General features: G+C 37.3%; 4 protein-coding genes across 4 annotated transcripts; 2 read left to right on the forward strand and 2 right to left on the reverse strand.

The window, feature by feature from the left end:
• Positions 1-2,248: 2,248 nt before the first annotated feature.
• LOC147856592 (sugar transport protein MST4-like) lies at positions 2,249-4,614 on the reverse strand. Its single transcript, XM_087329138.1, has 4 exons — positions 4,485-4,614; positions 3,971-4,290; positions 3,168-3,800; positions 2,249-2,755 (listed from the first exon to the last, which is right to left on the reverse strand). The coding sequence occupies exons 1-4, from the start codon at positions 4,612-4,614 to the stop codon at positions 2,249-2,251; spliced, it is 1,590 nt and encodes a 529-aa protein (XP_087185264.1).
• An 8,292-nt stretch (positions 4,615-12,906) lies between these two features.
• On the forward strand, positions 12,907-51,134 carry SBE2.2 (starch branching enzyme 2.2). The gene is made up of 24 exons (XM_087329020.1): positions 12,907-13,193; positions 14,851-14,949; positions 20,290-20,456; positions 21,460-21,605; positions 22,977-23,075; positions 24,489-24,531; positions 24,619-24,678; positions 24,759-24,839; positions 27,626-27,742; positions 27,842-27,925; positions 28,702-28,823; positions 28,978-29,097; positions 29,379-29,508; positions 29,638-29,748; positions 30,734-30,862; positions 30,943-31,046; positions 31,114-31,258; positions 32,474-32,621; positions 32,722-32,789; positions 32,930-33,007; positions 33,090-33,245; positions 42,898-42,972; positions 44,161-44,306; positions 50,773-51,134. Exons 1-23 carry the CDS (start codon positions 13,067-13,069, stop codon positions 44,266-44,268), a joined length of 2,517 nt encoding a protein of 838 aa, XP_087185146.1. The 5' UTR covers positions 12,907-13,066; the 3' UTR covers positions 44,269-44,306; positions 50,773-51,134.
• Positions 51,135-53,602: 2,468 nt separating this feature from the next.
• On the forward strand, positions 53,603-55,833 carry LOC147856594 (uncharacterized). The gene is made up of 2 exons (XM_087329070.1): positions 53,603-54,749; positions 54,930-55,833. The coding sequence occupies exons 1-2, from the start codon at positions 53,793-53,795 to the stop codon at positions 55,530-55,532; spliced, it is 1,560 nt and encodes a 519-aa protein (XP_087185196.1). The 5' UTR covers positions 53,603-53,792; the 3' UTR covers positions 55,533-55,833.
• Positions 55,834-61,792: 5,959 nt separating this feature from the next.
• Positions 61,793-71,654, reverse strand: LOC147856595 (nuclear pore complex Nup85-like protein). Its single transcript, XM_087329238.1, has 16 exons — positions 71,171-71,654; positions 70,532-70,619; positions 70,319-70,426; positions 70,156-70,239; positions 69,987-70,058; positions 69,852-69,908; positions 69,641-69,760; positions 69,320-69,520; positions 66,312-66,422; positions 64,016-64,053; positions 63,672-63,933; positions 63,494-63,550; positions 62,594-62,799; positions 62,379-62,490; positions 62,211-62,267; positions 61,793-62,055 (listed from the first exon to the last, which is right to left on the reverse strand). Exons 1-16 carry the CDS (start codon positions 71,575-71,577, stop codon positions 61,861-61,863), a joined length of 2,175 nt encoding a protein of 724 aa, XP_087185364.1. The 5' UTR covers positions 71,578-71,654; the 3' UTR covers positions 61,793-61,860.
• Positions 71,655-72,089: the final 435 nt, after the last annotated feature.

The raw sequence follows: 72,089 nt of genomic DNA on the forward strand, positions 1-72,089 counted from the left end.
TACGTATATTTATGTACTAGTATATCATCTGTATAGATTCCTGCTTTCCACAAATTTCCGGGATTTAAAACTTCAGACTATTTGTATTTTCTTTTGTTTCCCGTCAACTCGATGAGATAATTCTTATCATGCCGACTCGCATTTCTCCAGCTTTGCACCAAGACAATTGTAGGTACACATCAACTTGCATGTGTAGAAAACCATTTACATCAAGTACATATGTAGAATTAAACCACATTTGCTTCATATGTAGCAAATCTTCTCATATACTTTAATAATGGTGTATCATGATCATGGTTAAAATTTGGAGGTTTATATGCATAATACAATGGTATATTATTATCTGAGTGTGATATTGACATGCATCATATTCTTTTTAGAATTGGAATGTGATGATAGTTTACTTGCAACAATTAAAATATAGGGTAAGTTTACTCATTATGCTAACAATGTTGTGTTAGTTTGATTGCAGAGACACGAGGAATACAAAATAACAAATTGCCTTCAATTCGCATAACAAAAAACCAACTTTATGGCCTTCAGTTTACATAGCGCAAATGTGGGATGAGTCGTTTTTGCAATATACCTAAATGCTAATTACACCATATAATGGTATTGTCTTGAATGGATCATTCGTTTAGAATATTGATGTATACGTGGAGAAATCTTGTTCTAGTGAATCTACCGTTTTAATATGATAAAATGACCTTTTCCCATGTCCTTCTATTTCTCAAAAATGTTTTAATAATGCAAACACATTTGCATGTGCTTACATGTGCATCTCTCTTATGTCTAGTGTATGTTACCATACTTCATATACAAAAAGACAATATGCATTAGAGGGAGCACAGTGAATGATTCTTTGAATTGGAACTCCCTATTTTGTTATGATCATTTCATATCATTATAGAAAGAACTCACCATGGGTATAACAACTATATGTATAAATGTTTCGGGGTTTTGACATTGGAAGGGTGACTTTGTAACGCTCGTCCATCCACATGTTGCACATCTTTTAGAACCCTTCAACAAGGAACTCTCACAATATACCCTAGTTCCCTCCTGCATCATAATCGTCTTTCCTTGCTTACAAACATTAAGCAATGATATATTTCAAGTGAAGAAGAAATATGCATCATGAATACTCTTAAGCCATGCTTTAGAGAGCCATCACACCTAGGTCCAAATAACACTAGTGGCGTTAATTTACCAAATGTCATCATGGGATGAACATAGAGGGTCAAACACCTAACCTTTTGGTCTATCCATCAAACAACCTTCACACATGAGCTCTCTCTCAATAAGTAGACATAAGATATACTAGGAATAGAATGAATCATATATGATTTACAACTACATTGCATCAACTATACATACAAATGTTCTTTTTACCCACAATCTAATAAAGACGGCAAAACAACATTGGAGACTTGTCAAGCAAAACAACATTGGCGAAATTTGACAAGTCTTATTTAGTAGATATCATGAAAACGTGCTAAGAAAACAAAGTATAATGGGTTTGTGAAAATAATGATAAGTTCCTTAAGAGATGATAGATGCATTTAGAGCAAATAACACACAAAGCCAATGGATCTGCATGTCCTTCAATAAATATCACGATGACTTATTTATCACATCGTGAAGTGTCCTTCATTACATGTCAAGGTTAGTTATTTATCACATCTCTAGTTTACATCACAACCATTAAGGGCAACTTATTTGGGTGCCATGTGAGTTTGTATATGATGTTTAATTAAATTTATATTATGGTAGTGAGAAATTTTGTGACGTTATTAAATGTACAATATAATGGTACCATTGCACCCTTGATTACTAGATTGAACTACATTTGTATTGTAAATGCTACATTGGACCTACTACCACATTTGGTTTGATAGAAAATTGTATTACGATTTTCTTTATATTGAAATGTGAGATAATATATAATTCCAAGTCATATTATGCAACTCACATGAGAATCATTAAAATATTGTAGCTAGTAATACGATACTACATCCTTGAAGATAAGGAGAACCATCATGTTTGATAATCATCTTGGATTACCCTAAATGAGAACCAAACTTTTTCATGACCATCGATGGTTCACATGAAATGAGAACCAAAATGTCAAAAAAATAGTGTGGATCCAACATATTGTAATCATGAAACAATTATTGCCATTAGTGAGAGCCAAAATGTCTCTAATAAAATTTCTGGATCTAATTACTTTTGAGTAGTATTTGTTCTATCATTCAGTTGCATCTTCTATGCCATCAAAATCTTTCATCTTTGGAATGCTCTGCATGTTGGTTGAAACAGGCAACTCTATTCTTGGTACCAATTTCTTCCAAAACCAATGCTTTCTCCATAGTAATTCAATTAACTCTAGGGGAATGCCCTTGGTCTCTGGCATGAAGAGAGCCACAAAGGTAGTCATAAGAACAAGCCAACCTCCAAAGAAGAAGAAAATACCATATTTCATGGCACATAACATTGACAAAAAAGCTTGGGCTATAATAAATGTTGCCACCAAGTTCGCAAACACAACAATGCTTTGCCCTGTCGATCGAATATCCAATGGATATATCTCACTACAAATAAGCCATGTCAGTGGTCCCCATGACCATCCAAAACCAGCAACAAAGGTGCATGTTAAGAGTACAACTACAATTGCAGAGGAATGTGGAATAGGAACATTGCCACTTGAGACACTAACATCTTTTAGTGTCGCTGCTAGAATAGACCCGATCACAATCTATTAACAAAGAAAGAATTTGTGACGTTATTTAAAGAATCATTAAAATCACAATGGGAACCTCCAATTAATATACAAAATCAACAATGGTTAGCTTATTAAAAACAAACAACATACATGATTAAAATATTGTTTAAATGTATATTAAAATGTAGGTTGTTATATAATGAGTTTCTTTATGACACACACAATGGCAAAGTTTATTTAAAACAATGAGTGTGCATGATGAAAACACATTTTGAATGTACATTAAATTCAATTTCCAGTTTGTTAATATTTACACATCCGTCGTCAACGCATGTTTTTATAAATTAAGAACAAATTATATTTGCAAAAATATGATGTTGAAATAATAATATATTTACAAGAAATTTGCTTTATATAATCTACAAACAAGTCTTCGAAAGGTCACCTGGGATATGATCATTTGCAATCCACCTTCAAGTAGCAAAACTTTGCGACCCATTCTTTCGACTACGAACATAGAAGCAATAGTCGAAATGACATTAACTCCTCCAATTATAGCTGCGGAATAGAGGCTAGCATTGCTCTTGAAACCCACAGTGTCAAAGAGAACAGGAGCATAGAACATAATTGCGTTGATACCCGTCATTTGTTGAAATATGGCAAAGAGACTAGAAATAATCAATTGTGGCCTATTTTTAGGCTTAAATACGCTCCTAAAGGGGTTATGCTCTCGTGATTTGGCAATCTCACAAGCTCTTACCATCTCTTCAAACTCAAGGTCAACATTGCTGGTACCTCTAACCTTTTCCAAAATTGCGCGTCCCTCGACATGCTTCCCTCTCTCTATCATGCTTATTGGTGACTCCACTAGTAGGAGTCCACCTAACATTAGCATCAATGCCGGAATTCCGGCACCCAAGAGTGCAATTCGCCAAGATAAGCTTCCCTCTAAATACCCCACAACAAAATTAACTATATTTGCACAAAATATCCCGATTGTGATGTTCAATTGAAACATTGAATTTAATACTCCTCTCATGTTGGTTGGTGCTATCTCAGATAAATATATTGGTGCCGCCTACAATATAATATATAGAGTTAAAAAATACCTTTCAAAATATCAAACAATGAAGATGTGAAGAATATATAATGAGATGATAATATTCACTCAAACAATTAAAGACCAAAACATGCAAGCATGACCATATCACTCTAGAAAGAGTGGGATAAATTGTATCAAAACCTCACTTGATTGGCAAAACCAGCTCCAAATCCAAGCAATATTCTACCAATGATAAGCATGGCAAAGTCTTGGGCACCAGATGTAAGAGCGACACCTCCAAGGGAAATGATTCCGGCGATTATCATTGTTATTCGACGACCATAATGACTTGTCACGTATGAAGCACCAAATGTGGATACCAACCCAGCCAAGTACAAACACGATGTAAACGCTTGTAATCCTTGGTCGTTAAACTTACAATAGTTGCTTTCTTCCACTACTTTACTTCTCTCGATGACACTTGGAAAGAAGTGTTCTAAGAAGTTATTCATGGAAGTTACGCCACCTAGGAAGAGAACATCATAACCATTGCAGCCAAATTAGATCAACAATTATTGGCGTATTAATTTTTGTAAAGAAATGATCAAATTCACCCAATGTAATTAGCATGTTTTTTGAATATTTAGCCAATATTTCAATTGTATTTCCTTTTGGATCCATCCATGCACGCATACGCAATAACAAGCCCACAACGTATACCTGAAATGCCAATATTATAACCAAAAACAAGGCCACTAGATGCAGCTGTGAGACCCGATAAGATAACATAAGGTGTGACACCCCCGCTCTCCCCTTTAGTTGTTGCACCTGTATTGCTTTGTTCCACCATTATGAATTATACCTAGACACCTTGCGCCCAAGAATCACTGTGAGAAAATTTATTTAATGATAAAAAAACACTCAATTTTCGGCTCATAGGTTCATAACTTAATCATGCAGACGTATTTGAGCAAAGTAGACTGATAATTTCACATGGATGAATTTTACCATATTCTATGGGTGAATCAGAAAATGCATTCAAATGATCGTTTTTTACCGTATTCAATTGATGATTCAAATAATGCACTCAAATGTTAGTTTTAACGGGGTTGTAATCAAAGTTTCACTTAACATTGCAAAGCCTTATATCATGCCATCGAAAAATGCACGGATATGAAATTTGCCACTAACTAATGTCGTCTGCCAAGCTTGGCGCATGAAATTGAGATAGTTAGTGCATGATAAGGCAATACTAATGGTCACGATACATATCTATATCGAGATGTAAGTATAATTAAGAGTTATGTATGCGATGTATCAGAACTTCAACGAGGTTCATCTTGAGAGAGAGAGAGATTAAGCTAATATATAGATTAGGCTTACCTTGTCGATTCGATTATCTCCTCGTTTAATGGAAAATCACCCTTGCTCTTTCAAAAGGTTTCAATGAGAACGAGAGAGAGTTAATAGTTCATATTAGATGAAGACATTTCATATATATATTTAGACGACATGAACATCCCTCTCGATGGCATAATATTTTAATGCAAATATTGTATTTATATTATGTGAGGGACTACGAGATGGACAGACACATTAGAAGTTGTTAATGTGGGTCAAATAATGCAAAGCAATGCAACTAAAGATAAGGTTCTATTTTTGCATGGATTAACACCCAACACATTTATCACGTAATAAAAGCTTTTAATTAATATATAACCTTTGCATGCAATTCAGTTCATTCCCATTTCATGCAATTCATCCAAAATCCTTAGTATTGGGAAAGATTCTCCCTATATATACACAAGCTTGAGAATGTTACAAACATTATGATGATGAAAAGCCCCGGCCTTGTCATTATTGATCCATATGATATTCTAAGGTTGCATTCGTTTGGGACACCACATCACAATTCAAGCTATATATAAGCTTGGGCAAAACACCCTAGTAACTCGATGGGAACTTATTATACACCACATCACGAATCAAGCTATATATATGGGATAACCGCCTTGGTAACTTGATGGGTACACACTATACTACACCCAAAGTTTCTAGAAAATTGACTCCGTACAACTTGTATGTATATCTACCTTTGTGATTTATTCAAAATACTTGGTATGAGCTTATATGGGACATTGTTAATGTTGTCTTAAAAATGATCTCCTTGACATTGTAGGGTCTTCGATATGCATGTGAAATGTAATTCACTTCCCATATCAACAAGAGGATTTAAAGTGCTTATTATTTGATGTGTCACTATGAGTACCTATAATTCGCCAATGCCAATTTATACTCATATTGTCAAAACTAAAAATACCATTTGTATATGTGTTGGAATGCCAAGAGAAATATAAAAGGTAGATTAAATTACCTTTGTTATTATCCGGCATGCTTGTAGTCGAGCTAATGTATTGGATATTGGTCAACCAATTTTCAAGGCCATGGAAAAAGATATGCAAATGTATTCCATCCATTAAACATTAAACGTGTGTGAAAGTCAATTAGAGAATGTGCTAACAATGATTAATGTGTCTCATTTTCATCCAATGTTGTCATTTGGCACATAAAAGTGTGTGTTTGTAGATAATGGGGAATTAATTGGAACTCATGAGATGAATATTTTGAAACACATTGTATTTTGGATGAACGATATGTGCAACATATGCCTTGATGTCTATTATACAAGAACTAAAGTGTGGATGACAATGACAAGTGAGGATCGTATAATGTGTCAACGATAAAGGACATTAAACTCTCACTTCAAATATGGTAATTTACTGACAATAGTTTGTTTGATATGGAGAGGGGAAAAGCTCTAGGACATCTCTCCCACCTCCATCACATTGCTTTCATTAATCATTCCTAACTAACAAGTTTATTGCTTACATATTCCCAAGAGTAGCTATATTTGCTTCAATTTATGTGGAACTTGTTAATCAACACGAGTAAATGTGATATCCTCCCTTTTCTTCTCTATTATTAAAGTAGGGATTGGTGTAATTACCTCGCTTACTACACTGCACACGAGCACAACGTGGTATCATTATGCATAAACACAAGTAGAATATAGTTATGATAATTAGGTCGAGTAAGAAAATAACCAAGTTTGTACAAACCATGCATGATTAAACATCCTCTCATCGCGATCCATGTGTATGAAATGAAAGTTGATACATATACTAAAAACCCTCTTTCTTGCTATCCATGGACATGACATGAAAGTTAATTCATTCAAGTTTTTGTAGTGTGATTTCACAACTTTTAGAGTAATGTCAAAACCTCCTAAACAATTGGCATTGCTCTAAAAAAGTGTAGAGATTTGTCAAAACCTCCTAAACAATTGGTTGATTTGTCTTATCTCTAAAGGGGATGGAGCCTTAGAGGACATTAGGGCATGGTGGACAATCACATTACTCAATACAGTTTACAAAATTTATGCTAAGGTATTGGCATTGCGTTTGCAACCTTTATTGCATGATATTATTCATACTTCTCAGACAGGTTTTATGCAATATAGGAGTATATTTGATAATATTTTTTTGTTTTGGGAGTTGTCCACCTCAGCTATGGCAAAGAGAGAGGACTTAGTAATTTTATTGTTAGATTTTGAAAAGGCCTATGATAGAGTGAATTGGGACTTTTTAGAAGAGGTGATGAGAAGATTAGGGTTTCCAGAAGCTTGGATTATTGCAGTGTCAGCTTTGTATAGATTAGCTTATAGTTCTATCTTAGTAGTAGGAGGTAGAGGACAAAGGTTTCAAATGTCACAATCTGTTCGCCAAGGGTGTCCGTTAGCCCCTTTCTTATTTCTTATTGTTACGGAGGTATTTTCAGCATTTTTAAATTCAGCAGGTGCTGGGATCCAAGGGCTGGTCGCACCGATCTCTAACAAGATGATTTTAGATGTGGAGTTTGCAGATGATACAACATTATACATGCGCGTTGAAGAAGGTAATTTGTATAAAGCACAAGCTGCATTGGAAACATTTTGTGTTGCCTCTAGTGCAAAAGTTAATTGGTGTAAATTAGTGGGTTTTTGGGTTTCTATGCGACCATTGCCATCATGGAGACCATCTAAGTTTTTTCATTGGATTCAAGAAGGAGTTTTAGTTTGTTACTTAGGATGTCAAGTTGGCATAAATATGCATAAGGAGCAATTGTTAGCTCCTCTAATGTTATCACTTAGGAAAAAATTGTTGATTTGGGACACCATAGAGTTGTCTTTAGCAGTCAGAGTAATGATAGCTAATCAGGTTCTCCTTTCATCAATGTGGTATATTGCATCTACATGTTTGTTACATATTCAACGAATGGTTCGAAACTTTATTTGGATAGGACGAAGTAATAATGATGCTCGTGCGAATGTAGCTTGGTCGACACTTATGATGCAATTTTCTGATGGTGGTTTAGGGTTGGTAACCCCAGACAACCAATGTAAGGCTCTTTTGGCAAAATTTGTTATTAGGGCTATGTTGCTTGCTCAAGGTATATGGTCAGAGTTGCTTTTAAACTGATTGCTTGATATTAAACCGTTTACGGGGGGTTTTGGGCATTCTTGTCAAATTTTAAGACGAGACTGATAGATGGTTTATGGTTGGCATTTGTAAAGCATGGGTTGCTATTAAGTTTTTTTTTATTCCTAGATGCCCCTCTTCGAATGAAGAACTGTTGTGGCAACCTTTGATTTGGAATTTTATTTTTTCTGATGAAAGGGGTGTATTGCTTGGTAGTAGATTGCGATTACAGTGGGCTACGTTGGATAATGGTATAGCTGCCACGGTAGCCTCTTGGGGAAATTATGTTTTTCATCTTAATAATTCACAGTTAGATGCTACCATGTGTAGGGGTTTTAGACTTACGTTTGATGAAATTCAATTATCTTTAGGGAATTTTCTCTCTAATTGGTCGTCTTCTTTTGACCATGTTTGGTTTGGATATTTTACTCTGGTTGGTGTTATTATAGGAGTAAAAGGAACAACATCTCAAGGAGATTGTTACTATTTTGATGTGTCTGAGGAAGGAAGATTATGGCAGACTGATGTGGAATCATCAATTTGGCAAACTACATTGCAACCTCCGGTGAGTGTGATTGGTAAATCGGGTAAAAGATGGATTTTAGATCCTTCTCCTTCTTATAGTATGTTGTTTTGCCAACTATGGGTTTTTTTTTAAAAGTCATTGTTGGACTTGCATTGGGATCCATCAAATTATCTTTGGAAACATATAGATCCTTTGTCTCATACTAAATTTTTTCAAATTTTTCAATATTCTGTGAAGTTGGGACAACAATTGCTCTTATGTAGGAAATTTCATCTGCCATCCGCTATGAAAGTGTGGTTGGCGAATGGGGCCTCTTTAATGGATGCATCTAAATATTGGAAGTGGTTATGGAGTATGCAGATTCCCAGGAAGATTGTCCTTTTTCGTTGGTTATTGATCCATTATGCACTACCAGTTCGGGCTTGGTTGCGGCAATTAGATAGTAAGTCATGTGGTTTTGGTTGTGGATGTATGATAGAATCAATTAAGCATGTATTGTGGTCTTGTCCTAAAATTATGCAGAGAGTATTAAGGTTGTTGATATTGATACATGCTAATTCTGTGGTCACTTGGGGTGCGGTTAGGTGGGGCATTCTAGAGGGACAACTCTTGTTATATGAAAAGGAGGATATAGTGGAAGCCTTTCACATAGTTCCTCCTCATATACAAATGGTTCAACCTTTTATAAGTGATAGTTTGCAATTTAGGGATGATATTATCTGGAAGACAATTTCATCTATTCTGATGTGGGTAATTTGGAAGGCGTGATGCACATCAATATTTGATAATGTCACTCAAGATGCTTCTGTTATAATTGCTAAATTCTGGTTGTTACTTGTTCATACATTACGTGGTTAGTATGCAAAATTCATAGGCAATGGTGATGCCATTTCCAGGAAGCAAATGCATTTTAAAAGGATATGGACCTCTATGCTCATTTTTAGGGAAGATGGAAATCACACAATTTGGATGTATACTGTTCCCGTCATTTTGGGAAACAATGTCTACTAACTTTGTTTATGGACATTTTGTTGTTACAGATTTTGGGTCTATAGGTTACATTGAATGCTCAATTGCAGTTTGGGAGGAGTAGACAATAAAAATCTTGGAGATATGGTGTACAAATATGTGTAGTTCTGGTATATACACATCAAATCGACTATGAGGAATGGCGTTGGAAAGTTGCTGTTGTTGCACGAGTTGCAAGACGGATTATGAAAGAGAGGCATCAGTCAGACTTTGAAAAGCAGAAATCCAAAAACAACAACAACAAATTGCTTGAAGTTTAGCTAAAAACATTACTAGTTTCTAGCATTCGAGTAAAGCACTTCTTAGAGATGTTGTTAGAATAATAATGTTTCTATGTCAGTTTTATCAAGCAATAATTCAGAAAAAACTGCCATTGATAAGGTATCGTCAATGTTGTGGCATTTCTCAAAGTTTGTGCTCAGAGGAAGGATATTTGTGAAGGTTATTGAATACATGCATATATTGTGAGAAAAGGGTTGCTTGAAAAAAGCTTGTATCTAGCAACTTATTTTATCAACATGTATGCTAAATGTGTTGCTCTTTTAAAAGCACAAAAAGTGCTCGGAAAGTTGCCAACCCGAAATGTTATATCGTGGACTGTGTCAATTTTAGGTTATACACGAGAAGGCCGAATTTATGAAGCTTTAAAAGCTTCGAAACGATGCAAAACGAGGGCATGTCTCCTCATACCATCAACTTTATTTGCATCTTCAAAGCAGGTAGCATAGCAAGAGATGTAGAAATGGGCATAAAAATTCATGTAAAGATTGTTTCTAAGTGCTTTCCATTAAAAGATATCGCACTTGGAAATGCACTAGTGGATATGTATGCCAAATGTGGTTTGATTATTAAAGCGCAAGATGTATTTGAAGAGCTTCTAGTCCGAGATGGAGTTTCTTGGAATATTATGATCGACGAATGTGTGCAAAATGAACAAAATAACAAAGCATTGAAAATCTATCATATGTATGTTACTTGTGGTATGCTTGAGAAAGCAATAAAAGTACTAGAATACCTTCATCTTCGATATGTGTTTGCTTGATCACCCCTTATTGCTGGCTATGCTCAACAAATCGGCTATGATGAGAGTACAAGGGAATAAGTTGGTATATTTGTTTATCCAACACAACTTTTGTATTTCTTATGACTTCATAATACCAAGGCGTATCTTTTTAGGGGAAAAAAATAAAAAATAAAAAATAAAAAAAGTGTAGAGAAGTTTAACTAAGCCTCTATTTAACAAGGGTATTGAATTTGAAAAATCAAGTATAATGCTATTGGGTCATATGAAGCAACAATATCGATAAATGACAAGGAACTCTCTAAGTTTTTTCGTGGACTATTAGGATGTTATGGAGCTTGCACTTTAGTATCTAAGGATTTGACCACATTGTCACACATAACAATGACAGGGGACATTCTTCAATTTTTTTTATGAAGAGACATGTATGGTTCTACTTCATATAACGATAATTCATTGTATGAGAAACTTGGGATAAGTTGAAAAGATGCAAATGGAGTCATGCACCTAAAATCTAGACTATTGGAACTTTCACTATAGAAAAGTCACATTCTAGGTCATCCACATTTGTATTTGGACTGGAGGATGGGAGTACACATTCCTAATGTAGATACACGAGGACATGATAAAATTAGCATAACTTTTATGGGTAGAGAGAGATATATTGTCCTATCATTACATATTACACAATTTGACTAGGAATTCTCAACACATTCTTTCTATTGTTTATACCTAAACAAACAATAAAGACAACATTGATGTATGTGTCTTTACTAAGGGCATTTTTCGAGGCACAAGTTGATTGCATCAAGACAAAAAGTAAATGAATCTCTAGTGGTAAAATGTGCAATTCCTTTTTACACGTCAAGGTACATGCATACACACATCTACATACATATGTGTGTATTTGAGTTGCCAATGTTTTTCACATTGTACATTCAATATGTATGTATAGTATTGAACCAAACTCTAGCGCATCCACATTTTGTAGTGGAGAAGGATAAACTATTAAGGTAACCTTCATGAAAGGTGGAAGACAATTTAGTTAGGTAGAAAAAGATTGATTGTGCTCGACTTTAAGATCCACGTGACGTGTTTGGCTTCAAATATTTTGATGTAGAATGGTATCTTTGAGAAGACCAGGTCATTACCCATGTTTTCTTTTGTGACCAACAACACCGTAAGGGTTTTCTCGCATGGTACACAGAGAGAAAACGAAGCTACCACCCACGTTTGTTTTGATGGCACTATGGATTTCGACCAAGCATTGCGAGTAATATCGTGAATGGTATGGTACGTAAACGAGGCTTAACATGAGACGCAAACATGACAATGGCAGACAACTTCCTCACCCTAGAATGGTACATCGAGAAGACTTAGCAATCAAGCATGGTTCTTTTTTACTGTAGGAGAAGGCATCCGGCCAGCACGTCACGGAGAAAACGGAGGGGGGGGGGGAGTGGGTGGTAGAATATTACATAGAATGTGTGCGTAAGATTCCAAAGGCTATATGTACACGTGGTTGGCCAACATAGACCATGTTATCTCTTGAAATGGGGGAAACTCAGAACGAAGGAATTGAACAAACCCAGCACTTTTGATCGATTGAGAGTCAGACAATCGCAAAATGCAAAGCGAAGGAAAGATATATAGAAAAAAGAGCAGCGAAAATTAGATATAACATATATTTCCACGATTTATATCAAAAAACACGAAGGTTAATAAATAGAGATAAATAAATATAGAGAAAATCGCCTAAAAGCTGGAAAAAATAGAAACTAAAAAAATAAAAAAAAACACTATTTCTTCTAATATTTTTAAAAATGAAATTAAAAAGAAAAGCAAAAAGCAAATAGATAGACTGAATAAATTGGATGCATGGGGAGCGCCTTACCATCGCACATAAATAAGAAATAAATACAAAAGTGACAAATATATTAAAGTAGAACCAAAAAGATATTTAGTCGTATTTAAAAAACAAAACAAACAAATAATAATAATAATAACAATTTTTGCTCATCTAAAAAACCTTCCTGTTTATGTCGTCTCTTCTTCTTCTTCTTTCACTGTCGCGAAGTTTTCCTTGAGTCCTTTTCCTTCTTCTTCTTGCCATGGCATCTTTCTCCTAAACTACTGAAGCCTAAACTAGCACTTTCCTCTCTCCTACCTATTTCATCCCTTGCTTCTTATTCGTATTAAATCGGCAGATATGGCTTGGAGCTTCTCTGCTTCATCCTTCTGTGTCACTTCCACCTCTCCATCGCCTCATGCTTCTCATGGATTGCAGAAGAACAAGAAGCTAGAAAGATTCTTTCATTCATCTCCAGCTGAAACATGTAAGTTTTATGCACATTACTTGTCTATTCCTAAAATAAGATGTGCTAGTAAGTTTCATGTGCCGTTCTCCTGTCTATTATATATTTTTCTCGATCATGATAGTAGATTTCACTGTTTTAATAGGCCTTTGTTCTATTTATTCCTAGACTGAATAAACTTTGGATTTATTGTTAGAATAATTTGTGTACAAATTGAATAAATATTCCTCCTGCGATTAATTGATGTTTACATTCATCCATTCATAACATACATAAATACATACAAACTAGGTTCAGTATTCAGTGTTTAAGTTCAATGTGTAATTTTCGAGTTGATTCTATTTCTGGATTGTTTGTGAGAGTAAATTTGGCATATATAATTACTATTTTTTATGTTTTCTACTGGATTTGTAAGCGTAAATTTCCATTTTTCGTTGATTCCTTTTCTGATGTGTAACTTCACTTCAAATTTTCTGCTATTTCTTCTTAAATGTGTAAGCTTAAACTCAATCTTTTTTATTGATTCCATTTTTGATGCATAAGTTTGATGCAACTTTCAATGTTGATTCCGTTTTTGGCTTCTGCAGTTGGTCTTCCAGCATCTAGTCTTTGTGATATGTCTTCTTTTTTGATGTGATTATATGAATAAACCTGAATCTGCACAGAGTCTTTCTGCTTGTCTTCAATGTATGATTTTGATCACATTTTCTGGCTGATTCCAAATTTTGACTTGATTGGGAGAGTAAATTTGACATCTACAGTTATGCTTTATGCTGTGTCTTCCTAAAATGTGTTAGTTAAATGTATCTTATCTTGTGGATCCCATTTCTGGCTTGGTTCTGAGAATAAAACATTTAAGCGTTCATCATTGATTTGATTTCTAGCTTGATTGTGGAAGTAAATTAGAGGCTCTGCAATCAGTCTTTCTGCTACATCTTCTGAAATATGCAAGTTAAATGCATATTTCCTTGTGATTCTATTTTTTTGTCTTCACAGTAGCATAGCTCACCTACTTTCCAAGAAAGTATGTCTTACTTAAGTCTGCAACATGTAGCCATCATGTCAATGATGCAACTAATACTTATCAAAACTGATGTTTGACACTATTTTATTAACATATGAAGCATTTTAACTTGGCAAGCCTATGACCATTGACAAGGCTTGCTTGAAACTCATTAACATGATATGGTTCTGAATTTGCATTAGTTCGGTAATGTGATGAACAATTGGGTAATTGTACATAAGTGTACACTCAATTATCACGAGAATGTCAATTACATCCTCCATCTTGCACATCAACCCCACTAGTGTAAGCTGTACAGTTATATTCAAGATCCAATACTTAGTGAAAGATAAAAGTGGCCATATGGAAGCAGGAGATGATGAAAGTTTATACCCATATATTATGAAATTGATTTCTAGGAAAAAAGATGAATACCAACACCAGCAGAACGTTAAAAATTCAACGTCAAGTTTTCTAGGACAAACATATTCACTGTGACTCTTCGAGAGAATTAGAAGAAAAATTGAACTTATAGTTGTCTTTCAATATTCATGACAGTTACAATCTCTTGCTTAATTTCTTTTGAAGGCAATGACATGCATAATTGTGTATTTCCTAAACTCTAATTAAAAAGTGCATCTAACAACAATTTTGCAATTTTGAGTTGTTGGACAGCACAGTTAAGCTCTATTTCTTTGCACGCTGCTTGTTTTTCTCCATCAGCTGAAGCTATTGTAACTGGACAAAAACGAGTTTCTAGTTTCAATGAACAAGGTATTTATCTTCTATCTATAAATCACTCACATTCATAATGTTACTTCTCTCATTCATATATGCTGATGACATTCCTCATTTCTAACTCTCTGGAGACACGACAAAGACTTCTAGATGCTTTCAAGTCATTTTGTACAGACAAAGAATTTTCAGTCAGCCTTCATAAAACTACAGTGATGGTGTTTAGCACAACTCAAGCATGGTAATAAGATCAAAACCTGATTTCTTACCGAGAAACGAAAAGGTTGCATACACATGATCCTACACATACCTAGGAATAACATTCACGAGGTCTCATTTACTCTACAGGAGGCTGCATGTGCTCGACTGTTCTGTGGATATATAGCTCTTCGTGCCCTTGAAAGACAATAAGCACATAATACAATTTCAAGAACCATGGAAAAAATTGTGCTTGTTTCATACACAACAACGTAGGCTCTTCTCTATGGGATGGAACTTGGGGAACAAGACTTCATAGGGCATATAATTTGAGAGATTTGGAGAGGCATCTTCTCCTGATGATTTTATGATAAGATGCCATTTTTGAGATGGGAGCAATCCAAATAGTGAATGAGACACTATCGAGATAAATGATTTGTATCCAATAGATTTGGGAGCTCTCAAAGCAAATGAACTCAAATTGTTACTGTCGTCATCAAAACAACTTGCAGGATTGGAAGATAACCATTGTTGGTATGCTGTAATGCAAGACACAAGATAAATATAATTGCACTAACCCAATTCAATATAGCTTGGATCATCTACACTTGGGCATGGCCAAAGTTAGAAAGAATATAGTGCTTGATGTGAATACTATTAAATTGGGTAATGGAAGAATATGGATCAGCCTCACACGCCTCGTGATAGGAAGTTGAACCACTATAATAACCTCATTTTATGGTTGTCATCAAGGGGATTGTCATTAGCAATCACCAATGTTTGGGTTGGGTTGGGTTGGGTTTGAGAGTCAAAAACTCAAACCCTTCAATTTGGAGCTTAAACTTCACCATGAAATTGTTTAAGCAGATTTCGTTTAAACTGAAACCACGTGAAGCTCAAACGAAATGGTTCAAGAGATTTACAAACCGTTAAGCTGTTTAGCCATTGAGTTGCAGTTTCACGGTTTGGTTTTGAGGTCTGGCCAATATTTTGTGTTAACTTTTGCACAATTCTTTAAGAAAAAGTATTCCAACCAAAAGTCTCCTATTTACAAACTGCAAAGAAGAAAATATTGGATCTCAGATGTTATATAACTTCTAATGTTAATAGACTATAGCTCTTAACTTTATGAAGTTAATTCATATTTAATATATATCTCAAAAATGCCTTAACAGTAAACTGTTAAGCCAATTAAGCCATGGTTTGAAGCTGTTTAAACAGCAAACTGTTAAGCCAATAAAGGCTCTAATCGAACCAAACTGAACCTTTGAACCCCCAAGATAAACAAAACCCAAACTGAGCCATTTGCAAATTTCAAAACTTGAACCAAACCATTTAAACTGTTAAGTCATTAAGCTATGGTTTTTGTGGTTTGGTTTGGTTCAAACCAAACCATTTCCTATTACTAATCATTATTAGGACCTCTAGGACCTCTTGCATGGATACACTATATACTTTGTGATATGATAAGGCAAGTCAGGACTTCTTGACTTCAGTTAGAGATTAGACAAGAAAAGATGCAGTCAAAGCTAAGGCAGAATACTTTTGTAAATTGTGCCGTGAAGTTGTGGAATTAGAGGTACATTATGTTTGTAATGATATAAATTTCTATGAAATAGGCCGATAGTTGCTCACCATTTCATAAAAGGAGAAACAAGAGTGGCAAATAAATGAAGAAATGGACTGTTTCATGTCCCTTTGAAACGATGATGTGCCCCAAAAATAGGACTAAATTTTCATATTGATATACGCTACATATAAAATACTACAAAGTTCACATTTAAATTGTTTAAATTCATCAATAATTATTTATGTATTTTCATTCTCAATTTACACTAGTCTGTATTGTATACAAATTTCCAAATTACAATAGAGTGAGGTTTTATGGCAAACTATAAAATGCAAATTTTCTTAACCAAGTTTCAAAAAATAAATTGATGATATTATGGCCAAGAAATGTGGAGGACAGGGTGGAGGATAGGGAGAAAGAAAGAAAGATATATTAACGTCTTTTAAGAGGCCAAAATGGCCTATAAGACCAAATAAGAGATTACATCTTGAGTGTTGTCTTGTCTTTGAGAACAGATCAAAATAAAATAAATACTACACAGTAAATATAAAAGTAAATAAGATGAAAAGAGAAGAAATGAGGGAATCTGGTTTTTGGCACATGTGAGATTCTCAAGTTAGGTATATTGTAGCTTTTGTCTTCGAAAGATCTCTAGCATAGGTCGATCCAGAATGGAAATGTCTCCGAAGAGAGAGAAGCACCTACGATGGCGGGAGATAATGGATTTTATTTGTCGATGACAAGGGTGTTGAGGTCGTGGTCCATCGGGGCGTGGCCTATGTGCATGGCAAATTGCTATTGCCTGATCAATTGTAACCCCTTTGTTATGTCCTGGTCTGGAGCCCATTTGTGTATCCCGTGATGGACTTGTAGGATTAGTAGGAGTGATGGTGCTAAAGAAAGTTGTGATTGTTCTTTGTGGATGAGCTTGTGGCTGTATTCTTCAACAACTTTTCCCGATGTCTCTTGAGCTCTAGCAAGAAAAGTCCTAGGCATCGTTGGTCCTCATATTCCATTACCTTGCATAGTGGGCCAAAGCCTTGTTTAAAGAGGCAATGGTATCTCCCTCTGATTTCATAAAAGACACTACAATGACAAACATAGTGTTCCTCAGATTCCACTCCTTGATGACACAATTGGCAAATTCTCTCTTCTAGAGGTAGTCGTGTATATCTGCCTACCTCAATATGTAGCTGATGTGATGAAGTTCTTAGCTGCCCTATCACACTACGCAGCGCATAAGATAGATGTATGTCCATATAAGGTGGCCTGATGACGAATCCATCCTCCGATGTATGTAAGAAGTGCGTCTTATAGTGGGCCATCTTTGTACCAAGTGGTATTTTGGGGCTGATCCATGTTATCTTGTTTTCCAAGTTAATAATATCAGTCCGGATCACTCTATTCTTTTCCACTTTGGTCATATTTAGGTGGGGACAGTCCAAGCTATATTGGAACGGCGGTAGTGCATTTATACTCATGCCATGTGACTCGAACCAACAATGAGTGTCTCCATTTTCAGCCAGTTGTCTTGATGACATAAGTGCCAACCTTGGGTACCTTTGTTTAGGAGAGAGAGGCGACAAGAAAAGCTATATTAACTTTTTCAAATGGCCAATGTGACCAAATGTTACATCCATGTGAATAGTAGAAGGAAAGGAAGCTATATTAACGTCTTTTAGAGGTGAAAATGGCCTACTAATGCCAACCATAAGGCCGAAATCGGCCTATAAGAAATCAAGATTACAAATATGGGTGAATTCAAGTTATTCATACTTAAACAACACTAAAAGCTCTAGGTTTCGTGAAGATCCATGATAATGATCTTACTGCATGAGGTATTACTGGTAATGATTTTTGAGTTGATTTTAATTGCATAAATATTATGCAATGGATGTGTGGTGGTGAAGGGACATGGGATTCAATGTTTGCTGGTGCAATATAGTGAGGTTATGGCCAAGTTCACTAATTGCACCTCGGTGTCCTAAGGCGGATCAAACATGATGATCAATGATCTCTATGATCTAGTGCTGGTATGACTCATCTGCCTTGTCTCTAAGCGCTGATTGTCTCATTGTCGGCATTCCTCAGCTCACTCAGTGGTCACTCCTTAGCACTTGTTAGTGGAGGTGCAGGCCTATGGAAGAAGTAAATGATCTGGGAAAAGAAACCAATGATGTGTGATTGATGTTGCATCTTGTGTGCTAATATAAGGGTTGATTCCCTATGATTTTGAAGCTCAAGAAACTTCAGCCAAAATGATATTGTCAGCTTTCTCAATCATCTGATGAATGGCGGTGAGCTCCACATGATGAATTAAAGTTGTAAGATGAAGAAATGAGTCTCAAGGAAAATGTAAAGAGAGAAAATTAAGGAAAAGAGAAAGAATGCTATTAAAAAAAGAAGGAAAAGAATAATAAAACTGTTGTCATATTTTAGAAAAAGAAAGAAAGAAAGAAAGAAAGAAAGATATATTAACAAAGAAATATAGCTTAGTTAGTAAAACTGCATAAGGCACTGGATGATTTTGTGAGCTAACGCTCTATGTCTAGATGGCATTAAACTTCCTTTGAAAAATCTCTAATATGACACTGGATGATTTTGTTAGCTAAGCAATTAACAAATCTCTAATATGGAACTGAATGATTTTGTTAGCTAAGCAATAAATGTTCTATGTTTAGATGGATTGCAACTCCCTTTCAAAAAACTCTAATATGGGCCAATCTAAGATGGGAGAGTTCTTTTAATCAAGCGAAGGAATGTGCATTTATGTCATGCGCTCTGTAGTGTGATAGGGAAGCTCAGGACCTCCTCACGTTAGTTAGAAATTTAAATATATAGAACTGCATGTGAATCTATCTATGGAAGAATGGATTTGCCAATTGTGCCATTGAGGGGTGGAATTGTAGAACACTATGTTTACCATTGTGTTGGTTTTTTATCTAATAAGAGGGAGATACCACAGCCTTTTTAAGGAAGATTTTGACCTACGATGGGATGTAATGGAATATGAAGATAAATGGTGCTTGGGTCTGTTCTTGATAGATCTCAAGTGATTAAGGGAGAAGTTGAAGCACAGCATACAGCCACAACAATTGACTAATAGAGAATGATCATGGCGTTTTTTAGCTCCATGACTCATGCTACAAGCCAATCAAGGGCTACATGGGTCTTGACTTGGACACTTGAAAGGAGTTACTATAGATCAAGCATTGCAAATGTGTCATACATGTAGGCTACTGCCATCTAGATCCCAACCCATGCACCGACCCTTTTTATCAATAAATAAAGTCTATTTTGGCCTCGTAAAAGATGACAATATATCTTTCTTTCTTTTTTCCACTGTTGGGTGCATTATCAATAATGCATTTATTAACTTTATTTTAAAGGGTTCTTGCTTTTGTTCCTCTTTATGACATCATTTAAATATTGTTTTATTTTATATGTGAATGAATGTATGCACGAGTTGGTCTTTTAACTAGGTCTGGAGAATTGTCTACCTTTCTAGGTTTAATCTTGCCTCCTACAAAGTAAAGGAATTTAACATGAAGATTTCCTAATGAAAATGCATGTCGAATAATCTGGCTCTGTTTTGGGATTATTATCTTTAGGGAGACTGTTACGGGTTGAAGCAACTTCATCCAACTCCCAACAATCAACTGCAACGGTGCCTGAACCACCTGAAGGATTTCTTGTTCCTGGTGTATTAGAAAGCATTAGTGGCGGAACTATTGATGAGCTTGTTAGTGATTCGGAGAAAATTGCTGAAAAGATACAGGTCCATTCCTTTCTATTTCATATTTCAATTCGATCATGCATTGATATCCATTTTGGAGGGAAAAAGATGAAATATCCTCTATTATATGATGTTATCATAGTTAGAACCCCAAGTTTTAAGAAAAAGAATACCCAAAGCGTTTTTAAGTACATCCTAACAACAAAAAAAAACATTACTTTCTACTTTATCATGGCTGCAGAAAGGAGAAAGAAAGATATATTAGCGTCTTTTAAGAGGTCTAACTGGGCTATGAGATTGAACGAGAGATTGCACTGTAAACTGTTGCCTAGACTTTGAGAACTCCTAACCAAATTACTATAAGAACACTTGGTAATGCTTAGCTAGTTACAATATTTGGTACCTCAAGCTGTTTTACTCATCTGACTTTATTTGTTTTGGTCGGTTGGTCTCAAATGCGAGATAACATGGTAATATGGAATCCTTTGTTTGGTCTTATAAGCCACTTTGGCCTCTTAAAAGACGGTATGGTAATGCTTAGCTAGTTACAATATTTGGTACCTCAAGCTGTTTTACTCATCTGACTTTATTTGTTTTGGTCGGTTGGTCTCAAATGCGAGATAACATGGTAATATGGAATCCTTTGTTTGGTCTTATAAGCCACTTTGGCCTCTTAAAAGACGGTAGTGTGCAGACACTGGAATATGTTTCTATATTTCTTTCTTTTTGTTACAATATACCTAACTTGAGGATCTCACATGTGCCAAAAACCAGATTCCCTCATTTCTTTTCTTTTCATGTTATTTACTTTTATATTTACTGTGTAATATTTATTTTATTTTGATTTGTTCTCAAAGACAAGACAACACTTAAGATGTAATCTCTTATTTGGTCTTATAGGCCATTTTGGCCTCTTAAAAGGCGTTAATATATCTTTCTTTCTTTCTTTCTCCTCTACTTCTCCTCAACAAACCAATCCCAGTGGTTTCACATATTTTTAGAAGAAATGAATAAGATTAAATGAAGATTATCTGTCTTCTTACAGTCTGTGAATGATGGAAGTGAGAGAGCAAGCTCTTCGCTTTTCCAAGTTGATTTCATTCCTCGAGTTATTCCACCACCTGGTGAAGGTCAAAGAATCTACGATCTGGATCCACATTTGAATGGTCATCGTGCGCATCTTGACTATCGGTAATGAAGCACTGGCATGCTATTTTTTATTTGTTTTCGTGCTATTAATTTTACTCTCCAAGGAGAGTTAAATAAAAATACTTGATTTTTTTCCTGGGCAAAAAGAGTTGAAGATGAAATTGTGTATGTTTACATAAGATTTGTTTTATACATTTCCACATATCCAGTGCATCTTACTACCCCCATGAGCCTCGGCTCTCAGAGAGCCTTAACACTTCTTCAAACTCACTCACACAAGTAGGTGTCGAGGTAGCATTGTGGCATCATCACCCAAGCTAGGTAGGCAATGAAAACCTAATGGAGGATGAATAATACTTACTTTTCCCATGCTCAACATATAAGGTAATTTGTGAAAAGTATGATGACTTGTTAGACAGGATGATGACTTGTTAGATGCAAAGTGACATGTTCATTCGGTCCCATAGGTCGAAATTGCCTCATAGACAATAGAAAATATATTATATTCTATTCTATATGAAATGTGTGGAGGAATAGCGGCCTACATAAGATTTTATTGAGTACATTTCCATGTATCCAATCACATCTTATTACACCATGAGCCTTGGCTCTAAGAGAGCCTTAACACTTCTTCATACTCACTTGCTCAAGTGTGGTGTCGAGGTAGCATTGTGGCATCATCACCCAAGTATGAAGATATGCAAGGTAGGGAATGAAAACCTAATGGAGGATGAATATTACTTGCTTCTCACATGCTCACCATGTAAGGTAATTCATGAGAAGTATGACTACTTACTAGAAGGGCATGATAATATAAGTATAATACTCAAGGGCGAGCACATATTTGTGTGCATTATCTTCACATAAGAGAGTTTTTACTACATGTAACCCTCTTCCTAGGAAGGACTCACATACAAGATATTTTTATTTGGTCCCTCAGGTCAAAGTTGGCCTCCTCATTGATGGTAAAAATCTCTTATATTCTATTCTATATGAAACGTTGGGAGGAATAGTGGGCTATATAAGTGTGTAAATATTAATCTTAAGAAGGATGCCCTTAACAACAATTCTAATATTAAGCCCAATGGTTTCTTTCGAAGTAAACCTGTAAAAATGAGCCACCAGTGATTTCTAATATGTAAAGTGGTTTCTTTCGAGGTAAAAGTGTGTGAGTTACCTATGATTGATTATAGGCTGAGGAGATTTAATCTGTATATATTATTACCCATTACGATGGTTGTATATAAGCCTGTATAAGATATACAATTGTGAAGCTTATGTTTTAACTATTAAGTGTTATCATTGTGTATTACAATATGAAAAAATTAGGTTTGCTCTATGAGAATTACAACAGTTTTGAATAAAGAGTGCGTACATTTCTTGGTGAATGATTGGGACATGATCTGCTGCCAGATTTGAACAATACAAGAGAAAAAGAGAGTTTATTGATAAACATGAAGGAGGTCTAGAGGCATTTTCAAGGGGATATGAAAAAATGGGATTCACCAAGAGGTATGCAACTGTGCTTCTGTTAATGATTATTATGAGCAATATATTTAACTCTTTTTCTGTAAAGTCATAAATGCATGCATGTATTATAATTCCTGATTACTGTATAAGAAAGGCGTTTTTTGCTTCATGATTATGAAATAAATAATTTAAAAACAAAACAAATAACTGAAGGGATATCGATTGACCAATCTGTATACTATGTGGGCAGTCATATAGATGCTCATGATGTGACCTTGCATTAGCACAGCTATTCTTGGTAGGCGCTATCAGCAGGATCAGACATGCCAATTTTAAAGTTTTATAAGTGATGAACTTACTAGTGGAGGATCATTGTCTGCATGAATGTGGATTGACCTTATTTCTGTAGTCATACACTGGGCTCTAAAGTGTCATTGGATTTGCTGTTTTTCTGGATTTTGCTATGGGAGCAATTGAATTGTGATTTTTCTGGATTTTTAAAAGCTATAAGGGCATACCTATTAGATAGAGAGTATTGCCTAGCTGCTGAATGCAGGGTCAGTGTTTTTGCCTGTCAGGTCATCATGTGACTGGTCAACCATCATCATTTATTTTCCGTTTATTCTCTGCCTTGTGAGTCATGATCTCACCATCCGTGTCATCGACAGATAAATACCATTATCTCCTCCCATTGCAGGTGCTTTCCTCTTGTCAAAGACCTCTCCATTCTGGTTCAACCTATGCTAGAGATCTTTTGAAGATGAAAATTACAGTTATCTGACTAATCTTCTGTGTATAGATGATGTGATTGTTTAGTCTCGTCTTATTTCTATTTCTATTTACTTTTTTTACTTTGTTCCATTTACATATTTTGGTTTGTTCTTCTCAAAGACGAGATAACATTTTAAGATATAATCACTTGTTTGGTCTTATAAGCCTCTTGAAAGATGTTAATAACTCGTTCTTTCTTTCTTCATTCTGCCTTAAGCTAAAGGCATCTTATATATATTTAATGCTACTTTTACTTATATTTACATTGGTTAGCTGTCCACCAAGATGAGACCATTTTCAGATGTAATGTCATCTAGTCACATAGGTCAATAAAGCCTCTTACGACATGTTAATATTTCTTTCTTCTTTCTGCTATGCCCATATTTCCTTGATGGGTCCGTTTCTCTGAAGGATTGCAGTTTATTCACTTGCAGCAATTATCTGTAAAATTACAATCTGATCAGGGTTCAGATTCACTCAAGTGACATTCTATAGAATATATCCAAATGTACTATTTTGATTAGAAAGATGTCCCTAATTTCATATTTTCTATGACATAGGTTTTCTGATGGCTTTAAACATAGTGAGGTTAGCTAAATTTTTAACAAATTTGGATAGTCATTGTAATCTGTTTTTTCTTCACTATTCTCTAGTTCAAACTTTGTCCTTTCTTCGTGGTTGCAGTGCTGAAGGCATAACTTACAGAGAGTGGGCACCTGGGGCAAAGGTAAATTGATACATTGTGATGCTTAGATTTATTTATGTGCAAACGAACTTGCTCCTGTGCAATCTTCAGCTCCATTTTATGCTGTAGGCGGCATCTTTAATTGGAGACTTCAATAATTGGAATCCCAATGCAGATATTATGAAGAAGGTATGCATGCTGTCAGTTTTTGTATAGTTCTGATATATATGGATCCCCAAATGAATTTTTGTCAAACTTCTGTATTACAGAATGAGTTTGGAGTCTGGGAAATTTTTTTGCCGAACAATGTTGATGGATCTCCTGCTATCCCACATGGGTCAAGAGTTAAGGTATGCCATGATTCTTGGGCATGAAGATCTCAATCTTGATCTCATCGGAGATAATAAAATGTAGCAAGTATAAGCAAAAACATGTTACAATTTTAAATTCGTGAGTGGATAAATTGTGGGCTGTATAAGGCATGTATTTCTGATTAATCTGAATGGTCATAGGCAGTATAAAAACAAAGAACAAGAGAGCATTGAGACTTTGTCGTGATATTTGGGAAACTATGTGTAGATAGAAGTTTGATATTATCCTGATATTTAGAAAGCTACATGTAAGTGGATCTCCATAATGCAGTTAAACTTGTGAAAAGAATTCCAAAGATGCTACTCATGTAATACTTGGACCGTATTGGTTATGTTGCAATTCTGGAAAATTCATTTTGCAACCCAATAAGAGACCTAAACTTCCTTTTTATTGGTAGATCGGAGGTATCATGGATCGTAATGTGTTATTGGTTACAAATGTTGTTACACGTTAGCAGGATGGTTATACAGCTTTCAGAACAACAAACACATCTTGATTATGATTATTGTCTTTAAGAGAACATAATTGCCTATAAGACCTGACAAACATTACAAATTTTTATGTTCATTTACCGATGTGAGGAACAAAAGACAAAAACAAAAGAAAATTGTCTTTCGTACGCTAGCTTAAACAAATGACTTAAAATGTAATCATTAATAGTGAATAATCAGGTTTGGTGCCTGTACATCGAACCTGAAATTTTTAACATGTGAAAATAGTCTATCGTGGAGCGATCCAATATGGAATAATTGGTAGAATGAGGGTGTCTCCGATGATGTGTGATGATGGCCTTGATCTTGTGAAGATCGCATATTGAAGTCATGCTCCTGGTTGGCATTAATGATGTCCATGCCAAAGAGAAATGGCTCTAGTTGTTGGAACTCCGCTGAGATGTGAATCCACTTTGGCTTGGATGTTTGCGTGTACACCATGAGGAGTGTCCCTAGTAGTATCTGTACATAGAAATCTGTCAAAGCTCTCTGCCTAGGTGGATCAATAATCTACTTCTCCTTTCTCTAGAGGCTTTCTCTATGTCTCATTCTCTTTGGAAGGAAGGAAGAAAGAAAGAAAGAAAGAAAGAAAGATATATTAATGTCTTTTAAGAGGCCAAAATGGCCTATAAGACCAAATAAGAGATTACATCTTAAGTGTTGTCTCGTCTTTGAGAACAAATCAAAATAAAATAAATATTACACAGTAAATATAAAAGTAAATAAGATGAAAAGAGAAGAAATGAGGGAATCTGGTTTTTGGCACATGTGAGATCCTCAAGTTAGGTATATTGTAGCTTTTGTCTTCGAAAGATCTCTAGCATAGGTTGATCCAGAATGGAAATGTCTCCGAAGTGAGGGAAGCACCTACGATGGCGGGAGATAATGGCTTTGAAATAAGTATCGTTGATCACTACTCCATACACTACACAACTCTATCCTACCTAGCCTTGATGGTGTTGGGATTTCCCATCCTGGATTCTTCAAATGCATTAATCACCATTGACCCTGTACATAGTGTAGAGCATATTTGTTGTCTGGCCCTATGGATATGGATATTTGTAGGCCGTCTTGATCTTTTATACAGCTTTGTTGTGTGCCAAACCTATTGTGAAGTGATTAGTATGGTAGAGTGTTTCTCATCGAATATCTTCCAAGCCTTCGTGCGATATTGGTTCAAAACAAGTTTCTAAGTCTTAGATTTCACCGTACCAAATAATGTTCCTTTTTTGTGAGCATGTAGACGTAATTGAAACTATTTTGAAATTATCTGGGCAAAGAATTACACTTTTGATACCGACAATCACATGCAGCCCAAAGTATTGGGAACCAGCTCTTGATCACACAATTCGGTAACCACTTTGAGATCTGATGAGGTAGAAAGAAAGAAAGAAAGAAAGAAAGAAAGAAAGAAAGAAAGATGTATTAATGTCCTTTAAGAGGCCAAAATGGCCTATACAACCAAACAAGGGATTACACATAAAGTGTTGTCTTGTCTTTGCGAACAACAAATCAAAATAAAATAAATGTTAGTAAGTAAGCATAAAAGTAAATAAGATAAAAAGAGTCTAAAGAATCTTGCTATTTGCACATATGAAATTTTCAAGTGAGATATATTGTAACTTTTTTCTTTGAAAGATCTCCCGAATTGAGAGGTCTCTGAAGTGAGGGAAGGATCTGCAATGGGGGGATTATGGCCTTTGTAGATAATATTACAAACAAAGAGAATAATACTTTGATGCAAACACGTAGAATGTAATTGGAACTATCCTGAAACTATCTGGGTAAATATCTGTGGGTTACGAATAATAGTAGTCAAAGACCTAATTTCAAGAATTTACGTTCTATTGATAATGGGAACTTCCTTCCACAAAATAGATAATCTTGACTTGCTGTAGAACCCTTGAGATAATTGAGAGGTATAAGCGATTGATTGTTGCTATACATGAGTGAGTACATCGGTGAACTTGCAGGGAGGGATGGTGCTTCCATTTGGCTATAGCATGGACTATCCCATGCTTGACCTCAGCTGATCAGAGGGAATTGAGGTGATTAGAGCATTTATATGGAGATTAGACAGGAAATATGATGATTTATATGAATAGTTAACCTTCACAGAGCATATTTCTGCAATGTTGCACCTTATCACAATTTTGCATTTAGAGATGTTGAAGGTGTGATTAAAGTTGTTATATACGCGTCCTTCAATTTTGGTTCTATACTTTGTCTTTGAGATTTATGCTAATCTGTACATTTATAAAATCATTGCACAGATTCATATGGACACACCTTCTGGTTTTAAAGATTGCATTCCAGCATGGATAAAGTTTGCTGTGCAAGCACCTGGAGAGATCCCATACAATGGTATTTATTATGATCCTCCACCTGAGGTAGGTTTGTTACAAAGTAACTTTGCTCTGCCCCTGTTGCTATGTTTATGATTCTACTAATTGATGCTATTCTATGATATGAATATTGGTGATACCCAGGAGAAGTATGAATTCAAACACTCTCGCCCAAAGAGGCCAACTTCTTTGAGGATTTATGAGGCCCATGTTGGAATGAGCAGCCCAGTAAGTACTAAATAAATTAAAATCTAAAAGTATGTATACATGTATATGAACCAAGCTTTCTCTTGTCTGCATGAGCAATATATTTTGATACCTCATACATAGACATGGACTGTATGTTTGTCTGTCTGTTTGAGCAATATATAGGTAGTTCATGTGATTTCATTTTTCTACCATAAGCAAAAATATGCTCAAAGTTATAAAGATGTTTAGTGATGTAACCTCACTATACCGAAAATTGCAACCAAGGCTGTGAACTATGATGTCCAGGAGATGGTCACTGATACAGGAGATTCTGGACACGTCTTAGCATAATGAAAATTTACTTCTTTTCAGTTGCTGATGGACCCTATGTTTTAGTTTTTTGGTTCATTTCTCACAGCTCATGTAATTTCATTGTTTTATGTTTCTTATGGATCCTATGTTTTCACCTGTGTATTATTCATCAAATTGCCCTGTTCTGCACCATAAAAATATTTGAAATTGCCTGATGCATATGAAGCAAACACTGAGGATGAATTATATACTGTAGATAGTGACAATTTGTATGATAGATAATCTATGGTAGTGCTACATTGTCTGGCAGAGTCCTAGATGATGGCAAATTATTATGCATGTCATATATGTGGTTCTTGTTTGTGGTTTAATTTTTTGATTGTAACTTAGGATAGGGTACCTTAGATCTTGTTCACTCTTAGTGATTGAAATGTATATATAGATAATTTACTCAATTTTAGACTAGTTTGTCTCAGATGCCTATTTTCACCTTATGTTTACAGGAACCTAAGATAAATAGCTTCACTAACTTCCGAGATGATGTACTTCCTCGTATTAAGAAGCTTGGTTACAATGCAGTACAACTCATGGCTATACAAGAACATGCGTATTATGCAAGCTTTGGGTTTGTTTCAATGCCTTAGTCATTATGAGTTTGTATTTATTATTGTAATGAAACAAACTTTTGGAAGATAGCCAAACTGTCATTTCCTAGATTGTGAAGATTTAGTTAAGAGAGGGTGACAAGGTAATAACTACTACTTTTTTCCATCATGCAGTTATCATGTCACAAACTTCTTTGCTGTTAGCAGTCGTTATGGAACCCCTGATGACTTGAAAAGTCTCATTGATAGGGCACATGAACTTGGACTTATAGTTCTCATGGACATTGTACATAGGTAAACTCTTCCAAATAATAGCTATGACTACAGCATCATATTTAATATCTTGTATTTAATAGGTGTTCTGAACCATGGATGTTTATCCTTGTCTTATAAATGTCATGCTGGCAAAGAGTAGCCAGGCTATATGTTTCTTGGTGCTTCCTTGTCTACTTCTGGTTTTCACTGCAGCTGTAGAAACTTATAGCTAACATTGAAAATGCCATTATCCTTTACAATTGTTACATTTCCACTTGCTATATCTCATGTTCTATTTATAAACATTTTCTTCATTGCAGTCATGCATCAAACAATGTTTTAGATGGATTAAACATGTTTGATGGGACAGACTCCCATTATTTTCATTCCGGTGCACGTGGTTACCATTGGATGTGGGACTCTAGGCTTTTTAATTATGGAGAATGGGAGGTATGTCTGAAATTCAATTTTAAGGTTATCTTTTTTGAAAATAGAGATTGATATTGTTTCCATCAGATGGCAACATTTTTGTAGGAATGCCTCACCATTATGAATAACAGCTTTGTAATGTCTCTGCAGGTCCTACGCTTCTTGCTGTCCAACACAAGATGGTGGATTGAGGAGTACAAATTTGATGGTTTTCGTTATGATGGTGTAACATCAATGATGTACACTCATCATGGACTACAGGTAATATGTTTTGCATGAAACAATAGGGAATTGGACAAAATGTAGTTTGTTTTGCTGCATGCATTTCTGATTGATTGTAAGCGCAGATGATATAAATACCTGATTAAGGCAACAATCTAATTTTATTTCACCTTTGTGAATGATTTATATTGTTTCTCATAACATAATTTAGAGGAAGAAATCTAAAACCACCCAAATTTTGAGTGTTATCATCATCTAGTATTTGGGAAATGCTGTACAAGAACACTCTCAACAGGATACCAACCACCCTTGGGTTTTTTGGTCACCTATATGCCTAGAACAGTACCTTTAATAGCAACAGGGGGTGCCAGAAATAAGGGTTATTGCAAGTTGCCATTGCCATTGCAGGTAATCATAGAAAAATGAAGGAAAGTTACTTTTAAATCTTTGTAAGTCCATTATGATGACAATAACTCATAAAATAAGGGAGCTATTAATGTTGTCTCCTTAGAATGAGGGACATGTTAGAAAAGTGTATGTATGACTATTGTTACAGGTAGTTATTTACTGAGGCAAGGTTGTCACTAGTGAAGTTTCACACTCTGAATCAAATAGCTAAAGCACTATGCATAAAGAGCTTCTGACATTACTGTTGCTTGTCAAAATTTCTATTTAATGCTAGTTATTTTTAAAGAATGAGCTTTAATGATGTAAAGAAGCATTTATAGGTTGTTTGTGTAAGAAACAGTAGAGGAGGGCTATGAAAAATCTTTGAGATGGTATTTTGATGAAATAAATCCAAATATCTCTAAGAAACTAGTTGGGCATTGATTTTGGCCAGATGCTTTGATTATACATGTATCATATTATTGTCTTGTTTTCTAGACTCTCTTAGGATATGGAAATCTTGTTGTATGCTTTCGTTATATTGTTGCATCAAATTTGTGCTGCAAGTATTTCACTCTTAATACTTCTGAATATTCTGGACATTTCATCTTCTTATTCCTTGGTTGTCATTTTACAGGTTTCCTTCACCGGGAATTACAATGAATATTTTGGAATGGCTACAGATATAGATGCTTTGAATTATCTCATGTTGGCAAATGAAATGATCCATGCTTTATATCCAAATGCCATCACTGTTGGAGAAGATGTATATCTACTTTTTTGTGAAACAACTTAATGTGATATGATATCAAGTAAATTGACTTGATTTGAGATTGCCTTCTTTAGGTAAGCGGAATGCCAACCTTTAGTCTCCCTGTTGGAGATGGAGGTGTCGGCTTCGACTATAGGATGCATATGGCAGTGGCAGACAAGTGGATTGAATTTCTGAAGTATGATCTCAAAATTGTAAGGTAGGATCTTTCTTGGGTTAAACTAATAAGATGGGTGATTTTGTAGGAAAAAAGATGAGGATTGGCTTATGGGTGAGATAGTATACACATTGACAAATAGACGGTGGAATGAAAAATGTGTTGTTTATGCTGAAAGCCATGATCAGGCTCTTGTTGGAGACAAGACAATCGCATTTTGGCTGATGGACAAGGTATTTTATCGATTTGGTTACATATTAATAGTATAATGCCGGCTCTTAAATTAGAATATCTTGCTTAAACTACTTTTGAGATTATATTACATTGGAGCTTGGAAGTTGGGACGGTTTGAGGTTGATGAAGATACTACTGTCCAATTTCTTAGAATTTCTGTCCTCATTTTCTTATTGCCCCAAATAAACTGTAGGATTAATATGGAGTATTGGCTTCTCAACATCTCTCATAGATTCAGGTCACTCTCAAACTAGGGTGGTAGTATGTAATTAGCATAAATATTCGCGAAGATTTACCGAAATAACGCTAATGTTCCACAAGATTCCCAAACTATCCCTGAACTTTTTAAAATTCTTGAAATGTCCTCAATTTTCAAAAAATACATGTCTCTATATCTCAAACGCTGGTAGGACATATATAAATCTACATATTTTGCAAACCTTGCCATTTTGGAAACGCAATGTTTCAGGCCCCAAGCTCACCATGTTATGTGCGTAGATAATGGGAATACTTGTGAATTTTCTGATGAACATAGAATATCCATGCGTATACCTTTAGTCAAGGATAGTTGTTTTACTAATCTACTTGAATTCATTTTGCTTGGTTATTTTCTGACATGAGACAACAAATTTCAAATGCCATTTCTTGTTAGGTTCCATAAGAATTTTTGGCATCGTTAAAGATGTTATATATCTTCCTTTCATTCTTTCTGAACATGGAGATAATTGTTGTTGACATGTTGAAATGCAAGAATGATTCTAATCACAAGGGGCAAGTGCAAATGCACTATATTTTTACGGAGTAATATTTATTTTATTTTGATTTGTTGATTTGTTGTTCTCAAAGACGACACAACACTTAAAATGTAATCTCTTGTTTGATCTTATAGGCCATTTTGTCCTTTTAAAAGTCGTTAATATATCTTTCTTTCTTTCTTTCTTCACCTGCATAGTGCACATAGATTCCTAATATATTATGTTTTGTCACAATGGCCAAGATCGGATGCTTTGACATGTTGGAACCCCATAGGAGGTGCATTCACAGTGGATTACTTGCTCCATCCTCTCCACCCTTAGCTTTTGGGATGTGTTTTAGTTTGTTGTTTCCCAACTAATTCTTTTTCGCCCTTTTTTGTGTTGTTTCTTTTATACATGTGTTTGATGAACATTAGCTGGTAAATAAAATGTACTGCTCACTATTGCTATTGGTTGTAGGACATGTATGACTTTATGGCCCTTGATGGACCTACAACACCAGCAATTGATCGAGGCATAGCACTGCACAAAATGATCAGGCTCATAACACTGGGACTTGGAGGGGAAGGTTATTTAAATTTTATGGGAAATGAGTTTGGACATCCAGGTATTTTGTTCACAATGGAGATATATTGTTCATAGACTGACATGGTTACTAACATGTTAGATAATTTTATGAATATTTTTGTTCTCATCATTGCTTGCAGAATGGATTGATTTTCCCCGAGAAGGGAATAACAACAGCTTTGACAAATGCCGCCGTAGATTTGACTTGGTGAGATTATTAACGGCATTATTTTATTTAACACAATTCATGTGCAGACCACCATTCAATATAAAAACACCTTATGAATTTGTAAGGAAACACTTTTGTTGTGCTGTAATGTCAGTCACATCCTGAACTTTGTTTCACAGGGAGATGCAAGTTTTTTAAGATATAAGGGACTGCAAGAGTTTGACTGTGCAATGCAACTATTGGAAGAGAAATATGGGGTATTGCTTATATCTTTCCACTCTAAATAACAGTGCACTATAAATAACCCTGCAAATTCTCATGTCCTGAGTTCAACTGCAGTTCATGCTATCAGAGCATCAGTATATTTCACGAAAGGATGAGGGTGATAAGGTCATTGTCTTTGAAAAAGGTGATCTAGTTTTTGTTTTCAACTTCCACTGGGAGAAAAGCTACACAAATTATAGAGTGGGATGTTTGAAATCTGGCACATACAAGGTGGTTATCTCGTGCTTTTATGCAAATCATTTTCGTATTATTATCCTGTTTAAATAATTGTATAATTTTTCGAATTCAGCAAGGATAAATTATGACTTGATGGAGTTATATGTAGAATCTACTCATGTTTAGGGACAATACAACTTTTTGATTCTCAGGAAGATGATACTTTTTCTTTCTTTTTTGTTTGACTCAGAAAAAATATTATTATGAAGAATGACTAAAGAACAAGCTTACATGCAGAACTAACTGAAATGGGTTTCCTTTTAGTTCCCAAGAAAACTTCTTATCGTGTGTCTGAATCTTTCTGTAACCTGTCCATCTGCCTTTGAGAGCATGAGTCTGAATCCAAATGTGATTTGATTCCGAGGTAGATTATTCACCTGTTATATGGCCATCTTGCATCACATCTGGGTCCAGATGCATGTTTCCGCTCCCCAAGAATTCCCATTTGAATCTACATTGAATTGTCTGTACACGAGGAATTTTCTCACCCAAAATCCCATTCTTCTTGCTGAGAGAAGAGACTTAGTGGTATCCATTTAAATCCCCTCTATTTCAGTAGCTTGTTTTGCAGTTTTGCACCTAAGTGGGACCACCAATTTCTACTGTTGGGTTTATATGCAAGTTTCTGTCGTCCAGTATTGGAGCAGCCCAATCACATTCTCTCGCTTACTTTCTCTCCCATTCTTGCATTCCCTCGCTTTGCCCTTGTTCACCCACGTTTCCCACTATTGACATGTCACATCATGACAATGTTAGACAAGAGCTAAGAAACAAGCTGGATGCAAAATCAGAAGGTGAGATGGGTTACCGAATTTGGTTACCTCATCTCCGAAAGGTAATCAGAAGTCGTGATGTTGTATTCAATGAAGCAACGTTGCTCAAAAGCAATTGTACTTCATTAGAATCAACAAAAATAGTGAAATTTCAACAGCGGCCAATCATTGGCTCAAGAATAACATCTCTGGGTGATGATGAACAAGTAGAGATCTACAAACCAGTTCTATTGCCAGAAGATGGACGACACAACAGAGAAATGTTAAACCCTGAAGATGAAGATAAAATACCACCACCTACAAATGAAGAAATAACTGCTGAACTATAGGATGAAGATATTCCATTAGATTTGGAACCAATTCCAGATAATGTAGATCACTGGGTTAGGAGATCAACACAGCTGAGGTGTCCAACCCAAAGGTATGATCCATTTCTTCATCAAATTCTCATAACAGATAAAGGGGACCTTCTCACTCTTAAAGAGGCTAGGACATGTGAGCATTCTAACAAGTGGGAGCTCGCTATGCAAGAGGAGATCAAAGCACTCTATGAGAATAAAAAGGCTATGCCCAACTAGTGGGTCTACAAGGTAAGGACTCCAGAAGGTAAACCCAAGTATAAGGCTCGTTTAGCAGCCAAAGGGTACAAGCAAATACAAGGAATTGATTTTCAGGAGGTTGTTGCTCCAATTGTCAAAATGACTACACTAAGAACACCTTTTGGTATTACAGCCTTCCTAGATTTGGAGCTGTATCAAATGGATGTAAAAATGGCTTTCGCCTAGATGCGGAACTTTATATGTTACAGCCTGAAGCGTTCTCAATTCCAGGAAAAGAGCATTTAATTTGTAAACTTCAATGCAGCCTGTACGGGCTGAAACAAGCCCCACGTCTTGGGTATAAGAAATTTGATTCTTTCATGCTCTCAAATGGCGTCAATTGAAGTATGGAAGATTCTTGTCTTTATATGAAAAAGGAAACTAATGGCAGTCCCATTATTTTGGTTTTGTATGTTGATGACATGCAGATTGAAAAGAATTACCAATCGCGGTAATAAAATATCTTTTGGAAAGTTTGCTCTCCAAGCTCTCGAACCTTCATTGGAATGTCACCGTCTCATTGACAACACGAATGATAACAAATTGACAATATGAATAGTCACGTTAGTTTCCCATTCTTAAGCATGGATTATTATACAATAATCTTCATTTTCTTTTTTACTGTTGGGGTTGATGATATTTTCGATCCTTCACCCGTTCACGTCCTCATGTCCAAAAAGCTCTAACTACATAGAATTTGACAGTCCATCTTACGTTCATGCATGATAAAAGTTTGCAGGAATGAAAATGCAAACTCAAATCTGCATTTTCTATGAAAGATCTTGGAAACTGACCACATTCTTGGGATAAGAAGCAAACGGGACAGGCAAAAGAAGTTACTATATGTGTCTCAAGAGAAGTACATTGAGAAGGTATTAGAAAGATTTCAGATGACTGATGCAAAGTCATCTTTAGTGCCTCTTCGATCACAAGAAAAGCTTTCAAAAGCACATTATCCCAAAGACAAAGAGGAAACAGAAAATGCAAGGTATCCCAGACACTTTAGCTTGTGGATAATTGATGGATGCAATGGTATCAACATGACCTGATATTACATATGCAGTAGGAATAGTAAGCAAATTTATGAGTCAACCTGGATGAAGCCATTAGGCTGTAGTCAAGTCTATCCATATGTATCTCAAAGGCACTAAGGGGAAAAGCATTTGTTATAGCAAAGGGGACTTGAATCTTCATGGCTATTGTGATTCTGATATGGCTGGAGATGTAGACACAAGAAAATCTACTTATTCCTTAGGTCACCTCAGGGGCCTTCTTCATTTCATACTTGCTGTCGACCGATCCGGGTGAATGATCTGAGTCTTCACCGGATGTCATGTCCTTGGCCTTTTGATCAGGCATCTTGCCTTTTTTTTTTTTCTACAGGTGTAGCACCAAGGTGACAACACATCAGCGGTTTCTTCATGCTGTGCAAGACTCTGATTGCTGGATGACACCTCAGGTCCAATCAGCTGGAGTGCGGGCAGACTCTCTGCTGGTTCTCCACCCATAATGGTCGTCAGCATCTCTTCTTCTTCACTCTCAGAATCTGCTCCAGATCTGCTTGTTTCGAGCACGACAGGGGTCCCTGATGTTGGGCCATACCATGATGTGACCTCATAAAATACCACATCTCGGCTTACTTGTGACTGTTGAGTGATACAGTTAAAACACTTATAACCCGTTTGCTCAAGTGAGTAACCGACAAAGATCATCTTCTCCGATTTTGGGTCAAGCTTTCTCCGCTTCTCATCGGGGACATGCACAAATGCAATGCTGCCAAAAACCTCCAAGTGCAAAAGGTCTGGCTTTGTCCCAAAATACTTCTCATGAGGGGTGATGTCATGGACACCCTCGGTCGTGCACCTATTGATGAGATACACAGCTGTAACTGCTGCCTCTGCCCAATAGATCTTGGGCATGTTCTTCTCATGCAGCATGGTGCGGGCCATCTCAATAATTGTGCGATTCTTCCGCTCAGCAACACCGTTTTTCTGTGGTGTGTACAGGCAAGAGAATTCCCAGCGAATCCCCTTCTCTTCTAGAAAGGCCTTGAACTCGGTTGAGAAGTATTCTTGGCCACCATCAGACCGTAAGCATCGAATCTTGCGATTTGTCTCATTTTCCACGCAATTCTTTAACTTGAGAAAGTGGGAGAAGACCTCACATTTCAACTTCATCGGGGATATCCAGGTATGCCGCGAATAATCGTCAATGAAGGTAACGAAGTACCTACACCCACCAATTGTCCCTGTTTGAGCAGGGCCCCATATATCTTAGTGGATGACGTCCAGCAAGCCTTTACTCACATTTCTTTCGCTTAGGAATGGATGCCTATGTTGCTTGCCTAGCTGGCACGCCTCACATACATTATCATGACGTTTCTCTTTATAATATCGGGGGCTGTTTCCTGAGCTCCTTCGATATAACTCCAATACCCTTGCCCAACTAGGTATTGCTGCATCTTATATTCCCCAGATGCGTAATTGTGCCTGTCCAACTTCTCTGTTGGAAGTGTGCTACCCATTTGTGCATTCATTTTTCTGATTTAGCTTGATTCGTATGATCGTGTTAACGCGAGCCTCCTGCTGTGCAACACTACAACGACGATAGCAGGTTTTAATATAGCGTCTCTAGCTGCTCACACCGTTTCAATGGTAGAGCTTAGTGAAGGATCTCTAACCCTCACACTTTGATACCATGTAAAGAATCGAACTCTAGTAGAGTTGAGTACTGAGAAGCGTAGTGTGTGTGTGAGAGAGTGTGCATGTATAAGCAAGAGAAGGAATCAGAGAGAATAACCAGAAAAAAAGAAAACACACAGTAGGGGGATGACAGCTTATGCACTTAAGAGAGCTATATTAATTAACTAAAGATCATCAACAAAACAGAATAGGCAAAGGGGGTTTTATATACAAGTCCTCAAGGGACTGCCATATTAAATGTGTTGGTAAAATCAAACCAAGATATCCATTTGAGTACGATTTTGTCATAAGAATATCAAATATTCTTTGACCACATTAACACTCGACAACTACACGGATTACAATAAAGTGTGCTCATACACACTCGATAACTACACGGAGTACAATAAAGTGTGCTCACACATCGTCGTTTTCTTCATAAACACATGTTCACACAATTTGAGCTTGATTCTCAACATGTGCTATACAAAAAGGAGCTTCATGATAGAGTGCATAAGGATGTAGATGCACGCTCCATGTGGATACGAATCAAAAGAGAGGATCTTAGGGAGTTATATATTGCAATTTGCTACTTTCCACCTGCCTACTCAAGGTTTGGACCTCTAAGTGAATCGCCATATCTACCATTATATGATGATATCATAAGATTTGCTACTATGGGGGACATAATACTATTAGGAGATTTTAATGCACGAACCAAGGATGAACAAACAACAATGTTTAACACCAACGAGGCTGTTTATGGAGAAGTTATGGTAGAAGAGGTTGGTCTAAAGCGACAAGCACAAGATATGAGTGCTATAACTGAATATGGAAAACCCTTTCTAGCCTTGGGAAGTGTGCATGGATTTGTGATATATAATGGCTTGTCACAATGGCATGGATAAGATGCTTTGACATGTTGGAACCCAAAAGAAGAGGCAAGCACATTCGATTATCTAATGGGATCCCCATCTCTTATACCTGAAATAAAATAGTTCACTATATCGGGTAGACCTATTGGCTTGGCAACAGATCATGCATATCTACGCTTCGAGGTAAGGGATGTATATACAAAGGATGTATATGCTAAGGAGAGTGGGCTGGCTAAGTATCTATTTACTCGTGAGACAATTGATGTGTATAGTTGTGGTGTATACAATGGCATGCTCGATTTGGATCCTTTCACACCCCTTGAAGAACTCTTATACCTGAAATAAAAGAGTTCATTATATTGGGTAGACCTATTGGCTTGGCAACAGATAATGCATATCTACGCTCCGAGGTAAAGGATGGATGCACAAAGGATGTATATGCTAAGGAGAGTGGGCTGGCTAAGTATCTATTTACTCGCGGGACAATTGATGTGTATAGTTGTGGCGTATACAATGGCATGCTGGATTTGGATCCTTTCACACCCCTTGAAGAACTTACCCAAGGATTGTCAAAATCATTGCATAAAGCAGCCACAAATGCCTTTCCTCACACAACGGCCAATCCCCCCAAACACGGTAGAGTAATACAAAATAGTTGGTATGATGACGAATGTCGTGATACAAGGAGAAGCTTGCAGCGTGATGTAACTCGGGGCATTTATACACACAAACAAGCGAGAGCAACATTCCAACGCCTCGTAAGGAGGAAGAAGAGATTGTATTGGGCTAAATTTGAAGATCATTTGTATCACTTGTTTCTAGGACAAGAAAGTAAAAGAGCATGGAAAATGTTTAATGAGAGCCAACCTACCACACAACTGACCTCACCTCAGGTGTGGCATGAATATGCAAAGGTTCTATATGGTATCCCGGGGCAACCTCCTCTTCCCCACCCACATGGCTCCTGCCCACATGAATCAACCTTTTTTACTCCACAAAATATAAGAAATGCCATTGATCGGCTACAATTTGGGAAGGCCCAAGATCATGATGGATTGGTGGGTGAGCACTTTATCTTGCTCGTGACACCTTGCTCCCATTGCTAGCACACATCTTTAATAGAGCCATGTGTGAAGGTTTCCCTCTAGGTGGACTCAGCATGCGGAGATCCCATGATGCCAAGCAATTATAGGACAATCATGATTGGCCATTACTTGGCTAAACTATATGGGTTGATTCTCAATCAGAATTGAGTATATGGGCAGAGCAGAATGGCTGCCGTTCAGTTGGACAGGCAGGCTTTCAGAAGGGGTTCACAACTTTGGATCACATATTCACCCTCCGGGCCCTTATTCAGGAGGGCAGAGCCCACAATAAGAGGATTTATTGCTGATCTGTGGATTTTCGAAAAGCCTTCGACACTGTGCCCCGTGCTCGGCTTATGCAGCGGCTAGAAGCCCTTGGTGTTCCTACAGATATGCAATGGGGGATCTATGCATTCTATGAATCTGTGTCAAGAAAAGTCCAGTCTTCTAAGGGCTTGTCAGAGGCGGTGGCTAGCACAATTGGAGTGAAGCAAGGATGCCCACTATCCCCCACTCTCTTTGGTCTCTATATAGATGAGGTATCACATTACATAGAGAGATTCGGGGGTTCCGGAGCACGCCTAGTAGGTATAGCTATACAAATATTGCTATATACTGATGTTATTGTTTTGATTTTTGACTCTCTGGAGGGACTACAAAGACATCTAAATGCCTTAAAACTATTTTGTACGGACAAAGGTTTGTCAATCAACTTGTATAAAACTAAAGTGATGGTGTTTAACACCACTCAAGCATGGGTAAAGGGAGCAACACCTATAATCACTGAGGCATTGTTTCAATCAGTGACATTTATCCAACGTCTTTGGGAGCTCCCTAAACGAAGGTACCCAAAGTTGGCACTTATGTCATCAAGACAACTGGCTGAAGAGACATTCATTGTTGGTATGATGAAATGTAGCAATGGTTCGAGTCACATGGCATGAGTATCAATGCACTACCCCCGTTCAAATATAGCTTGGATTGTCCCCATCTAAATATGACCAAAGTGGAAAAGAATAGAGTTATCCGAACTGATATTATTATCTTGGAAAGCAAGACAACATGGATCAGCCCCAAAATACCACTTGGTACAAAGATGGCCCACTATAAGACACACTTCTTACACACATCGGAGGATGGATTTGTCATTACGCCACCTTATATGGACATACATCTATCCTATGTGCTGCGTAGTGTGATAGGGCAGCTAAGAACTTCATCACATCAGTTACCGATTGAGGTAGGTAGATATACACGACTACCTCTAGAAGAGAGAATTTGCCAATTGTGTCATCAAAGAGTGGAATCTGAGGAATACTATGTTTGTCATTGTAGTGTCTTTTATGAAATCAGAGGGAGATACCATTGCCTCTTTAAACAAGGCTTTGGCCCACTATGCAAGGTAATGGAATATGAAGACCAACAATGCCTAGGACTTTTATTCGTAGAGCTCAAGAGACATCGGGAAAAGTTGTTGAAGAATACAGCCACAAGCTCATCAACAAAGAACAATCACAACTTTCTTTAGCCCCATCACTCCTACTAATGCTACAAGTCAATCACGGGATACACAACTGGGCTCCAGATCAGGACATAACAAAGGGGTTACAATTGATCAGGCAATAGCAATTTGCCATGCACATAGGCCCATGGACCACGACCTCCACACCCTTGTCATGAACTGATAAAAGCCATTATCTCTCGCTATCGTAGGTGCTTCTCTCTCTTCGGAGACATTTCCATTCTGGATCGACCTATGCTAGAGATCTTTCGAAGACAAAAGCTACAATATACCTAACTTGAGAATCTCACATGTGCCAAAAACCAGATTCCCTCGTTTCCTTTCTTTTCATCTTATTTACTTTTATATTTACTGTGTAATATTTATTTTATTTTGATTTGTTCTGAAAGATGAGACAACATTTAAGATGTAATCTCTTGTTTGGTCTTATAGGCCATTCTGGCCTCTTAAAAGACGTTAATATATCTTTCTTTCTTTTTTTCTATATCTCTGCCGTTAGATATTTCAGGAAACCATCATTCTATCTTCTACTTGCTTACACAACTATCCTCTGAAGTGTAGAGCACCGTAAAATAGCTCAACCTACAAGGGTATATACATAGGCACTTCTGGACTTGTGTATATCCACATCACTTTCCATGTCTGAATCACAAGATCCCTTTCACTTTAATGGACATTTTCCATAACATAGGCATTTACCTTTGGTCCCAATGAGCTCTACCAGGATTAGCCATGAATCTGCTAACAACTCCAACTGCATGCGCATTGTCTGGCCGAGTGGAAACCATAGCATACATAAGTGAAAAACAAACTGATGCATATGGAACCATATGGAACATATGCATCATTGACTGCATTACGAGAAGAGTGTTGATTGGAGACAAAAGTGATGGGGAGGAGTGAAGAAAAGAAAGATATCTCAAAAACTCGTATAACCTTGGAGAGCAATAAAGCGAAATAGATACAAATTGATTGGTAAAAGTTCCTGAGATTGCATGATAGTTGATTGCTTAATGTTGTGACTTAAGATAGGAGAGAGATTCCTGTCTTTGAAAGATGTCCAAACATGGGGGACCCAGGATACAGAGGTCTGCAAAGTGAGGGAGGCACCTTTTCAATTGGGTGATATGGCGAAGCTGTGTTTGTGATGGATGCAATCTATGTGCACAAGAAATTGCTATTGCCCAGTATCCTCTTCACAAGGTTGTGGTTGAGGCTTTACTTGTCTAGCATAGGAAAGAGGCAGGGTGCTACTAAAGAAGTTTTTTATTCTTTTGTTGTTGATCAGTTTCTGTGGTGATATCTCCCATGGGAGCTTGGTCTTGTAGATGTGTACATTGTCTTTCAAGAGCACCAAGTGCTGCATATCAATGAGGAAGTTGAGCATATATACCTTCTTGTATGGACATCCAAGGCTTTGTGAAAGTTATTTCTAGGTGTGTGTAGAGTGTATGCCAGCTTTTCTCTCCTAATGAGAATTCCAGTTCTAATCGCATTACCTGTGCTCGAGTCTTCGTAAACATCACTGTAGTTTAATAAGGTTTATGATAAAAAAAATTGTGTAAACCATCTAGATATCTTTGTAGTCCTTCTGGAGAATTAGGAATTAGTCCTTCTGCCGCACGTGCCCCTGAACCACCCAGTCTCTCCCAACCAGAAATTTGATAGATCAGGCAATATCCTAGTTAGTAGCTCAGTTGTGTAATCCTTGATTGATTCGTAGCCTCATATTTGAATTATGCCACCCTGCACTATAGGTGCCATAGGTGATTTAACTGTCGTTTATCATCATAACTAACCTTTAGTCATTCATAAAAACTGATGTACCTTAAATGAACTATTTTACCTGTGTCAGGAAGAGAACATCAATGAGTAATGTGCTTTCTTTTATTTGGAGAGTACAAGAAGTGTATTCTTTTACCTGTCTCAGGCTTGAGAACATCTATAAGTCATGTGTTTTCTTCTTTTTAGAGACTATATTCTCAGTGTTATGATTTTCACAATTTTGATACTACTGCTGAGCTTTATAATGTACAGAATTAGAATTATATCATTCAATAATTTCAAATTATGCCCTGAATATCTACTTGATGCTGATGCCAAATTTCCAGATTGTGCTCGATTCTGATGAGAAGAGGTTTGGTGGCCATATTCGACTTGATTCAAATGCTAAATTCTTCACAACGGTAAGTTTTCCTTGCCACTAAACAGTTATTCTTTCAGATAGTGTTTGTCAGTAATGGGTCTTGGAGTACGATTTCCACTTCCCCCTGACCGAAACCACCCACGTTAGGATTATTAGTCAATGGCTGATCGACCTCCTTTAAAGAAATCTAGATCTATGTATCCAAGAAATCTATATCAGCTGCAGGTTATTTTTAATGTCATGTCATCCTGGAATAGCCACAGTTACAAGAAATTTGCTTTGTTGTGAATTAAAAATCATCTTTATTTTGCTTATTGTAGTGCATCACTAAATATTTCCATGATAATGTGTAGCAGTAGCTAATTAAAGACCAGATAAATAATCCAATGCATGTGCACATATCCACGAACTAGTACCCATAATGCAGAATCTAAGCTCATGATAAAATCCATCATTAAAGGGGATCTATTATAACCATGAATTGGTCGTATAGTTTCGGTTTAGCAACTCTCTGGGGACCCACTTTCTAGCCATTAGATCATCATGTAACAGCTGGTCATGATTGGATGGTTGGACCAGTTGCTTCGATCACTGAGTCTCCATTCATGATGAAAATTAGTGACAATAAAAGAAGGGGTACCCTTGGGTTTGAGATAAATCCTGTGGGTTTGTTGAACAGAAATATATCTTTAATCAAATGCACAGAAGTGGTAAAGCAACTCCTGTGCTGTTTAATAGCATACATGCAATGACCCTTTGTTGTTGGGTTTATCTTGATATTTATAACTGCTACCAAAATTCTAGACATGAAATAAATTCATGAATTTCAACTTCCTGAAATCTTAAGCTGGGATAATCACTTGAAAGGATGCTCATTGAAGTCAGTTAACAGATATCATTTTAAAGCTTGCATGGCTTTCAAGTTTGAGCACATTACATGTCATTTGAAAGAGATTGGCGTGGCTCAGTTGAGATAGATAGCAGTCCTCAGTCAATTGTAGGTTTTTTATTAAGGCATGCTAATTTAATATCATATGTAGGCATTTAATAGAATACGCAGGAACTTCAGTCGATCAGTAGATTGTGTAATTTAAATGTGCATGCATTTCAATTGTAAAAGATATTGCACTGAAATCGGTTTTAATTCTGTCAGTCTAATTAGTTTATATATTGAACCTAACACCTATATAGTTTATTGTCTATGCTAACTTATTGTTCCTTGTTGCAGGAGGGATGGTTTGATGATAGACCACATTCCTTTTTGGTGTACACACCTTGCAGAACTTGTACAGTATACTGTTTGGCAAATGAAGATGGTACGCTTGCTGCATCATAGCACTGATGGAAAGGGAATACTTCTTTATTGTATGTAGGGTGAGTCTCATCCCCCATATTTCAACTTCTGGATATTTATCTTTTTCTCAAAAAATGTTGTTTTACGGAAGAGCTAATTGAATGTATATGATATGCTCTACTTATACTGGTAATTAATAGTTAGTCTAGAAATCTATTCGGTTCTGAATATTTAGAATACTTTTGTGCCCTAATCAAGGTTATCATACATATTTTGTCCAAAGTATTTATATACTTTAGTTTCAGCTGTTAAGCTGGGAATGTTGTATATCCTACATTTTAGTTTCAGCCTTTATGCTGGGAATGTTGTATATCCTACACTTTACTATGATTTAGAGGAGATAAGGCTGTGTAAATACATCATGAAAATTATATAATTATGTGTATGATATATAATTATATTATAGTACAAAATATTCAAGAAATGTATTGAAGCTGCCAAAAGCAATGAGCAGAGAGAAATTTAAAATGGCTATTTATCGAGGTTGGTCGCTCACTGAGGACATCTCCTGTGATTTATATGGTTTATTGTATATGATATTCATATACAATAAGCTATATAAATATATTTATATACTAGAACAGCCAAAATATGAAAAGGGTGGCTGCTCACTACAGGCATCTCCTGTGATGGGCTCAATATTGCTCGCCGTCTAAATTTATGTGCTCCTATAATAGCATTTCTAATAGAGGTGGGATTACAAGTTCCTGCTACGTGTGAACACATACACACACGCGCATATATTGGTTAATGTTTCCTTTGTTGCTTAAGAGCCTAACCTGTCTCTCCCATTTCCACCCATGTCTCTTTTTTCAACAGTCACGTACACAATGAACTAGATCCACTGAGAATTGCCGTAGCTTGTCGAGACCTAGCGCCTTAGTGAAAATATCAACCACTTGCATGTTGGTGCCAACGTATTGGAGGTCAATGTCGCCGGCCAATATACGCTCACGGATATAATGATAGTGCACGTCGATGTGCTTAGTCTGGGCGTGAAACACCGGATTCTTTGCATGAATTGGCTAAGAAGCCTGATCAGATAGTTGAGGTTTGGTTGGGTGATAGGTAGATAAGACTCCTGATTATTTGGCGATACTGTGTCGGCTCGCAGAATTTGCCAAAATCTACAGTTAGCTTCATATTTCGATCAAGGGGTGTCGAGATGGACTTACACTCGGTCATTCCGAACTTGTAGAGCAAGTTCAACACATAGTGTTGTCGTGAGAGTAGGAACCCTTTTGGAGTTTGAATGACCTCGATGCCGAGAAAATAATGTAACTCATTCTCCACCGATGGCAAGGTCATCGACATACAAGTTATCAGATTTTGACATTCGGAAGCTAATGTCGTGAAGATATGATGTGATCTTTGAATGCCATGCTCTTGGGGCCTGCTTCAGTCCATAGGGCTTCTTCAATCGGCAAACTGCATGTGGATATTTGTTGATTCGAAGCCAAGTGGTTGCATCATGTAAACTTCCTCCTCGAGCTCACCTTGGAGGAATGCGTTCTTCACATCCATTTGATGCAAGTGCCACCCTTTCGCTGCTGCGAGTGCAATTACCATCCTCACGGTGGTCATTTTTGCTATCGGGGCAAATGTTTCCTGATAATCTATGCCATGGGTACCCCTTGGCGACTAGCCGAGCCTTGAACCGCTCAGCAACATGTTCTTCTCATGCAGCATGGTGCGGGCCATCTCAATAATTGTGCGATTTTCTGTGGTGTGTACGGGAAGAGAATTCCCGGCGAATCCTCTTCTCTTCTAGAAAGGCCTTGAACTCGGTTGAGAAGTATTCTTGGCCACCATCAGACCGAAAGCATCGAAACTTGCGATTTGTCTCATTTTCCACGCAATTCTTTAACTTGAGAAAGTGGGAGAAGACCTCACTTTTCGACTTCATCAGGGATATCCAGGTATACCGCGAATAATCGTCAATGAAGGTAACGAAGTACCTACACCCACCAATTGTCCCTGTTTGAGCAGGGCCCCATATATCTTAGTGGATGACGTCCAGCAAGCCTTTACTCACATTTCTTTCGCTTAGGAATGGATGCCTATATTGCTTGCCTAGTTGGCACGCCTCACATACATTATCAGGATGTTTCGAAGTAAATCGTGGCAATCCGTGCACAGCCCCTTTTATTTGCATTGATCGGAGTTTACCGAGGTTTACATGGCCAACCCTTTTGTGCCACAACTCAATATCAGACTCAGCCTTGTGTCCCTTTGCATGCATTGCTGTGTTCGCCTTATCGCATCAAGAATAAACATGCGACCTTCTCTTCTTGCATGAGCAATAAGTTGGCCCTTATCCTCGATGAAGCAACCTTCTTGGTTGAATCGTACTTGCATTCCTTGCTCGACAATTTGGCCTGCCGAGACCAAATTCTTTGTGATTGTCGGGACATGCAGTACATCCTTCATGTAGCCCTTTTTGTCGTGATTGTTAAGGGCCAAATCTCCAATGTGCTCAATCATGTGTGTGGAGTCATCACCGGTCTCCACCACTCTGGGTCTCTCGGGTCCCCTCAAATTCATGAACCATTCTTGATGACTTGCATGCCATTTGAGGCACTTGAGTCCACGAACCATACATCATCAGGTTGGGAAACACTTGTTATCATGCTATTCGCCCGGTGTCGCATAACAAACATCGGCCCTGTGTTTTCTAGGTCAGCCCTTTGTTTGTTTGCTATCGGGGTGAGGCAGTTGAGTCATTCTTCTTCTTCCGACACTCAGCTTCAAAGTGGCCAGGCTTTCCACAATACCAGCACTCAGTTTGCTGGTTCTGCCTGGTTGATGTAGGCTCCCCTTTTTGCCGGAATTCCCTCAGCTGTTTCGACCTTCCTGCTGCCTGAAATTAAACTGTTGTGGACGTCGTCCATCTCTTCCTCGGCCAATCCTCCCCCGATTTCCACGACCATGACCATGACCTCGACCGAGATCATCATGTGTATATAGCATCTGCCTATCAGATGCTGTGCTTTTCAACCATGTATGGTTCTCCTCAACCATTAACATGGATTGCAAGTCGAAAAAGCTTGGGGGGTTCTCCCTTGTTGTTATGGCTGTTCGAAATGAGCCATATTTTTGTGCGAGGCCGCCAAGGCAGATATGCACCATCTTGCCATCATCAACTGCGATATTGATGGAGCCAAGTGAATCGCATAAGTCTTTGATCCGGAGGGTATAGTCCGTCATGGACATATCCCTCTGCCGAATATTGTTCAACTCTTGCTGGAGTTGAAGTTTTCTCGCAGTTGTTGAAGGTGCGAAAATCTTCTTCAAGTTTTTCCACGCTTCTGTTGGGGCTTTTGCATCACAAATATAGCTTAACATGTGATCTTGCACACATGTTGCCAAACAATACATCACCCTAGTGGCGCCTTGCTGCCATGTGGGGTTGTTGGGATTTATAATATCGGGGGCTGTTTCCTGAGCTCCCTCGATATAACTCCAATACCGTTGCCCAACTAAGTACTGCTGCATCTTATATTCCCAAGATGCGTAGTTGTGCCTGTCCAACTTCTCTTTTGGAAGTGCGCTACCCATTTATGCATTCATCTCTCTGATTTGGCTTGATTCGTATGCTCCTGTTAACGTGAGCCTCTTGCCATGCAACACTATAGCGACGATAGCTGGTTTGAAACAGCGTCTCTAGCTGCTCACACAGTTTCAATGGTAGAGCTCAGTGACGGATCTTTAACCCTCATGCTCTGATACCATGTAAAGAGTTAGAACTCTAGTAGAGTTGAGTATTCAGAAGCGTAGTGTGTGTGAGAGAGAGAGAGTGCATGTATAAGCAAGAGAAGGAATCAGAGAGAATAACCAGAAAATAAGAAAACACGCAGTAGGGGGATGACAGCTTATGCACTTAAGAGAGCTATATTAATTAACTAAAGATTATCAACAAAACATAATGGGCAATGGGGGTTTTATATACAAGTCCTCAAGGGACTGCCATATCAAATGTGTTGGTAAAATCAAACCAAGGTATCCACTTGAGTACGATTTTGTCATAAGAATATCAAATATTCTTTGACCACATTAACACTCGACAACTACACGGATTACAATAAAGTGTGTGAGCACACTTTTTCACACATTGTCCTTTTCCTCATAAGAACATGTTCACACAAGTTGAGCTTGATTCTCAACACTGAAAGAAAGATAGATAGATTAATGCCTTTTTAAAGACCAAACCGAAGATTACATCTTAAAATGTTGTCTTGTGTACAAGAAGAAACCAAAATAAATGTCACTGAGTAAATAAGTAAATAAGATCAAACGTGTCTAAAGAATCTTATTATCGATATCTGCAAGGTCAATCCAAAATGGAGACATCTTCAAGACGAGGGAAGCACTTGTGATGGTGAGAGATAAGGGCCTTTATCTGTCAATGCCAAGGGTGGTGAGATCGTAGATCAGGATGCGTGGGCTTATGTGCATGACACATTGCTATTGTCCAATCTATATTGTAACCCCTTCCCAGCCCGCTTATGTAGCCCTTGATTGACTTGTAATATGAGTAGGATGGGGCTGAAGAAAGTTGTGATTGTGTCTTTGATGAATTAATGTGGTTGTATTGTTGTCCTTCAACAACTTCTCTCGGTATCGTTCTTATTAGAACAACCCCGGACACCGTTGGTCCTCATTCCATTACCTGGCGTAGTGGGCCAATTCTTTATTAAAAAAGCAATGGTATCTCCCTCTTATTTTATAAAAGACAGTGCAACGGTATCTCCCTGATGAGAAATTTGGCAAATTCTGTCTTCTTGAGGTATATCTGCCTATCTCAATCTCTAACTGGTGTGAAGAGTTCCATAGCTGACCTATCACTCTCTGCAACATAAGATAGATGTATGTCCATATAAGAGGGCCTGATTATGAATCCATCCTCTGATGTGCATAAAAGGTGGGCCTTAATAGTGAAAGAAATGTATACGTAAATTTCTGAATGGCATTAATGGCCTATGTGACCTGACAAAGAATTGCAACCGTTTATCTTAACTCGTCAATTAACAAACAAAAATATCTTTCTACTGTAGTTTGTCAAAAGTAGATGGTTTGATATGTAATCACAGATAAATAACGATCAAAACTGGTGCCTATGGAAAACTTCATCCTGGTTTTGATTGAATATTGAAAGCTTGGTTTGGAAATTAGGACATCTCTGATGCGGAGAGATGATGGTTTTGATCTTTTAAAGATATTTACATCAGAGTTGTGGTCCAGGTTGGTATTGGAGCCGTCCCAAACAAAGCTAGGGCGCTTGTTGTGTATCCTCCAATTCATTAATCCACTTTTTCCAGGATATTTTCTTGTAACCAACACATCATTTGTCATTTCCATGCCATGTACTTGTAACCAACCTTTCGATTGTCACAAACACATTGGAATCCAAGCTTACATGATTCAGAAGTTCATGGTTCCATTCATTATTCCAACAACCATGCCATTTATTCAGTGTCAGGCATGTTGCTGGAAAGATAAAACAAAATGAGTGTCATCATCTTATGGATGTTCATTTTTATTGACTTCGGTGTATTGGGTTCAAACAGCCTGTCTGGGCAAGCAGGTACATGGAACTGATGTTGGCCTCGTCTTGTCTTTGCCTTCCATGCTCACTTTCTTCGATGAGAATGCAACACTTGGTTGTTTGGCCATTTAAACTAATATTCTTGGATTTTTTCTCCATCCAAGGCGAATTGGAAATCTGTCAAGTCACTATCTAGCCTGTTCCTGAAAATGTCCTTGCCAACATAATAGTTTAAATTGTGGATTCAATGCAATTTGTTGTTTGGCCATTTGACTCTTATCGTCTTTGATCTTTTCTCATCGGAGGTGAATTGGGAATCTGTCAGTCAAGTCACGACCTAGCCCATTCCATGACTGATCACTTGAGAGCCAGATACCACTGGATTATTTCTAATGTTATAATTTTCTACCATCACAAAGCTCATCCTGCTTCATTTGTTGAAGTCCAGATTGCTGTTCTTAGCACCCGTGCTTTGGTGTTCTTGATTTTAGTCCTGTTCAGCCTTGCATCGAGGAGGCTTTTGGTACAAGCAGTACATCTCTAAGATGCTTTGGGTTAAGTGATCTTGTCAATCTTTGAGTGATGTGCATCCGGTGCATCACAAGTTCTATTGTGCTCCTTCAGGGGGAAGCTGCTATAAATGAAAATGTCTCAATTCAAATATTTTACCAGTCATAGGCAGCAAATCCACAAGGAGATGGATGTCTTCAATTCCTACTAGTTAGTTCGGTGTATCGTAGAGTTTGATCATGATTCACCTCAATTTGATTATACTGTATAAGTCTATATCAATGGAGCTCACTATGGTAGCATATATTTGCTTTTTTATGTTTGCCTACTACCAGATGGATGTGAACTATTTACCCTTTCTTTTTTAATGATGGTGCTGGATTGTGATGTTAGTTTTACAGTGGTTTAAATTCTCTTGGTATTTCTTACAGGGACAACTCTTGGCAATAGTTTACAACTTTTATACAAAGCTTTTGCATATGCTGCCCATGACATTTAGCTGCAATTTCTCTAGGGTAGAGAAGTTCTATTCGTTGTCGAATGTTGAGGAGGAACAAAAAGCAAGTGCTTGAAATTTATGACCACCCCAGACTCTGTAAATTTCCTGATGTGAGGCATGTTTGTAAATAGAGAGTTGATTGGACATGTAAGGAGAGTACGTCAGTTCTCACTGCTTTCATGTTTTGTTCTCGAATCACTAAAATAAATTGGTTCATGTCTAGTTTGGATACTTGGAAGAAGTAAATAAAGAGTTTCTAACATCTTTCATTTATCCGTTAATTTAACACTTTCTTAACATTTTATTTTCAATTTGTCTTGTTCTTCTCATTTGTAGAATTTAATATAGCCTTTCTTTTGGTTTATAAGCATTCAATGCTTTATTCTTTTGAGAGTTTTCTGCTAAAAGGCTTTCTATTTTTGTGTAATATCAATAATAAATGCCTTTATAGCAAGAGAAAAGATACTAATGTCAAATTGAATATTGCTTTGAGAATGGCTATCGAGGGGATGTAAGCCACCTCAATCCAGCTTTAACTAATGTAACTGGCCCGAGTACAATATAATCAAGGATTCCGTACCCAATTTCTGTGTAGATTATCACTTAAAGACCTTGCAAGCAGTGTAACATTAGTCTTCTTTGTCTCTTTATCTTTGTAATCTCTTTTATTGTTAGTCAATTGATTTAATTTCTAATTAATTGGTTTAAAATAATATTGAATTCCCACAAGTATACGTTCTTTTTCCTCTCTTCTCACATGGTGGAAAACATCAAATGTTTCTTTCTATATATCCATGCACCAAATCAATGGAAATTACTGCCACATTGTAGAATGTTGTATATTATATTTTTGGAGGGAATACCTAGTTTATTATATTATGTTTCTACTTATATATGCACCAAATGATTTTGGTACGTCTCAAATTTTAACATTTTGGTCCGTACAGTTACATTTCACTCAAACCGGGGAATAGATGTATATGATCATGTTGCAGTGTACATCATGCCTCAAAGCTTGAGGTTTTCTGCATGGCTAGCATTTGTGACTATGTAAGCCTTTATCCAACATGCAACAACACCCCACATTTTTGTATTCTCCCCCCAAATTGTACCTTTTAGCTTGCCATACCTAGCTAAATATTGGCATCACCATCATACCTAACTAGTGAACATCATATAGAGTAGAGTATATATACGAAAATCATTTGTGTATATATTTTCTCCAATAGTATGCCTTGTGCTCATATGTTTTGGAAGTAACAACCTATGTGAGGTCTTAACCCATGGAAATTTAAGAGTTCGGAAGTATTATAAACTATTTTGTTATGGAGGTATACTCTATGGTATCATAGTCTCTGCCTTATTCCTTTCTAAAGATGTTTCATGTAATACATTACATTAATGATTTACATGTAACATCTTGTCTAGTATCTAACATTTCATCACCAACCCCCATGACATTTGTAAAAGGGATACTTTGCAAACTTTCTGGATTGTCTTAATGTGTGCCAACTCTATGATAAAAGTGATCAATACTCTAATACCACTTGAAACAATTGAATCTTATGAATTTGATTAACAATGAAGTTCCATGATAGAAACCCTAATTTTAAGTTATTGGCACACTCTTTTTATTTGATAGCATTGAGGCCATGGTTTATAATATTCGCCTCAAAATTATATTGTAAAGACATACACACACATTCTTTTTCTTAGACAATGATATATGATATGAAATAGTGTAAACAAATTATAAACACTTTGCCTCAAGAAATACAATTTCATGATATTATTATCATTATATATATTTGGCTAAAATTTAAAAGCATTAAAAATGATACAGACGCTATAATTACACGTTTCCTATATATGCATGCCTTTCCGGTTGATGAATTGCATATTTTTCTTCTCTATGTATAACAAAAATTGATGCCTTACTAACAATGTAGGCTTAAGGTTTAGGGTTTAGGGTTTAAGGTTTATGATGATAAAGTCCAATTTGAAGAGCATATTTTCTTGCCCACAACAATTTTTGCGTAGGGAAAGTGATGTCCTCGTACCGATATGGGTTGGTTTTAATGACAAAGTTCAAAATCTTAAAATGTTAAACTATTGTTTCATGTTAAGACATAAAATGTAGATCTAGCAATGTCAGCTTCATTAGTGTTACGTATCATAAACGTAAGTCTACGTGGAATAAGGCTTCTATGAGGGTACACGACCTTTTCATGAATTCATGAGAACAAAGGGAAGAAAGAGGAGGAAGGAGATGGGTGTGAAGTAGGTGGAAGATGTGGATGGACATGAGGGGGCGAGGAAGGGATAGGAGGGATTGTTGGAACGTCAACGCGGACACCACTCCAACAAAGAAGGGAGTTGAGTGGGGCGGATGCTAAGGTGGATGGGATGGGATGGGATACATCAACCTCACACAACATGGAACAATAAAAGCATGGGGGGGGGGGGGGGGAGTCTAACAAGATGAGGACTAGGGACACATACACACACATAATATATGCTAGCAATAAACATACATACAATCATTCACATACAACATACACACGCATATGTATGCATGCTCGTGTATAAAAGGGGAGTACCCCAAGTGTGTGAGGGGTGTGTTCCTAGCACATTGAGAGAGAGAGAGAGAGAGAGAAAGAGATTGGGGGGTGTTAAAAGTTAAAAAGGTAGTGACGATGTTGATGTTGCATTCACATAGTAATAATATTATTTATTATTAATGATTACTATTACCATTATTAAAGTGTGTTTTGTATTTTAATGGAAGGTATGTGAGCTTATTATTGATGATTTGCTGAGGGCTAAGGAAGCTATTGGATTTTTTTAGCATGGAATGGAGGATGAGTAGATTATCTATATCATAAGAGTTACTTAGGGAAGCTCCATCTATCCAATAATCCATATACATAAACATACACACACACAATTTGGATGATGGTCACACAATATACAACAGCCTTAATGATGATGGTGGTGGTTGTTATGATGGTGTTGGTAATGGCGGCCGTAAGCCAAGTCCTAGATACCGCTCCGACGCTTCCTCCCTCATTGCCTTCCTTATCCAGCCCACTAAACCATACATCACTCAACAATTTCTGTGCTCGAACCTTGTCGGCCCGTTCTCCCTGCCCGCCTCCCCCCAACCAGATCCTCGACATCTCCGCCCTCTCCGGCACATACTTTGAAATTGGCTCGACAGCACGTTACAAGCTTCGATACGAGCTTGGCTTAGGTAATGAGCTTCGCACCGATCTCAATGTAACCCTTCGAGACAATGACACGTCCACGGCCGACATCTCCATCCGATCCACCGGCATCCCGCTCATGTTCAGCCGGCAACCCCTTCAAGCATTGGCACGCATCGCCAACTCCTCCTCGGCTATCTGCACCAACGCGGCCCGGATGTGCGCCATCACATCCTCCTACAGTCACCTATGGCATGCTTTGCGCCGCATCTCCTCCGTGGCCCACAAGATCTCGCAGTCCGTGTCCTATGACTTCTCCACCTTAATCGATGCTACCTCCACTGTCAATGTCTCCATCCAGGCCGTGAATGACCACCTCGATGGCATCTCCCAATCCATGCAGACCATCACCCACATCGCCGCCTGCCTCAGCCAGCAGCCTGCGGATATCTCTGAAAGAGAATCACAATCCATGCTCTATTCGCTCCGGTCTACCGTGCTCCTGGCTGCCGAGCAAGCGAGCGAGTTCGGTAGGGTAATGATCAACAACTTGACATATGCCAATGCTCTGGTGACCCAGGTGTCTTCCCATCTCCTATTTAATGCGGTCGACATCCAAGAGGTTTCCGTGAACGCATTGCTCGTGCTTCTGCAAGAGGCAGTGTCGCTCGTGAACGAGCAAATCAAATCGGTGACAGATCGGGTAAGTAAGATTGCCACTCTCTCCCCTTACCCCCCCATTAATGTGTGAGAATCAAAGAGAGGTGTACACATGTGGATTTCTAATACAGTGATGGAAACACACACACACAAACCCTATTTTTTTCTACCAATTTTAATTAATGTGTTAGTTGTTCTTTCCACTACATTGCATTATTGGCAGCTGATGAGCATCCAGAATCTACTGGGTGGCATGGGGGGGCCATTGGTGGACATGCTGGATGCCTCATACAAGAGGTTTGCGCCTGTCAATATTCCGACCACTGGAGGAGGAGAAGACAGTAGTGTCACTGGCAGTACACTTGGAGACACATTAAAGAACCAAGGACGCCACCACCGCGAGGAACTTGTCACGATCAGTAGTGGCACAGGGGTTGTCGAGAACTCCACTACAAATGGAGTTAATGTTCATGTGGAGCTAAAGATGGGGAATGGTAACAAAACTCGTGGTGGTCGGGCATTGAGCAAGTCATACCGGATCATAGCATTGGAGCCATTGGTAAATATGGCAGCCGTGAGACAGTACTCCGCGTTGCTTCTCTATTCGTGTGCACCCATCGAAGAAGAAATGCCGAGCAAGAACGAGTTCGTCCTATTATCAAGTACGCAAAATGTGTCCTCGGTTACGGTCTCGAGGCTATTGGAACTCGCGGCAGCCCAGGGTGTGTACACGGACTGCGATTCCGCATTCGTCCCCACCTTCCACGGGTCCGATAACTGTAAGATTTCTGTGGTTCTCCCCTCTCCTTCACCTGGGGCCAGTTAGTTAGTTAGTTAGTTATGTAGGTAGGTTTAGTTGGTTACATAGGTAGTTTCACCAAGCCAAGCCATCCTTTTTTGTTAGATCTCATCTTGTAGTGAAGCTTTCCAAATCAGCATTTTACCAAGCTTGTACCTTTTGCAAACGTACGTACAAATGATGAGTCTTTTAAGGTATAGAGAATATTTTAACTAAAAAAGTTCTAACAAGCTCCCCTCAAGAGTTGTCCAACAATTGCAGCACCAAAGTTTCAAGTGTATGATCATTCCTTGCGGCCCCATGAATATATAACAAACTTTGGCAGTGATTCAATATTTGCTGGTTCCATATTAGTTCATTTATAGACATTGTTGTGGTTGGAACATTAAGCTGAAAACACTCTTTATCCTCATACTACATTGTGATTATGATATTATAATAATAGGACACATTAATTATTGGTTGTTATAGTGTGTCACCTTGAACTTATATGTGCTACCATAGGTTTACCTTAGTAAATAAAATTTGCAATCATGGTATGTATAGTGATTCAATGGACGTTTTTTGTTAGAAATCATTCATGTGAGCACAAAGTTGAAACGTTTTCATGGTTATAATACAACAATTGAAGAACATTGTTCTATTAGGGAATAGTTGAAATTTTGCAACACCATTTTACTTGGAATAATAATTCAACAATGAAACCTCCCATAACATCACTAAGATAAATTGTCATTTGCTAGAAGGATAATAACGATGGCAATTGATTTTACTACTATACCACAAATTTACAAGCTCATTAAACAACAACCCATTCATATATTTAAACTACGTAAAATTGTCAATTGCTTGAATGCATGTGACATTAAAGCCTTGACATAATGACAACATTCATTTGTTGGGCCCACTAATTATCCTCTTTTGTTAATACATTATCAAGCTACATCTACATATTGCATGAGGCAATGGAAAACCTAGAAGATTCAAGGAACATGGTTCTCAACCAATGTACACACACACATGTTGTCAATGAGTTATCGATGAGACTAGGATTATTGATAGATAAATTGATTGTATATGAAACTTCCACTTGAGTAGAGTCATATGTAGGAAGTAATCCCATGTGGACATTCAAGCTTATGTGAATGACCCTCATCATAACTTACAAGTAGAAGAGGATGTGAGCAAAAAACAATTCATCAAGTTAAATTAGAATAAGATAATCAAATCCAATAAAGAGGGCCATGACGAAACTTTTATGTCATAGGGACATTTTTAAGCTCGGTTTGCATTTGATCATTGGTGCACTTGATAAAGAAAGGCCATATCTAAAGAATTTAATTGGCGTCATATCCCTTAGACTAAAGTTTATAACATTAATTCTTACATGTATCCTTTCCACCAAATTCTAGACATATTTTTATGATTACATGGTGATACTAATTCTACATAATGATGACCTTTTTTTGTGCCTCAGATGAATATATTTACAACTAGTGGAAGAAACATAAGTGTTGATGTCAACTTGGGTACATCATTTGTAACACGACTAGAAAGAATATTGCTTGTTTCTCGCGTACTTGGTGACGAGATAGGAGTTGGGGGTGCAGAGAATATCGAGAAAGGAATAAAGGGTGATGGAAATATTGCAGACGGTGAAGGAGAATTGGATGTTTCATTTGTTGTCCCTAATAACATTTTTGGCATTAAGAACAAATTAGTTGTTAGAACACGTAAAGACAAATAAGAGAAACTAAAACTATTTATCATTTCCATACTAATCAAATGATATGCAAAACATGAACAACAGAGCCTATGTATGTTATTCATTAGTATGGGGTCAATAAACTGCATGCTTACATCAAGGCACGAGCACAAACATACATTGTGTGCATATGAAATGAAATGGTGGGTAAGGTAAGCGTATTATAAATTACCACACATGAAGCATACTCTACGCACCATAATAAAGTAGAGGTATCAATGACCCTTAACTAATTTTTTGAGACATTGTCTTAACCACATATGATGTATAGTATAGGCACCATAGTTAATCTAAAAGATTGAGTAGCTATGTCTCTTAATTGACAACACTATTTTACAACACATGAGCACCTGACCAATAATTATAAACATGTATTGAGTAGCTATGTCTAGGCACCATAGTTAATCTAAAAGATTGAGTAGCTATGTCTCTTAGTTGACAACACTATTTTACAACACATGAGCAATTGTTGGTTTTTTTCTCACTTCTTTTGTAGATAAATATGAACCCAATAAGACATGTCATGCCATCGAGATGCATTTGTGTGGGGAGTAGGCTAAATGTTTAAGTAGAACATGTTATGAAAACTGTATTAGTATATTATCTATCAATTCAATTGCTTCGATTGATATGTCAATAGTTCATTGATTCATTTGCTAAATCTAGAATTACTCTCACTTTTGGACATCAGTCTAGTAAAAAGTAATAGAATTTCTTGGTTCCTTTCTTTTGTAATGCAAACTTTGGACTTCGTCCAAATATCTTGAGATCTTGCATTCACTTAAAATTCTTGATATTAGCTCTTAGAGAACTTGATCAAATGTCATCATGCACTTTCAATAATACACATGATTATGGTTGTAAAATAGACCATTAGGCTTGGTCACAACAGGTTCCTTCCCCCTTGATACGACAATTTGGGCTGCATCATCCCTTCTCTTTTACTTGCTTCTTAAACGAAGAATAGTCCTTAAGCAAGGCATACATTTAATTACCAAATCATATAGTGGTGTGAAAATCGGCACCAACTCCACTACTATTCTTCTCGATCGAACGACAAAAGGATATTTCAGTTCTATTTCCCAAGTTGATTACTTCAAAATACAAACTACTCTTTTGAACCTACAAGAGTCCTCCAATCCCTCCTCAATTCAATAATAAGAAGCCCTAACACGTGTTCATAAAAGCTTTTGTCCGAGTCTACTTGCTTTTATATTAGATTCCATACAATTCTCATTTGATCTATAAAATTTCCCATTCATTTTTTTTCCCGGGGTCAAATTTCACCAGCAAGGAACATTAATAAAAGCAATTATATATGCACCAGAGATCAAACTCTACTATCCATCCAACGGCCAATGAATCTTGATAAATCTTGAAGACTAATATGAATTAATAGTCTGAAATGCTACTAATACCATCCTCAGAATTTTTTTATTTTCAGAGATGAAACCTATCTGAAGAATGCAATAGAAGAAACAAGTCCTATACCACTACCACTAAAACAGACAACCACATGTAGTATGTAAGCCTAGACTGATTGGAGTATTCAATTTAAGATTGATCGGAAAATGCATCACAAACTAACTTGTTACCAAAAGCTAGACAAAATGTATTAATTTGTTCATACCAAAACTTGAAAGAGGAAGTTGTTAGATCTTGAAATTTCCCAATTCTAACAAAAAGACACGTCGAAATCATTAGGGTGGTCGGCTGTTAAGTTGAAAAACAAGCTTCACCACTAACTATCTCATTTATGTGGATATTGGTGAGTCTAAAATATTTCCTATCAAAACTTATCATCCTACGAATACCTGCCTTGCCATTCAATGGGATATATACTATTCCTTTCTACACTCAAGTTGTAGGGAAAAAAACTTTCGACATCTGAAATGTCATTGGTAAAGCCAACATTTTAAGAGCAATTTGTAACTTGTCGATACTCAACTTACATTGACCTTAAATTTTGCAGAGCACAAGATCTACCATTACTCCATGTTTACAGTTCCAATTTAGATATTAGATGGGTAAATTAATGGTTAATCTATACTAAGAATTAGAGTGTGGGTACTGTGTTCTAAAAGCTCTTGGACGTTGTATGAATTATGCAAGAAGCTTACTATCAAAGTTCATATAGTGCTAATTCAGCGCTCAAAATGCTATTTTTTTTTTTTGCAGGTTTCTTGGATCGGGCTCTCAATCACACCAAATGTAAATGAAGGGAAACACAAGAGCATTGATTACACAGATGAGCCATATATCTAATACAACCGATTGTATGTATGTTGTGACTTATTCCACATGTGTATGCATGCCCCAGAATAGGTATTTATGCATCACACATCCAAACACACATTCCCAGTTATATGTATGTTTTGTATGTGTTTGTACGCATCTATGTATGCATGTTCATATATGATATTGTTTCCATAGATGTGTGTATGTTTGTATGGTGAAGTAAAGCATATACTTACTACTAGTGTGCCAACTAAACTGTGGTTAAGAGTAGGTGAATGACAAATATAACAATGCTGGGAAGGAGAATTCAAAGAAATTTGTAGGCTAAGCTAGCTTGAGATGATGCTTACCATTAGTGTCGAGGAGGCATGCTGTGATTGAAGGAGGCACTGAGAGTCCACAGAGATTGACAGCATCCGAATAGAACGCCGTGCCATTCATGATGAGGCTTTCGTCGGTGAACTGGCAATAGCAGTCGGGTATTGTCAAAAACGAAGTCGACAACTGGTCACAACAAAGGTGCAGTGAAGTGTCATGGATGTAACTAGCATTCTGACACACACTAAAGAGAGCCTGATAGCCCGATGAGCATGTCATGTTGATCCCTCCCATTGTACTATTGACCACAACTCTGGATGTAGGGCTGCTACTAGGGGTGATACTGTGGGATGGAGAAACTGATGAGCATGTGAGGGTGGTGCATGTGCACAACAAGAGAAACATGGCCACTAGCACTAGGGGGAGGGGATTCATACCGACTTGATTGGTGTCCTGATAGTGAAGGATGATGATTCTAGCTAGCAACAGAAATTCGTTACCAATATTGGGGGATGTTAGTGCAAAGTTAAAGATGGTGGAGGTGGTTTCCTCTTTCATTTTCTTTTGTGAATGTGTGTGTGTATGTGTTTTCTGCACTTTGGAACGCACAACTAGTAGCAGTACCCCACGTCTTCCCCTCGTCTCATTCGATTTACACTTTTTTTTAAGTGCAAAAAGTGGAGCAAGTTTCCAAAACAAAAAGAAGAAGAAGAAGAAGAAGAAGAAGGAAGCAGGCCCACCCCCATCACATGCATGCATGCATTCATGCATCATTCACCTGCGTGACCCCCTTTCCCTCCCTTGCTTTGGAACTCCCTTCGCTCGTTTTCTTTTTTCACGCCTTTGTTGACTTTTGCCATGTCATGCATGCTGCATCCAGTCATTGTACGCCCCAACAGCTAGATACAATTGTTTCTTTCTCTTTATTTCGCAGGCAGTTATTCGACAACCCTTGACACTTCATAAGAATCCCAGTTTGTTGTAATCATTTTATTTCACATGTTTGGCTCAACTCTTCACCATAAAACGGTTGGATAACAACGTAGACACGCATACATTTTCTTACCGGGCTCTACATCTTGAGATCAATCAGTATCGACCATAGTATGTCACTTCTCAGCACTCCTCCGATGTTAGTCCCACAAACTAAGATACGTTGGTAGGGTCATTTCCTTGAGTTGCATGCAATTGTTAGGCTTCAAGGTTGACAATCCTTGAGGCTTCACTGGAACTCACTCCATTTTGCAAGAACTATTACAATGACCACAACAGTACACATTATGGCAGCTTGAGGTCAAGCATAATCCCTCTACTATGTTACTCGTAATAGCTAGAACCATAGGCTGCATATTCTTGATTTGTAGGCACTGGCTTTCAAAGCTGACAGCACTAGGGGCCATTACAAAGATCATAATGGTACATATGAATGAATGTATGTGTATAATATATAGATATAGATGTATTCATCTTTGGTATACTTCACAAATCCATTGGTGCACACACATCCAAGCATGCAATGTATATCTAGTGTTGCGTAAATTTTTCGTACTACAAAACACGTTCTCTAAGTTTGCAAGGAGATGGTTTCCCCATGCAACAGTCCTCCCCTGCACTGCAAACATAAAGATGAAACAACATTAAAGCAACATCCTGCTGAATCCATACTCTTCTGCCACTAGTGCAGACAATTGGTACAGCATTGCTTTCCAGATTACCATAAAACTTGTGTAATATCATCATCTAATGAAAGAGCAATGCAGCACAAAAAACGCATGTTATACATTGCGATCTTTATCTAACTACACTAGGTACAATGGAAGAGTAATTCTTTTGTACCGTATGAATGACCTGTTTATGGCTTCCACCCGCCGAAGGAGAAAAGACATTTAATAACATCTCTTCAAGAGTGATTCTACTTTTAGGTGAAATAATCAATGATAAAGAACCTCAATACAAACACCCCACATCTGTAAAACCCTTCTATTTTTTCTATTCACTAAGTACTGTTGTACACGTATATGTCATTGTATCTATCTATTCTTTCAATATCGATCTTCCCAAATTACATGCAAGTGCCAGCCTTATACTTTGCACCGATTTACTGGACTTGTCCAAGGAATCTAGTTCATCATTCCCTGTACATATGAACAAATTCTGCAACTTCAGTAGAAGTGAGTTTGTCTCGGCTGCATTCAGTAGGACTTCTCCATTGAATTCCAGCAATTCAACCTGCACAAAAAATAATGAAGGGTTTTAGGGAGTGAGCATAATAAAGCCTTCATATATGATGATATTAGAAAAGGCACTGCTCCACATAACCAGGTAAATCTAAAAGCTAAATTCACATCCTCCTAATAAAAAAACTATTGAGCATATAAACTTACTGCATCTTGCAGAAGCGGGAGAACAAACTTCTGTGGTGTAACAGAACCTCTCATTAGCTGCATTAAAGGAAAAATACAAAGTCAAGCTTCTAGTTGAGAATAAGGGCAATACCAAAAAAAATTGTTGGAATTCTCATTTAAGAAATTTTAAAGACCCATGTATCCTACTAGCATCAACCGTCTCGCTGCTTCTTTCCCAGTTGTATTTTGCAAATCAACACTTGCAAAGTTGACCTTACTATCTTGGAAATTGTAAAAGGAGACTTTAAAATCTCGAAACCTAAGTTCACCAACCAGGAAAAACAATTACTGTGAAACGCCCATAATGGAACTAGCAGTCAATAATGACTACTATCAACAACAATAATAATAAAACATCAAACCTGTGCAAGAACCCAAGCCCCCCAAATCCTTCAAACTGAGGTCCTAAGAGGTCAATCAGACCTTCAAGTTCCCCCACATTTCTCTGGGATACTAAGGTAAGCAACTCATTAGCTGCAGCAGACAATCGGCCATAATCACGCGCACGTTGTAACCAAGAGATTCCCATTCCTTTTCTCCCTTGCTTCCAATAATGTACACCTATAATCTGCCGTCAAAAATAGGATTATTGTAGCTTTTTATTGAAATGCTATCAGTAAAAAAGGATTTTGATTTCAATCTTATTCATAAAGCCATGATTATGTAATAGGCTAGCCCTCAACTATCTTAGGCTTCAGGTAAACTTCTTTCAGCACAAAATCAACATACGGTAATAATATTAATAAATGTTAAATGAACATATTTTGACTATATACAATACCCCAGAAAGGAAATATCATTATTTTCTAGGGATTAAGTCATGGTGCTGGTTCCTGCTATATAGAAGATGCCATAGATCGGTGACTCTGACGCATCACTACAGAATTTCCAAGACTTGGTGCTTCAAAGTATGAATATCCCCTTTTAGGAAGGAGACACATCAAGATAACTTTTGTACTTAGGTAGGTCCTGTGGGTCAATATTGGCCTCTCTTTGGACAATAAAAAATATCTATCTATAGCAGAAAATTACAAAAATCTGTGTCTACGATGAAAGGATGAAATTATTTTTTATGACACAGATAGATTAGCTTCGTTACCCATGCCATAATGGGAGATAAGGAAACCATTTAGTTGTAGGTTTTACTGAGACAGATAGACTGTAAGGAAAAGGCATCATTTCACAGAGTTCACCAAAGAGACTAAATGATATCTCACAAGATAAAATTTCATGATTACTGGAAGTTAAGATGAGAAACCTACCTGCATATACTTTTCTGAAACATGTCTAAGTTCATACATACGACAAATATCAAGAACCTGCCAAAACCCCAACTTTGTTAGAACCTTTTATCTTAGACGCAGAAATTTGGATATTTTTCTCCTGGAGATTACAATTTATTATTAATTACCAAAGAACCATAGTATCCTCAATGCATACTTTCAGATGTGTTTGAGTGTGGTCAGAGATTGGTTGCATGAGCAGCAGCTTCTCCAAGAATCCTTGTCCTTTTCTGGGACATGATGCTAAATATAACGGAGCCAACTGCCATGTGCAAGGATGTGAAGACAGTAGCTGTGCATATACAAGCCGATGATGCTCTTCCAAACTAATGCCATCAAGCTCCTCCCTTTCTCCTAAAAGAAAATCTTGAGCCTGAATATTTCGGGCTGATAACAGTTCCACTATGTGGGTCATCATCCTATAAAAGATAAGAAGGAAGGTTCACATATCAGTGGAATTCACAAAACTATTCAGATCAATGATTACATTAAGATAATTACCATGGGTCAAAAAGTTTACGACATTCGATAAGCACCACCTGCAAATATATATCTTTCAGATCTTGACAACATGTCAACTAATCTTACAAAATAGATTTAAAACATAACACAGTTGTCAAGAAAAAACCAATTAAGAAAAGCAACATATTCATGTATAAACAATTTTCTTGCGTAACAGTGTTTCTCTGGAATTCTTAATAATTAAGTGCAATGTGTGTGTATCTTAATGATGACCATAAAATCACTTAAAATTTCAGAAATGAAAACGTTTCCTCGGACATTTTTCGCCTCAAAACAGCTCTTGAAACATTTCGGCCTCACCAGAAACCTTTCCACTGGGCTTCAATAATCAAACATAGAGTAGTCAAATAATTAAATCCAAGAACTCACAATAGTCATCCTGGATAGGACCTTCAGAACATTTTAGCCATCTTTTTCAGGGATTCAGGAGCTGTATGAATGAAAAAATCCTATTGTCACAACAGCAAGCCTAAGCCACTTGGTTCGTCACTCAATTCTCAGGAAGGGAAACGGGCAGGAGAAAAGAAAGTTCTTACAAATCACAGAAATGCAATGAAGGCTTTCGCATTCTCATAATGTCTCTTGCTCCCTTGTTGGACTCTCATCAATCTTTGGAATGTTGATTGTCTACTGAAGGGTCTACTCTATTATTTGACTCTGATAATGGAAGTAGGATGGGAATATGTAGGTCAAGTACAGCTATATAATTCTTAGCAACATGAATAAAATCAGTTGCACAAGCATGTTTATGATTGCAGGGGTAGGAGCTGCAAACATATTGTGATCATCCAGGTGTTTTAGCCATTTTTACTAGAATTTGAAAATAAAACATAAAGATAAATTTTCAATATCCATCAGTGAACCATTTATAATGTAACATCAAATGATTCATAAATCAAGTTGTGCTTCAGAATTGTTTTCTTAATTTTAATATAAAAAATCCTGTTGTATATGTTCATAATATTCGAACTTCTCAATGTTCAGATCTATTTATAACACATTGCATTACAACACTGATATGCGGTAATCTGAATGGAAATACTAGCTATCTCCGTTACTGTTAATGTGATGAGGTTATGGGCATGTCAATGACCTTTTTATGCCAGACAGATGTGCATCCATTAGCTTAGTATTACTAGGAAGTCATTATCATCAATGTGAAAAGATGGTGGTCTGGAAAGAAATGCATCTCCATCTCCAAGGGGCACAACAGCATTTCCCTAAACTATGCATAAACAATCTAATGTTCTCATTCGAGACTAAGCATGGGATTCGTAACCTTCCCAAGTTTACGGAACAATACATGACTTTGTTCATCAACTAACAGCAGGATCTGATCAGGGAAAATTTATCATGGACTATATTTTCACCTACTGTTTCCTCATTTAATTTTACACCTTTAACATCCTTTCAGAGCAAAAGTGGGAAGGAGGTGAATTAGGCCTTTTACTGCTTACCAGTATAGGCTTTTGTTTAACCAGCTCTAGTCATAAGACGGGGACAGGAGCACAGGAATGGTAGACCCAACTACACTACATTTCCTGTGATTTGCGCTTCGCAAGTGGATGGAGGATTCTGATTCCTTATTCCCAGTCACATGTAGAATCTTGACTAATCTTACAGACTGCCAACTCATCAGACAATATGAATTAGAATAGACGAGGGAGAATAACCATGAAAAGAATCTGCCTCCAAAACTTCTGCAGCACCATCACATACACATATATTTTTCTTCTAATCAACAACAAAGAGTTTTATGAAGTACTCAGCAAATCTTTCACCAATTAAGTCAAAGATCATTTCCAAAATGACACATTGAGCCTCATCATTCAGAATTAATCCTAAAATGACACAACAACCCCATTGAAAATTTTCTCATTACATCTACTGCTATCTAGTTGTAGTGCAACGATTGGCTTTTGAATCATTGCAATTTGCATCAAAAAGATGCCCAAACAGTTCATCCTTTATTATATATTGGACAAAAAATCGGATAGCTATATAAAGCTAGGGCTGTTGACCTAATGTAAGTTTCATCATAACATTGATCAACGATCACTTATGTACTCAACAAGGCAATATTAGGAAATCTGAAAATTCGAGTGCTAAAAATGAAAATTCACTAAACTTGAAGAATAATCTAGATGTGTGTAGGCTTAACAAAACCAACTTCCAACATTTGAGTCATCAAATTATCATGGGAATATGCGCTCTACAAGATTTTAATATTATATTTCATCCATGACCATGGTAGTATAGATAGCATCAAATATACCTGTGTGTTCTCTCCAAGAATGCCCAGTAAAAGCTCAAACAAAAAGTCATTTTCTGCAGGTGCTTTGAGTTGCACACATTTTCTCGCCAGTCCTAGAATCCCTTCAGAAACCTGTACCAATTTACAAAGAGAAAGAAAAAAGATATATGAATGTCTTTTTGAGAGGCCAAAATGTACTATGAGACCAAATGAGAGATACATCTTTGAGAACAATCAACCAAAATAAATATAACTAAACTAGTAGAATTGTCTAAGGTAATAATGAATCTCATTCACTTAGCACATAAGGTTCTGCATTTAGATGGACTGAACCTTCTGCCTTGAAAAGATCTCCATCATGGGCAGATCCAAGACGGAGAAGTCTTGAAGAGAGGGAAGCATCTTCAATGTCAACTGATAATGGCCTTTATCAGTTGATGACAAGGTCAAGGTCTTGGTCCCAATGGACATGGCCTACTTGACAAATTGCTATTGCCCAATCGATTATAGCCTCTTTTGAGTGTTGTGCTCAAGATCCTACTCTATGTAACCCTTAACAGATTCATAGCATGAGAAAAAGTCATGAAGCAGTGGAAAGTTGCGATAGTTCATTCTTTTGTTGATGATTGTTGTCATTATATTGTCAATCCTCAACTCTCTATGTCATTCTTTATCAGTTGATTGTTTCTGGCAAGAAAAATCCCAAGAACCATTGGTCTTTGTATGCAATTACCTAAAGCCAGGGATAGAGCATTTATATTTATGTTATGTGATTGGAACAAATCTTGCATTTCAGCAAACCAACCATGATTATCTTCATGTTCAGTTAGCTGTTTTGATGGCATAAGTGTCAGTCTTGAGAGCCTTTCCTGCGGGAGCTCCCAAATCAGGTGGTTACCAGTCATTGATCGGAACATTTCCTTGGTCATTATTGGAATATTGATCCCATCTCCACCTGCATTATCTCCTAGAGTTAATGCTTTGCTTCTTATCATGCAGGTAATCATCTAGACTAAAGGTCTCTCCAAATCTGTCTAGTTATATGCCCTATAAAGGCTCAATACCTCAAGTTTCTACTCTATAGAGAAGAGACTGTGTTAAAGGGCATCAAATTATCGCAATTTAGTTCACGGTTCTTAAAACTGTATGTCTTTCAAAGGCACTGAGTGCTATAGATCCATGAGAAAGATGCACACAAGCAGCCTCCTAGATGTGTAAGAATGTGTAATAAAATGTCATCAGCATATAATAACGTTGGTATGGCTATCCCCGCCAAGCATACTCCTGGACTACCCAATCCCTCTATGTAATTAGATACCCCATCTATATCAAAACCAAAGAAGAGTGTGGGTGATAGTGGGCATCCTTATTTTACTCCAATCATGCTAGCCGCAACCTCCAACAAACCCATGAGGAACACACATTTTTCCTGCCATCAATTCATATAGTGCATAGAGTCTCCATTGCATGTGACCAACACAGTAAAATTTCAGAAGATTTCTGAAAATCCCCAAAGCAGCAAGAAATTCTCCTCTTATGGACTATTTTTTCCAAAATGGGCTCAGAGGGCCATTATATGATCCAAAGTGGTGGACCCTTCTCAAAACCTGCCTGTTCTGCTGAACAAACAAATTCTTGTCTTTGCACATACACCCGAATTCAAACGCTAGGTTTGAGCTGAATTGTTTGGCCAAGTAATGGCCAATCATGGTTATCCAATAGTTCATAGGTATCATGGGATCCTTACTCTTAAATGTTGGTACAATGGTATGTTCTGTCCAATTCCGATGAATGGCATCTGTCCCCTTTGTGGAGTAAAAAGGTGAATTCCCACGAGTGTGAGCCCCGTGGGTTGGTGAAGGGGTGTTGCTCGCAAATGTCATATAGTACCTTTACATATTCTTGCCAAGCCTGAGGTGAAGTTAGTTGTGTCCTAGATTACCTCTTGTTAAACATTTTCCATGCTCTTTTATTTTCATGGCCAAGGAACAACCAGTAACCTCTTTCAAATCTAGCCAAATATGGACTCTTCTTCTTCCTCAAAACGCATGAGAAGGTTGCTCTTGCTTGCTCATGTGTACAAATTCTTAAGGTCAATTCATGTTGGAACATTCCTTGTACCACATAAAACCCTCATCATACCAATTATTTTGTGGCCCTACCATGTCTGTGTTGCCGATGGTGGTGTGGGGAAAAGCATTTGATATGACCTATTATTACACAATCCCATGAGGCCAGAATGACCTACGATATCAAACAAGACCTCAAGAGGAAAGAAGAGGATAATTGTTCACTGAAATTGTACAAAAAAGCAGTTTTCAGATTTGAGCAAAAACATGTTCCATAATCTCCAGTCAATAGAAAACATTTTTCAAGAGCTTTGGGAAGCAAGATACAAATTAGATCAATGACACCTGGCCAAATGCTTCAACCCTTGAAATTTCCAAATGATTTTGTAAACAGTACCCACGCAAAACAGCAAATCATTTACAATCGGAGCAGACTGTCTGAATGGTTATATACAGATAATAAGAGTTTGTCCCAATACCCAAACGCTGAAGTGGGGAATTTATTATTTCAATGATGCATCTTGATGTTGTGAAACCCCTTGATTTGGTAAGATTCTATGGTTGATACTACTGCATTTGTACTTATCCAAACATATGCCATAGATATCCATATACATATGTGTTCAGCCTAGAGGGAAGTTATGAGCGTTATGTTCATCACATACACGATCATATCTATATATACTATACATGCATGTATATTATATGTATGTTTGTATGTACATATATGTACACAGATAAATGTACAGGCAATGACTATATAAGCATACCATATAGATATACATATACATATATAGAGAGAGAGAGAGAAAGAGATACATATAGAGAGAGAGATAGAGATGTGTGTGTGTCTCACTCTTCTGGCTTTCATTATAGCTGAAGATATGTCTATAGACCCAGTTTTCTTAATTAACAAATACAGTTTCCTTAATTACTTAAAATGAGGAGCAAAGTATTTACCACCAGAAAGGGCCTTATAAATAGAAAATGTGAAACTAAAAGCTCCATCCAATGGGTCGTTGCTGTAGAAAGTGTATCAACATCCCCAAGTAGTACTAACAGCAACTTTTTTAAGCCAGCTAAGGTGCCTTGGTGCGTACAGTCAGACCAGAATGAACTCCTATTCAGTTTTATAATTTGATTGCGCCATTTGTCCCAAGCCTTTATAAACAAACAAACAGACACAAAGTCATAAGCCCAAAAAAAGAAACTAGTTAAAATGTCTTCCACTTAAATGGAGTTAAAACGTCAGTCAGGCAAAAAGATATGAAATCTGCATACCTTGGAAAATTCTGGTTTAAAATTGTACGTCATCCCTAGCTTCTCATCTGTAGTACTTGGCCGCAATCGTGGCATTTTGGAGATTAAGACAGCAACAGCCTCTACTAAGCCATTCTCTGTCTGGATTAATCAACTATGTCAATCTCCTTTTAAAATATGCAGTATTGAAATCATCAGAATCAGTTTGGAGCAAAAACATGAAAAAAAATACCTGCCGGTCATCTATTTGATTGTGCTGATAAGAACCATGCATCCTTAAACATTTTACCTGTGTCACACAACAAATAACCCTAAGGAAAAATGACGATAAAAAGTCTATGGATTAACGAAAGCATATAATTCATACCACAATATCAAGCCATCCAACAGAAAGAGCTGATGCTATGCAATCCCAATAGTCTGCATCATCTTCTGGAAACTGGAAAGTAAAATGAGTTCAAAACCTCTCCACAGAAATTATTAAAAAATTGATATTTTTATTAGATTCAACAATTTAGACAACTTTGAATGGCTACCTCCATGTTGAGGAATTTGTTTTGACAACTTGCAAGCTTGAACTGGATGGTTGGTTCCACTCTTGAAAGCACTCGATCATAGCTCTAACAAGGTTGACAGCATTAAGAACAACGCCAATGGTATAAATAGCATATTTTCATTAGAGGAAAATAGAGGAGCTACCTCCAACCAGCTAAAAAGCTGTTCAGTTATCCATGATGATGCATGTTTATCCACAAAAACGATCTCCAAGAGATCCCAGATAGCCTTTACCAAAGTGGATCGTGTCTCCTAAGATTTAAACAAATCTGAGATTGGGATCATTTTAGGCTATAGCCATAGTTTTTTCTTTTACCAGATTTAAGAATTAAATAAAAAGCAAGTTTTAAAACACACAATCTCTTTTGTTCCTTTTTCTGATGGTTTAATTGCTGGTCCAAGGATTGCACTTATGCTGCGACTGTACTCGAGTACACTTTCCCACCTACATAGGAAAATTTCTGTCAAGCAAAATAAATCTGTCTGCAAAAGACTAATGCAATCTCCATAGAAATAAACACATTTATGCAATTTTCTTCATGGTAGCTTCTCCGTTTTGCAATTTAACAAACAAATCAAATGAGATAAGTTTACCTACCTCAAAGAAGCTTACTTCATCTAAAGAGATACCGTGAAGATAGAGAGGTCGGCTTAACTTATGAAAGTGTTATCTATCTCAATGTATGCAGCTTAGCAACAAACCAAAAGGGATACGCAGAAATTACTGAAGCTTAATTCATTTAAGCATTACACGACGAATTCGAAGAGTTGCTTGATTTTATGTCACGTAAACATACAGTTTAGCAACGAAAATAAAATTAACTTGCCGAATCCATCAATCTTAAGTTAGAAACGCATCAAAAGAGATAAGAGTCCACTTATGTAAGCTTAGTTAGTCTCAAATTACGCAACCAAATTTTTTGCTTGATTTTACTTCATCTAAACATATAGCTTGGCAGCAGAAAGGAAAGTGGATTATGATTAATCTTAGATTACCAGTCGGATGGTAACGGTAAGGAGCCTCCAGACTGAAGAACCACCTGTTTTCGTCGGCTCTGAAGCAACGCAAAAGGAGCAATAGAATCGTAAAGCAATCTACGGTTTGCAGAGCTGGTAACATCATCGTCACCATCGTTTTCATTCGATCCAACCTTCACTTCCACGATTTTACAACCAGGAAGTGAAGAAGATGGAGGGGCGCCCTGCTCCTCCGAGTGAAGATAAGAGATTCTGAGCCGATTGCCCAGACCCCAAGAGATGGAAACGTTTGGTGAAGTGTGAGGAGGGAGGCCATGGCTCTGGTTCTGGTTCTGGTTCTGGTTATGGCGATGGAGAGGGATCAAAGATTTCTGGCTGTGGTTCGGTTGCAGAGAAGGAGCATCGCTTTCTGGCCAGCCAGGCATTGTCTAGGGTTTCTGCCCGATTGCGTCCCGCTCTCTGTTGATGCAGCACAGAATATGTAGTAGCAAGTCGAGTACAGCATACAGGCAGTAGTAGTAGTAGCAGTAGCAGTGGTAGGTTACAGTACATACTATAAGAGATAGTTATGTATCATCTGAGGCGGCCTTTACTTTATTCCCCGACATACCCCTGGCCGACCAAGGGGCATATTGGGAAATTCAACCAAAAAAATGCAAGGGTATTTCAAGATGCATCGAGTCTTTCTCGGAGATAGCAGGGAAGCTGGAGTAAATGTATTTTTGGGGGAGATAATGGAAGAAATAGGGGTATGGCATAATAAAGCAAAATGCAAGGGTGTTCCAGATCCCCCACGTATCCCCCTCGGTTCTGTTTGTTGTCCCCCCTCCCTCCCTCTTCATCTGCCTATGTCCTGCCCTATTGGAAGTAGGAGAGATATACTAACCATAGGATAGAGCTCATTAAGAAAGGTATACAAGGAAGTAATGAATGCTTG

Source organism: Azolla caroliniana, unplaced genomic scaffold (assembly GCF_043228905.1).
Source record: "Azolla caroliniana isolate FFs.n. ecotype wild unplaced genomic scaffold, voAzoCaro1.0.p SCAF_13, whole genome shotgun sequence".
Lineage (NCBI taxonomy): Eukaryota > Viridiplantae > Streptophyta > Polypodiopsida > Salviniales > Salviniaceae > Azolla > Azolla caroliniana.

Coding starts and splice junctions, on each gene's coding strand:
- LOC147856595 (XM_087329238.1), bottom strand. CDS start 71,577: ATGCCTGGCTGGCCAGAAAGCGATGCTCCTTCTCTGCAACCGAACCAC. Junction 70,427..70,531: donor AAAAAGGAACAAAAGAGATT/GTGTGTTTTAAA, acceptor TTTAAATCTTAG/GAGACACGATCCACTTTGGT. Junction 63,551..63,671: donor ACACTCAAACACATCTGAAA/GTATGCATTGAG, acceptor GGGTTTTGGCAG/GTTCTTGATATTTGTCGTAT.
- LOC147856594 (XM_087329070.1), top strand. CDS start 53,793: ATGATGGTCACACAATATACAACAGCCTTAATGATGATGGTGGTGGTT. Junction 54,750..54,929: donor TCAAATCGGTGACAGATCGG/GTAAGTAAGATT, acceptor CATTATTGGCAG/CTGATGAGCATCCAGAATCT.
- LOC147856592 (XM_087329138.1), bottom strand. CDS start 4,614: ATGGTGGAACAAAGCAATACAGGTGCAACAACTAAAGGGGAGAGCGGG. Junction 3,801..3,970: donor GAGCTGGTTTTGCCAATCAA/GTGAGGTTTTGA, acceptor ATTATATTGTAG/GCGGCACCAATATATTTATC. Junction 2,756..3,167: donor TGCAAATGATCATATCCCAG/GTGACCTTTCGA, acceptor CTTTGTTAATAG/ATTGTGATCGGGTCTATTCT.
- SBE2.2 (XM_087329020.1), top strand. CDS start 13,067: ATGGCTTGGAGCTTCTCTGCTTCATCCTTCTGTGTCACTTCCACCTCT. Junction 13,194..14,850: donor TTCATCTCCAGCTGAAACAT/GTAAGTTTTATG, acceptor GTTGTTGGACAG/CACAGTTAAGCTCTATTTCT. Junction 24,532..24,618: donor AGTGGGCACCTGGGGCAAAG/GTAAATTGATAC, acceptor TTTATGCTGTAG/GCGGCATCTTTAATTGGAGA.